Genomic DNA, 72,089 nt, shown 5'->3' on the forward strand with positions numbered 1-72,089 from the left:
AACAGTCCCAAAATCTATTTCCCATGTTAATTTCCCTTGTCGCTAAACAGTCCCACGATTTTTCTCCATGTTAAATTTACATAGTCTCTAAACAGTCCCGGGGGGGAGGGGTCTGTAATGCTAATTCCCATTGTCGCTAGGGTATCCCTATATACTACTAATGCTACATTTAATTGTAACCTTGAAGAAAACTTTCACATTCTAGAATCAACGTTACATTCAATTGTAACCTTGAAGACAACTTTCACCTTCTATAATCAATGTTACATTCAATTGTAACCTTGAAGACAACTTTCACATTCTAGAATCAACGTTACATTTAATTGTAACCTTGAAGACAACTTTCACATTCTAGAATCAACGTTACATTTAATTGTAACCTTGAAGACAACTTTCACATTCTAGAATCAATGTTACATTCAATTGTAACCTTCAAGATAACTTTCACATTCTATAAGCAATGCTTGAAGATAACGTTCCCGTTCGAGACATGAAATTGCGCCCACAACTTCCACTTCCAACCAACCGTTACGTTGTTGCGCGAACTATTCTTCACAGTAGGTAAAAGTGCAACTAATAAGCATTTTGTGCATCCAAGGAAACAAACGTCCTTCAGCTGCTACGAAATGCATACATATCTGTACGCATGCCTAGACATAAGTTATGAACACATGATTGCAGCAGGTTCATGAATATTATTGTTCAGGTAGTCTTTGTTCGTTTGCTATGAGCTTCACAAATAAAAGAAAGAAAACAATATTGTATAATGTTACCTGAGGCTTTGTATGTATCCAAGTTTTATGCACCCTATGGTACAGGGTAGAAAATGTGGCATTCGAATCGGCGTAAATCCTTTGATGTCTATATATGAAGCCCTAACACATAAAGACCCGAGCTAAAGATGAGAAAGCAATATGGGAGCGGTGTTTTTTGCTCTTATGTGCGCGTTGGTGCTTGCCTACGCACGCAGCGCTTGTGTGTGTGTGTGTGTGTGTGTGTGTGTGTGTGTGTGTGTACAGAGATAAACAAAGGCATAAACAGACAGAAATCTCTTACTATTGATTTTCTTTTTAAATCAAGAGTCGCTGTCATGACATAGTTCAGTCGTCGTGAATAAACGATATTTATCAAGACGGTTATTTAAAAATCTCAAAACAAAAGCCACCAGACTTGTTCTCAAAAAAAATGCTTTTTTGTCCGAAATATGACAAGGTAACAATTTCTTGTATGTAAACTTTTCATATTCCGAAACAAGACCTCAGTTTATGAACTACAATCATGATTGAAGAGGCGTAAACAACCCTTGGTAGACTGGATCAAATTTTATTTCAGACAAACAAATCATCATTTCCTCTCAGGTATATGTATAAATTGATATTTTTTCTTTTCTTAAGTATCATTTTAATAATCAAAATTCACGTGTCAGTCCTTAGTAACGAAAACAATTTAGCGTTGTAATCAACGTATTTCGATTTAAATACATTTAATGTTTGTTTTGGTGAAATGGGTCAGTTTTTTCTTTCTTCATAGACTATAATTACGTATAAGAAACCAAACAGATACATGTGACAGAAAGAGGCATTAGGCCTTACAGTAACTAAAGGAACACACACTACTTAATGATGGTGATGTTGGTGATCGTCCTTATGTCTGCAAACCACTACGGGCACGTGCGAATGGTGAAGAATATGGTCACTAACACTCCCCAGAAATGTCCGACGCACTTTCCCCATCCCTCTGGTTCCCGTGACTATCATCTTTGCCCCCTCTTCTTCTGCCACGCGAAGAATTTCCTCACGTGCACGGCCGCGAACCTGTCGAACCTTCCCATGTAGCTAATAATAATAATAATAATAGCAACTACAATAACATCAACAGTAGTATTAGTAACAGAAGAAAGGAAAATAGTTTTTAAGTAGTTAACATTCAAACTGACCAAGATTTCGGTCCATACTAGCTCAGTGAAATTGCAATTCAATATTGAATACCCATAGAATATCTACAGCTTTAAGATCTGTCAAACATCATATGAAAAGTTATTTTTACCACCAACTCTAAAATGTCATCAACAGATTGACGAGATGACATTTTAGAATTAGACAGTAAATATGGAAGCCAACCAGTACGACTCTCCATTAAAACAAAAATACGTATTCAAAGCTACAAGATTTCGTTCATAGTAAGAAATAAAAATAATGCGTATCTTAAAGGATGGGACTTGACATGAGTTATGAAATGACCAATAGCATCACTTCCAAAGATTTTATTTTTACCTGTAGTCAGACCTCGACAAATTTTAAATAGTATCACTTTCTCCTTCTCTTTCATTTATGTTTATGTAAAAAAAAAAAAAAAAATCCACGAACAAAAATTTAACTCACGCCACTACTTTTCATCTTCTCTGTTAGAGTATGAAGGTACTTTTCAGCATGTATTAGTTCCTCCTCCAGCATTTGAGTGAACGCGCTTGTGTCGCCCATCCCCATAGCTGTAATCAAATTAGAAAGGAAAATAAAAGAAAATGTCCACCATCTATTAAGCACAATAACTGCATTACACAAATTTTGACTAAGGAAATAACAAAAATGTACATGATAATCATATAATTACAATTTTGTAATAAGCATTTTGATTGGTTACAATCTTATCATGAGGCGAAGAAAAGAAAAAAAAGAAGCTCTCTGTTCTTAATACCAAATGGGAACTACTTCTGTATTCATGCATCCTGCGTGATATATTCAATAACGTGCTACACATACCATTAAAATTAATAAAACAAAACAAAACCGTGTGCAGACTGGCAGTCAACAAACATAACGACCTATGTACGTGTTCTATTCTCTCTGTCGCTTATGTCCTGGATGCTGTCGCTTATGTCCTGTACGACATTCGTCCATGACCGTGTTCAACAAATAATGCACAGTTAAGCGTTTTAGTATAATTCAGAGACATCGGCGATTTATTTTATCTGGGCAATCAATCTTGAAGTTATATCAATTTTGCTACGATGGTTCCTAACTAGCTAATACACATGTACAGTGGAAAAAGAGCGCGTGAGTGTTTAAAAGATTTATTTGCCGTCACACACACACACACACACACACACACACACATGTACAAGCTCAAATCGTACACTATGACATCGTGCCATTAAGTAGCAAATGCAGCTACATCAGCACAATTAAGTATTGCAACAAGACAATGTTTCCGATTGAGTTTCCCACGACGTCGGACCATACTTTGAAAAATAACGGACCTATGAATGACGTTTGAAAGGAAATGCATACAATGTACAACAAATAATTCCCTATATACGGCTATGCTCGTATACAGTAAAAAATATAATATCTGCGTGTAAAGACCTTTTTGGAACCTTTTATAAATTTCATCAACATTTTAGTAAAACTATTTCCGCCTACAAATATATTTAAAGGTAAAAGGCGCGGGAGGAAAGAGAATGGGTGTTAAAGCCCTGTTTGAAGGTAAAAGGCACGAAAGTCAACTTTAACAAGAGTACCGTAAACATCGCATTATACATCCTCCGTGTGTTTAATAGTCCCCTGTGTAGGCATTTAACACATTAAATGAAATGTGCAGAATCAATCATTATTTATTACACTTAGTATAACCCTGACATTTGACCTTTTCACCCTAGAATATATAGGTTTCTTTATTACCGTAAATGAAAGCCATCCACACCTTTTTATCAAGTAACTTACCATAGAATAAAGGTTATTTTGCGCAATGACCTTAGCCTTTGAGCCCAAAATCAATAGGACTCGTCCATAGCGTAAGTGCAATCCCTCACAATCTTTAGGCCAAATGACGTGGTCTAGAACTAAAGTTATTATGTAAAACCATTTGTCTTTTTTCAGTCACACTGACCTTGAGCGTTTGACCCCAATATACATATGCTTCTTTCTTACCATATGTGAAAGCCACTCACGTTTTTGTCTAGGTATAAAATGTAGAACGAACTAATGTTATTGTCCTGAAATTGTTTTACTTCTTCCTTCGGAGTGACCTTAACCTGTGTCATATTGACCCCAAAATCAGTAGGATGCTTCTTTAACCCAATTGTAAGCTATCCACAAAGCCTAAGAACTGAAGATGACGGAGAACTCGATTTATAGTGTGAAAACGATTTCTCTTTTTCAGTCACGATGACCTTGACCTATGACCCCTAACAGTCGTTAGGTTTCTACACTATCACGTGTGCAAGTTAATCAAAAAACGTTTGCTCCAGATAAGGGATGTAGAACTCGTGTTATTTAGCAGAAACCATTTTACGTCTTCAGTCACGGTGACCTTGATCTTTGATTTTGTTTTAGGTCATTATTGATAGGGTTCATCCTGGTCCAATGAGCAAACATTCCACAAAGTTTGATAACTCTAGACGGTGGACAACTCTAGATATTATGCGGAAGCCTTTTTATTCTTTCAGTCTCAGTCACCTTAACGTTTGAGTGTTTTGCCGGAAACTAGTAGACTTTTTCTTACAGCAAGTGTATGCCATCCAAAGAATTTGGTAAGCGTCGAGCGAAGACAACTCGATTAATTATGCGGAAACCAAATTGGTACCGACGGACGGAAGGACAGCATTATAACATAATATATTCTGCCTTATTGCAAATTAAATAGGTGGTTCATGCTTCCGCCTTAAATAATGGCTAAAGAAAAGTATCTACGTTAATATCCCATCTTTGCTTATCTAAAAATGTCTTTCAAATGTAGTGAGTGAAACTATGCTTACATTTGTTTTCATCGTAATAACACTTTGAAGCCATCGGTTAAGACCTTTAATTTAGTTTTGAGAGATTATGTAAATTTCAAACTTCGGTAAGTACTCAATTGTTATAATTCCAATCACTGTGTGCTTGAGAAAGCTTGCCAGTAGCTTACCGTCCATAGATGGTTCTTTCAAGGGATTGCCGGTTTCTTCCTCCACCAATATTCTAGCCGAAATGTATAGCCTATCCTGCACTGAAAAACGGCGTTAAACCCCATAACAACAATATAATTCAAATTTTCCTTCTTTCTGACATTCAATCAACGGATACCCTGGATAAAACATTTGATTTAAGGTGGCCCGTGGTTTTCTTTCACGCGCCTCTTCACATGATACCAGAGCACCTAATTCGCGCAGAATCAGAACACAAGCCTGATAACTCTAGTCAAAGCTTGTACACCGTCACGTTCACGCTTTCATTGATTCCTCTTTGTGCCTTAGATGGCATGTAAAGGGTTCAAAGAGAGAACGCCACGGATATTCTGGGTAGCGCGTCCAGTGGCATTCGACACGCATGCCCAAGCCATCGTCATCTTCTTGTCGCTGTTTGGGCGACAGGTTTTGCCGCTTGTGTCAATTTTCGGAAATTCATCCGCTGCTCTTATGTCATAAGACCATAACCATAAATAAGAACAGATGATTGGATTCTAAGCAAAACTGACGCTATTTACAAAGATAAAGCTACTTGCATAGCTTACGATATGCTTTGTTTGATTATACAGTTGTGCGCTGGAGTACTGGAACGAACTGTGCAATTACAGTGTTTGGATTTCTGATCTGATATTTTTATTAGTGTTGCATATTTTGATCCGAAGTCACGGGGAGGTTGATGTAAGCAGTTAATCCGGACAGAACTTTACCGGACTCCAACCCTAATGTAGTCTCCAGAATGTACCAATATGGTAACGCTTTTTTTACATGGGGTTAGAATTTTAAAGAAAAATAATTTCCCCGGTTTTCCTCACTGGTTATACTGGCTATTTATAAAAGACCTTGTATATATTAGGTAAGTTCAAAGAACTTTTAGTTCCTTTTATTTTGGTGCATGATTGATGGGTGTAATATGAGTTATAGAGCATAACTCTTTTAGATGTGCAGCTCTTAAAAAAAAAAAAAAAAAAAAAAAAGCTTCGCTTAGTCATTTTCACTTCCTAGACTTCAAAGGTAAATTGTCAAAAAGAGCCGACAACTTCTTTTTACATTCTATATATTTGTTAACGCATTCATTGCACTTTCAGCAGCTGATATGGTATAGTCTGGCAAATTCATGTGCTCTGTTTTAATAACTGTTAAAGGTACTGCACTTTAGACTAATTCAGGCTAATATTTTTAGCACAATGGAGCAGTCATTTTAGTTAGCAGTGTGCTTAGATTGTGTACAATTTCCACAACTACAATATCCAAAGAAATTTCAGCCACTGTACATGAAAGTAACATAGACGTATACCAACATTCTCTCCAGTGTGTATGTTACAAATGTAGACAACTTCATCTTATACCCACCACTCTCTACGTATATGTGAAGCCCCCCATAATGTAGTCTACAGAATGTACCAATATGTTGAAGTCCAGATCAGTATCACGTGACCGTTGACAGTCAGTCTCATAGCATAAAAAACAGCTGAGTCATAGAAATTTTAATTATTGCATAATGATCTCTTTGTATTGTGTACATTTCTTTTTTATGCAATTACAGTGTTTGAATTTCTGATCGGAGATTTTTTTTATTAGTGTTGCATATTTTGATTCGAAGTCACGGGGAGTTTATGTAAGCAGTTAATCTGGACAAAACTCTACCGAATGAAGAGTGCAAACCGGATTCGAACCCCAATGTTGTCTCCATAATGTACCAGTATAGTAGCGCTCAACAGTTTCGTCTTTTACATGGGGTTAGAATTTTAAAGAAAAATAATTTCCCCGGTTTTCCTCACTGGTTATACTGGCTATTTACAAATATATATATATATATATATATATATATATATATATATATATATATATATATATATATATATATATATATATATATATTGCATATATTAGGTAAGTTCAAAGAACTTTTAGTTCCTTTTATTTTGGTGCATGTTTGATGGGTGTAATATGAGTCATAGAGCATAAAGCTTGGCCTTACTTTAGATGTGCGTCTCTAAAAAAGACTTAACTTCGCTTAGTCATTTTCATTCACTTCCTGGACTTCAAAGGTACATTAATAACAGATGTTCAAATCAGACTAGAATGAATCAGTCTGGTTTACGTTTTGATCGATTGCGATACATGAAGCTTTAGATATCTGTTAGGGCTCATACCTGCAAAAGTAGATGAATATTAGCCTTGTCGTCTGCTATGCTGACACGTCCAAAACAATTTTAAGTCTGTTTATATTGTCAACGATATAGAAATTTATATAGCAAATTAAATTATCAATTCATTTTTCTTCTTTCATATTTTAATCTTTTGTTTATTTTATCTGTTTTTATTTATTTATTAATTACTGAAAATTTTCACACTCCGAGTTTTACTTATAGCCCCAATTCCACCGTTTATCATAAATTTCACTATTCTTCCAATCTAACTAAAGGTTGGAGGGAAGGAAATGATTTGACATAAACCGTTCTTTGAAATAATCAATATGTTAGGTCTAAACGACGTTCAAATATTCAGTTTAGAATTAAGAGGTGCCACACCTTAATTCAGTCAACGACGTCGCTCATCTTTTTCCAGAGTGCTCCTAAAGTAGTGATGTGATACTTTCGACAAAATTCCGTTAGTGACCAATCTAAAAGCAACAATATTCGCACGTGGCGCACACATCGAATCAAGAGCGGCTTACCCGCTTTTATAAAGCATATCTGAGAAGAAAAACATGCATTAGATAAAAATGAGACTCGGGTAAAAATTGGTGGTGATCGTCTGGAGCGCTGGATTATACAATGAAGCAGAACTTGGGCTGACGACAATCTGACCTAGAGCGGAATTAGCTTATCTTTAAAACAGTGACTTGCATGGTGTTAGCGTTTTTAAAACGGTGACGTCATCAAATATTGTGTTGCAGTTTTCGACTGAAATCGGTTCACTAACAGATGTCGCCAATTATCATCGAAATCATTCGTACACATGAAAAATGCGCGTGATTCTCAATTTCAAGGGAGATTTTGTTGTTGTGGGGTTTAACGCCATTTTTGAGCACACGATAGGCTATGCATGGCGGCCAGTATTAATTGTGGAGGAAGAACCTGGGGAAAACCCCAGGAAAAACCACAGAAATTGCATGGCTCATGCTGTGATGAACGGTTGATATTATCTGGCTTTAATGTGACCCAACGATGTAGGACCAATATCTTTCAAGATTCAGTATTATTCTGGTGATTAGGCATTTACGACTTTTTGCATCTAACGACAGCAGTGGGGCTTTATACAACAGATAAACAATCTATATATAGTAGAACTTTATCTCTCCGAACTACCCTGAAGGCTTCCAAAAGATAATGCTAAATTGTAGTTTGAATCAACGCGCTCCAGTGATACAAAATGTGTATCTGATAATGCAGATAAACAAGGACCATATAGATCAACGGTGTGCTATTTACTGGACATGTATATACTTACGTACTGTACATGTATATACTTACGAAACGTAGTGTACGACTGCATCTCGACCGTGTTGACAAGTATGACGAAGTCCTTGTCTCTGTGAATGTTTTTCATATACCCTGTTTTTGAAAAGAAAAACAAACGGGCGTTGTGTTTAGATCATTGTATGCTAAAGTATAAAGTTCCAACCCTATCTTTGTGTTGTTGATATAACTAATATAGTATTTTCTGCCAGGCAACTGCCATAATCGATTAGTATCTACACACATCATAATTTCTTGCATTATTTATTTTTATTCAACCTTCATTTGTTTCTCATTGTATCTTGATTCAAAATTAAATATTTTAAGTGTATTGTACAATATGTCTTCAAGTTTATATCCAGTACTCTTATGGCTCACGTGATGAGGTCAGGTTACCCCGAAGGTCAAAGAAACTGGAGAATCCTGGCGAATCTACTGTTTATGGATAGACAGGGTCCGCGAGTTCTGTCTTTTATTTGAAAACAGTCCTACCATGCATTTCTTGCGGATAAATATTGATATAAAAAGTCGCACTACTGGTCCCCAACGTCAACAATTCTACTGCGAGAAGCAATGTGGCAGACCTTCTAGTATTTAAGCAACTATTTTTTTAATTCATAATATGGTTTTTTGTTTATTTGTTTGCGTTGGTATTTTTATAGGTTAGGTTAATACCTTACACAGATTTAGTGACTATGCATCAGTAGCAATATGTGACACATATTACAGTCATCTTCTCAGGGGACGTACATTAATTATGTCAACAATTTTTAGGCACTTTTTTACTCCCCCTCCCCCCCCCCTTGTCAACAACTGTCAAACTTTCAGTGATCACCCCTAATAAAATTTTACCCACCCACCCCACAAACTAACAATATTTATACGGCTGGCTTTTATGCTAAGAATAGAATTATGGAAATTAAAAGGTCTACAAATAAATTTTAATACATTTTTTTAAACTTGTTTAACAGATTTCAAAGTGACTATAGCACTTTGAATTCATGAAAAAATCGAGAGTTTATATTCTAGCTTCTATCATCTTCCCATGGGGAAGCCAGATGTTCCTCAGTTGTTATAATGGGCATAGTGGCTGATTGATTAATTTCTTGTGGAACCGATACACCCGACAAGTCAACATCATCTTCATCTAACCATTCTGCGCTTAACATCTCTCCATGAGCAATAATTGCCATCAGCTCTCTCTGTCTTTTGGCAGCCACTCGTATTGGCCGAATTCTTTGCGGTTCAGGAGCATGTGGTAATCGCCTAGGCCCAAGATCGCGTTGTCGGTGCTGTTGAACATGCTTCTTCAACATATGCTGTTGAACATGCTTCTTCAACATATCTTGTGAAGTAACATAGAGGTGAAAATTTTGCAAATAAAAACAAAATATGATGATGCAAGACTATGACTTCCTTGGCAAGAGCTCAGCCGGTTTAGCATTAAACTGGTGGGCTGTTGACGGGCGAGCGAGTGTGTGCCATACCAACGCACCGACTAATTTCCTATTTTTTGATTTATTAAATTTATTGTAAAAAAATAACACTGTTGACGTCAATTTATTTTGAACTTCCCCCCTCCCCTATGTCAACAATTGTCAAACTTCTTCACACCCCCTTCCCCCCCCCCCCCCCATTTTGTTGACATAATTAATGGACGACCCCTCATGTTGCAAGAAAAGGAAAATATGGGGATGTGTATATACCGCTCCCAGTTCATTCCGTTTACCAGCCCCCCCCCCCCCTTGATAATTTCCGTTCGCATTGGACGCATACACAGTCAAACCGCATACAAATTAAAGTTTCCAACTGAAATATCTAGTTACACCCAATTTTTGGCCTTAATTCCGTCGTGTTCACTTAAATGACTTACATTTGCATACATATTGAAATAAATGTCCGAACGTTTAATTAATAAGAATCCTATATACTAGCTTATAAGTCGAGTCAAACTGCCAACAACATTGATCCTGATCTGCCGTGGCATAATGCACCTGCAGATCAGGTCTATCTTATTTGTTCTACTAATTACTCCTAACAAAATGTACAGACCCAGATCTGCAGGAGCACCATGCGACGGCAGATCTAGTTCTGTGAAAGTTGCAGTTGACACGGTTTTATAAACCAGTAAATACGTTACACTCGAAAGGGGTTGTTCTTGTGGAAAGTCCTCAGCCTGGAACTGAATTCGTTCTGTCCGTGATAAGCATACGCCTTCTGAATTTCAAGATACATTTTATAAGGAATATGATGGACTGGTGTGTGCAAGCAAGGCGATTGGTGCCGTTTACCCGCGGACCTGGCTTTGAATCTCCGTAGAGTACGAATTAAGACATTATCTGTCCCTTATGATGGGGAAATATTTTCGTCATAGGTACCTCCAAACAAGGTTTCAGTCTGCAACTTTTACGGTATTTACTAGGCCTCGAGCATGCGACAACCGGTTTGCGATTCGATGATTTCTGATTTTTTTCTTTCCGACCCGATTTTTGGATAACCGCTTCTTCCATTTGAAATTTTCGATGGTATTGAGTCACACTTCCGGTGCTTGAGAGACCACAGATGGCTATCATTCCCCATCTTTAATGAAATTCAGTATTTCTGTACTTTGTACATACGATGCACTGCGCTGATGTGAAGCTATCAGCTAATCATTGCAGTTCAGGACGAAGTTTGCAAACTTGCTGTTATGGGAACGATGTCACTGCTGTGTACATGACGTTAATGACTAACCAATTAGGCTACAGATTTGCTTGTAGCTGTATATTTGTCGAATGTCAATTCAGGTTGTACCAGCGATTGTAAATTAAGGAATTCTTTGCCCGTTGTCGTCATTACACCATGTCGTGAGCCCTATTACTTCAAATGACTGCAGCAGAAACTATTCTTTGTAAATAATTAAACCAGAAAATTATATAAATTACATTATTGTAATTAAAAATAGGTAAAAATGTTTAAAACTTCCCTAAACAAAAGTCCCAGTTGGGAGGGAAAATATTCCAGAAATTCAAGTCAAGATCATTCTTTCCTTATAAATAATGAGTTCAGCAATAACAATATTTTTAATTAACTGAAGTGGTAGACATATTGGAGGAGCTTCGGGTGGCCTTTACAGATGACTTCCATCTCACCCCTGTCTGCGTAGGTTCGAGTCTCAGGCTAGGCCAATGTTAATATGTGAGAAAGCTTGTCAGTAGCATCCCGCGGGTCGGTGATTCTTAAAGGGGTTTTCCAGGATTCTTCCTCCACCATTTATACTGTCCGCCATATATAGCGTCTCTTGCGTATGAATGACTAGCTTTCTCGCATACTCTTGTTGGCCGAGCCGAGACTCGAACCCACGCGGACAGATGAAATGCGAGTGATCTATAAAGGCCAGTACCTTAGACTATTCGTCAGTCTGGGGCATCATGATCATTTGAAGTCAGCTGGCAAAAATACATAGTATAATGACCATTCGGGGCATATGAACCATAACAAGATGTCAAGCAAAAAGATGTGCCATGTATAAACCGGGACCAATTCAACATCGTTTTAACATCCTGGTTTGTGCGTAGTAATCGCTACTGTTTTCCGTAGTTGACGACGTGGTTCTACATTGAGATTGACGGCAAATCTAGAAACTGATTTAAGTGTTGTTCTTTAACTGGTAAACATTTAGGGAGAAAAACTTCAAATGTATGAGTAGCAAAAAAAAAAAAAAAAATATAAACGTTTAATAATTTGATTGACAACGACATTGCTGCGTTAAAGAGAAAGATCGATCTCCATGCTAATACAAATATTTCTCCCAAAGTAAGACTCTTAAAACCCAACAAATATTTAAATGCACCCCCCCCCCCATTCTTCCTTATCACTAATTATCATACCATATACTTTTCCATTAGTAAGGTTTCATAAAATACGCAAGTACTCACATTCAAATGCATAATCGGCGTATGGACTGCCGTCCATTGCTACCACAACTACCCTTTCCTCTCCTGAAGCCGCCATTGCTATTGTCTAATATCTTTATCCAGCTATGTATGTATAACATGCTTGTGTAATCTTTGCCCTAGTTATACGTCCATACCTGACAATCGAATAATTTAGTTATCAGGGGAATGTAAACAAGCTACATTCACCTACCGCTGGTGAAATGCCTTCATAATATAATGTCGATACTTTTCATGATTTTAAAAAATTGTCTCCCATACTGCATCAATGACTATTGAGAATTATGAAACAATAAAGTACATGTATATAGCATTCGATTGTTTGTTTTTGTTTGGGTTTGGGGGGCTGGAGTTGGGGTTTCTGTTTCTTATTTATTTGTTGTTTGTATTGTTGTTTTCTTGGGGGGGGGGAGTAATTTTAAAATAGAAGTATCTTTGCAGTGGCAGAGTTAGATCGTGAGTGTAGCAGGTGTGCGCTCCCCCCCCCCCCTTTGCTTTGAGAAGGTACCTCATCATGGACCCTTTTGTTGCATTGGACGTCAGGCCTCAAGTATAGCCTTTAAACAGCCCACATCTTCCCCCTCCCCATCCTGTATTTACTGAATTCGGTCAGATAACTTAGTAAGGAACTATTGACCACATGAACTCTGTTACGGTCACGTTCGTTATATCAGGTAGCAGGTACTACTTGAACGTAACTGGGATTTACTCAGACTGTCTGCAACGGCGGCAATTCTTAATACGACGTCACACCGTTCGCCATTCGGAACACCCTACGCTGGAAAATGTCACATGCATTAGGACCGACTGTTTGCGTCAAACTTTGCCTAGATGGCGTTGGTAAATCAACGCTACCGCAAGCACGCAATTTCAGCGCAAAGGTCAGCCTCGTTTAGAGTTCTTATATGTCATTTTGGGCTAAACTTCGTCGAAAACAAGAGGATAAGTCAACATAAAACTGATACGTTTATTGACTTAAGAATGAATTGTATTCATTTTCCGTTAATGAAATAATAAAAAGTACAGAAATAAGCATGTAGTGGCAGTGGCGTTTAGCGAGAAACGAGAGCGCTACCTGCGTTGTCAAGTCCTACTTAAGACCCTCCATCCAATGTTCATGTCTTTACTATATACGGCTGGTACATTGTATTATTTCGCCTTTCAAAGACACCTCGAACAACGCTTTTGTTTTATTTTTAGATAATGAAACAGCGAGAATGGGAAAAATTATATCTCGCGGAGATTTTACAGGAGTCCCTCAAAGGGACTGACGCTACTGAGCGAAAGAATTTCCAGACATTCAGGATAAAAACATTTGCTCCTTTTAACTTTGGAATATTGACACCGTCTCTAATATTCTTCAGCGACAACACGATTTTCAAATTAGTTCCTGTGGTGGACGTACTGGATGTTAGATTGGTACCATTTTCATAAAGGACCAAGTAGACATCATTATAAGTCTTTTTGTGAAAACTCCAAATTGATATAACCATGCATTTGTTAGGAACAGAGATAAGAACATGATGGCCATATTTGAAGACCCAGTTTGCATCATTTTCATTTATGACCAAGTAGACAACATCATATGAACTCGTCTGATGAAAACTTAATACCAAATGACTTTCCATTTGAAAGGAGTAGCAAGATTTACAAGCTGACCACCATGGTGGCCATACTGGACGTTAGATCGGCGCCATTATGATTTAGGACGAAGAAGACATTATGATAAGTCTTCTGGCGAAAACAGTTTTGATATAACTTCCGTTTTGAAGGAGTAACAATATCAAGATGTGTATGGTGGACATACTGGATGTCAGATGAACATAATTTCTATTTAGGATCAATTTGACCTATTATAAGAAGTCATATGGTGAACGCACAGTGTTCAATATGGCCAGCCGTCTAGGAGGAGTAGACATAATCATTTTCAGTTGACCATTGTGATGGTCGTATTTGTCCAGTAAAGCTAATAACTAGAAAAACACAAGAACAAAGTGAATATGTCTAATAATTCGTTGTTGTCTAAAATAAAAGAACTCATTTTGTGCGATGTCAATACCGCTCGATTTTTGCCACTCATGAATTGCTGAATATAATCGCCAAGCATTGTATCTGTCTCCTTTTTTTTCCTAAAAATTATATTTTAAAAATAGTTACTCACACCAGCTATAAAAGCATTGTGCATGTACAAAACAGAAGTATTTTAAAGCCCGTATACCGCCGTTTATCGTAAATTTCAACATTCTTCCAGTCTAACTAAAGTTTAGAAGGAAGGAAATTATTTTTTGTTAAGAAAGCTATCTAACATAAACCGTTCTTTGAAATAATCATGATGTTATATTTAAACTTAGTTAAAATATTCGGTTTAGAGTTAAGAGGTTACCACACCTTAATTTAGTCAACAAAAACGCACGAAATTCCGATCTCTTTCGAAGTGAACCTAAAATAGTGCTGTGATACATTCGGCAAATTCCGTTCGTGACCAATCCAATAACATTCGCACATGGTGCACACATTAATTCGAAAAGAAATGAAGAGAAGCAGACTCGATTTTTAAGCGGATCTGAAAAGAAAAAACGTGCATTAGATAAGTATAAGGCTCGGGTGAATATTGGTGATCATCTGGGGCGCTAGAATTATACACTGCAGGGCGAACTTGGACTGAAGACAATCCGACATAGCGTGACGTAAGCTTCTTATGTTTGCAACGGTGACGTCATCAAATCTTGTGTGCCAGCTTTCGAATGAAATCAGCTCACCCATGGTTGTTGCCGATCAGCATCAGATCAACTTGTACACTTGTTGAAAATATCAGGATAAGTCAGTTCAAGGGAAAAATTACATAGCTCATAATGTGATGAAAAGTCGGTATTATCTGGTTTTAATGGAACCCAGCGAAGTTTAGGACCAATATGTTTCAAGATTCAGTATTATTCTGATGACTTGGCATATACGATTTTTTGCACGTAACGGTGGCATTGGCGTTTTAAAGAAAGAACGAAACAAGTAGCAAATACTTGAGCGGTATTGACTTGTTACCCGGCAATTACGTTATGCTCAGTGCAAGACTGATAACACGGCATTATTACTCGTACGTACATCTTGTTGATAACGATGGCTGACCGAAAAAGGGATCATTTTAACAAGATACTCAAAGTGGCATTGGTTCAACGAATGAACGGTAAACACGCATGTATCTTGCAAACCTTTCAAATCTAGCGGATAGATTGATAGATTTGCAGGCAGACGTTCAAACAGATATACATGTTTTGTGTTCGTTTGATAAAAATTCATACGAATTAGAAGGTACACTTTCCAGGCAATGGGATATTTTCTAGAACCATAACTGACCCATGAGTTCATTGCTGGTCACTGACAAAAGAACCGTTGAAGAGATTTCTTTATCGTATCTATTTTATATATGCATGTAAAATGTCTTAAAGTCTTGAAACAAAACATATTCAGATCATCTTTTTATTGCACCGTTTTGTTTTGTTTTTATCATACTAACGTTAATGACAGTAAATTATAATAATTATGGCTTTTTGGAAACAAACGAAATACATTTAAACTATGCATAAAACCACACACAGAATGTCATCTTGTATCCTTGAAAAAATGCTGAAGGTCACAAAAGATCTTGGGGCCCCTAAGGAATCTGCCTTGTAGTTCAGTTTGGTCAAACCATGTAGAAGATATCTTACAACTGATTCCTTCATTCAACACTAAATATTCCCCTGCGATTTAATTTGGTTAGTCACCACACCCTAATTAGTTATTGTTGGTGGTGGATTTTAACAACACTTTTAACAAATTATTGGCCATATGTGCCTGGTGCCATATGCCTTCCCCAACAACACATCAAGGCAGCCAACCTGGGCTGGCTTGGGCAGGTATCAAACTCGCGATCATCAAATCACGAGTCTGACGCTCGAATCGACCATACAACATAATCAGGGTTCCTACTAATGGCATTTAAATTCTAAATATCAAATTAGAACTATGTTAGTTCAAAGGCCTTTAAATATATTGCTTACAAGGTCAGCATGAGCATGAGCCCCCCTCCCAACAAACAGGATGTCACTCTGTGACATTGAAAGTTCGGTCAATGTCATCAAAAGATAAATAATGGTATCCCTCCTCTTAAAGCATTAGGGTATTTGGATATTAAATGTGGTCCATTTTGGTAAAACCATATTGAATATACCTCGCTAACAAGTTGATGTCGTACGTTTAACACCAAGGATAGCTTTGTGATCCTGAAACTAAGTTCACAAGTCATGAAAACCTCATCAGGTCTCTGAACCCACTCGGTGTCTCTCAATAATGTCCTCTGCTATTGCTCAATAGATTTTCGAGATATCTTGCTAACAAAGTAAGTGTGATGGATGGATGGACCGTACTAAGTCCATTCATTTCCCCATAAAACTAAGTTATTTGGTTGTCAGGGTATGGCCATATAACCTGGGCAATGATTACAAATATCAAATAACAGTAGATGTTTCGACGTTGAGCAATATAGAACAGAACAGTTTACAAATTCTTTCTTCGTAAAAACTATTGTGGACTGGAATCATCTTCGTCACAAAAAGCTCTTGAACAATACTGCTATCTTTCTAGTTAGCTCTCTCTTCCGGTGCAAATTTATGCCGTAAATTGCCTGCATTGTATACATTCAGATTCAGATACAAATACAGGTTACACATACACAGCTGGATAATGAGATTAGACGACAGAAAATGGCGACAAAGACAAAATGCATCAAGTCCATGTGCGTGTAATTATCATGCCTTATAGCTGCAAATGCTATTGTCTTTAACTACTACATGTTTGCACTTGAAAATGTGTGTGTGCGTGTGTGATTTGCATTTTTAACGTAGCTTTAACAAGTTTTTAGTCGTATCGCTACGATGTCTGCAGTGTGGCAGTTTATAGTGATGTCTAACACAGGGGCATCATGCCACAGACATGTAGCATGATGTCCCACCCAGTCACATTATCCTGACACCAGGCCGACCAGTCCTAACACTAACCTCTTAACGCTGAGCGCCAAGCGAAGCAGCTGTTAGTACCATTTTTCTAAGTCTTTGGTATAACTCGGCCGGGGATCGAACCCACTATCTAACGCATCCGAGGCTGACGCTCTGCCCACCAGACCCCGGAGCGGTTCACTTGAAAATGATTCTGCGACTGAATTGAACAATTATAATAGCAGGCGAGTGGAGTGATTCTCTTTGTGTAATTATTTCTTGCGTGTTCAGTTTTCCTACAAAAAGAAATGATCTCCAGCTTGTTGTTTTTATCTTTCTTTCATGGGGGAGGGAGCGGTGGCCAATTGGTCAAAGGCGCTGACCTTTACAGATCAATCGCACATCTCACCGCTGTGGGTTCCATTCTTGGCTCGACCAACGTGGGTATGCGAGAAAGTCTGCCAGTAGCTTCCTGTAGCTTGGTGGTTCTTCCTGGGTTTTTCCTACACCAAGTATGTTGGGCGTCAATTATAGCTATATCTGTTGCTGAAAAATGTCATAAAAATCAACTGAAACATTTTCTTGCCTCCATTTAATAGCTTTCTCTTTTCTTAATTTTCTTTCTTTTATCGTGAAAATGAAATATGGCATGCTTTATCCAGTAAAATATATTTGTTGTGCCTGTCTACTTGTGCCTCTACGTTGTAAGGTTGCCGTTCTTGAGATTTTTGAATGGATACATTACCATGAACCTCTTTGTGTGGTAATAGCACTTAAATGTTTAGCTTTAGCTTACAAATCAAAGTTTGAGATTGAAAACTGCATTATACGTGAACCTCCCGCCCGTAAGGGGTTTTCTCCCTAGTTTAGGAGTCCCCCCCCCCCGTCACTCACTTACTTAAATCTACCACGTGCGCAAAGCTATTCGTGAAAAATTCAATTTTGTTTCAATTTTTCCTATTTTGGTTCCAATGTAGTATATTTATCGTAATACTGCCTGTGATCACGTGAATGCACTGGCTTAAACAGGGCAAGACAATGTAATTTCACTCTTTGATCCTGTTGGCATGGTCGGCTGTCTTCATTGTTTGAAGTTTGTCGATTTGGATAAAATTATACTATTATACTATGTTTCAATGTATGTAATTCTTAACGGATTGAAGACGTTAGCTGATTATGGCTGGGTCACTAAAAAGCTCAATCAGCATCAAATAAATAATATTACTTTGTTTCTCTCTGCAATGTACATTCTGTTTCAGTTGTCAAGATAAATAAGAGTCTATACTATGTATGATCAAAAGTAATTTGAACAGGATTAAAGACGTTAACTGATAATGGTTGGATTACTCAAAAGCTTAAGTGGCAAAAGCTGTGTTGGTCCGACTTCAGTGTTTAAAGTTTTGTCAAGAAGTCTAAGTGTAACAACTCCAAAACCTCAAAATCCAAGCAATCGAAATATCACAAAATTTAATGATGGTTGGAAAAGGGAATTTCATTGCTTGCAATCAGGCTTAAATGAACACGAATATGCATTTTGCTTTTCCTGTAAAGCCGACTTTAAAGACTACCTGGTATTATAGATGGTTCCTACCAGTCCTTACAAATTGGAAATGTGCTTATTTTTTATTAAACCTTGGTAAGGCTGGAAAAATAGCTTACTTTTTTTAAATAATAAAGGAAAATTCATGAAAAAGTCCTTACTTTGTATTATTTTTAATTTAAAAAATCATTTATAATATTAGCTTTATCATGACAGTTACTAATAGAGTTTTTGTTTAGTGAATGATAAATGAACAACTCACTGGAAAAAGGAAACCAGTGTTTCTTAAACTTTTTTTGTCTTGCGGCACACCAAAAAGATCTTAAAAATTTCACGGCACACATGCATCGGCTGCAGGTATTTATTATTACACTATTATTATAATTAGAGCGATCGAGTTCTCCCGAAATCTCGCACAAGTCTCGCGTAAAAAAGAAACCAATGAATGACAGACCTACAGAGTTTTCGTTTTCATACATGTTACTTTTTTAACTTTTGCGACATTGATTTACCATTTAATTTTTCGATATATTCAAGGTTTCAAAACGCTAGCAATTTTAACCATTTTTCAAAACTCCCACGGCACACCTGCAAATCTCTCGCGGCACACTAGTGTGCCACGGCACACAGTTTGAGAATCACTGTAGTATACCAGTGGCACACCTCGAAAGACTCAATGGACTCCTTCAGTATGGAGGTATGGAATCAGCCAGATTGTAACGATGTTTGGTCCTTACAATCAAGACATTTTTCCATATGAAGTCCTTAGTCAATATTTTTATAAAATGGTGTAAACTTTGATTACAGTGGCAAGAATGACATAAGGCATCATGCAGAACCCCCTTCTCTAAACAGTAAATTAACTATGACAACAAATATGGCATCACTGAAATCCAGTTCACAGAATCTGTATCAAATGTGGATAAAGTTGTAAGTACCAAGACGATATTTACCAACGTTATAGTCAAACATAATCTCCTGTTTCTGTGAGCAGATCATTCTTCAGATCCAGTCAAAATGAGTTTCCCCGATTCACAAAAGTTCTCATGCAAAATGGCAAAAAACTATTGACATAGCAACTACTTTGTAGTTGATGTGAAATAATAATTTAACAAATAAATTCACCGTCATTGATTGATCATCTGCAAAATGCAACCAGCAATCATGATTTTAAGGCAAAATATCCGCTTGACACTACTACGAATGACTGCATCACGAAAACCGATATATAAACAGCATGATCTTGATTTAATAATTTGTAAACGTGAATGTAAACCAGATTAAAGTTCATGTCACTAACTGCCATTGTAATCCATAATGCCTGTGAGGAATGGTGTCATTTTTTATATTTAATACTAGTAAGTGATAATTGTTTTGCAGATTTTATTGTCTTTATGAAAACTTTGTGACCACAAAGGTGTCGGCCAATCAGTCATAAAGAAACAAATGGTGTGATGGTAAAATGTGTTTGTGTTTCATGTGGAGAATCTTAATGACATTAAAACAACACCAGACCCAAACACTACCAATCTTGAGCAGTTCTGTGAGGCAGTCATCAAACTTAAACTTCTTGGTGGAATCAGCAGAGTTGTACTGACTTATGTCACATTCCAGCAGACATTGAAAGGACATTTTCCACTGTTGACTCTTGAGGAAACCTAGATCCAATAATGATAAGTAATCTCCTGAGTGTTAATATCAACAATGAAGAGGACTACCACAAAAAATATGCAGAAAATTATCTACAAAAAAATGCAAAAAAATTTTCTTTTTGTGATACATATAATGACAGTATGAAAGGCAACAAATTACTGTGAAAGAACTGACTTGATGAGATGATGTGCATATTTTAATATTTATAAATGCAAATTTGTTCATTGGTTGTAACGTTGCCCAACTGCATGCTAAGTATCAGGTCAACGAAAATCCTCCTTCTTTTGAATCAAAATTCCTGACCAAATACTGGAAATCTAATCTGTCCTAACCTGACCTGTCTTCTTTGTTACATGCATGACATATTTATTGTGTTGGAGTCCAGTTTAAAAATCTGATGTCTAGACCAGTCTATAGTTCTAAGCATTCCACATTTTAAGGATAACCATCAGATCAGCCTGGGTACTTTACACCAACTACTCTGGCACTAAAGAAAGTACTTGTGCTGATGTGCATTAAAACACCAAACCAAACCAAAACCAGGATATATAACCAGGTGGGAAATTTATGTGTGTGTGTGTTTTGGATTTTTAACATAGTTTTAACAATTTTTCAGTCACATCATCAGTCCTAATACTAACCTCTTAATGCTGAGCACCGAGTGACGCAGCTGTTAGTACCATTTTAATATGTCTTTGGTATGACTCGGCTGGAGTTTGAACCCACAACCTGTCACATCTGAGGGAGACACACTAACCACTAGGCCACCGGAGCAGTAAGGTGGGAATTTTACAGATCTACACTACAGAACAACTGAGGTAATTACCATATTTTATTTCCATCTTGCATAATAGAGATTTTACAAATAGTGAATTGATAAAAAGCAATTACAGCAATAACACGTCCCCCAAAGCGTATAGGTGTACTTATATATGCATACTATTCCCATCTTATTTTTTGACTACTTTTCAAGTGATTATTAGATTAATCAGTCATAAATTCACTTCTGACTCCCTTAAAACCTTGCACATGGAAAAAAATTAGTGCTCATTCTGGATTTTATAAGACTACATCTGAAATAAGTACACTTATAGTATTCTAAAATCTGTCATGACTGTAACTGTATGAATAACAAATATGTGTGAGGGTTACATTGCCTTCTTTGGTGTGTTATTTAACAGTTACACACTGGTTATATGGTTCAGATAATTATGGTATAAACACAAGACAAACAATAAACAAAGGTTACCAATATGAAGTATACATTATACATATAGATACCTATAATATGATGCACACATCTGTTAAATTTGCAAATTACAGTAACAATGGCAACGAAAATACAATTTCAACTCAATGGTTGTGTTTAAGCAACATAAAACAATGCCCCTTCGTCTCAAGCATTGACAAAGAAAATGTATTTCTCCTGTTTTGCATAAGCACAGTAATGAACTTATTGTTATGTTATAAATATCTACAATGACATCACCCACATCATATTTTAACCTACGGTCAAAATAAAATATTATGTTATTTATCATGTCACAAAACACACATCTTCTATTTACCACTGATATAATTTGCTTTGTCTCCTTTTCCTTCTATCGTTCTTTCATTCTTCCATTATTTTTTTACTTTCTCTTTTGTTCTTCCTTTTCTTCATATTAAATTCTCTCTCAGCAGCAGGATATAGTTAAATATATGCAATGTTTAAACTGCTGAATGGTATGGGTGTTCTCTGTTAAGTAAAACCACAAAAAGGTATGGGTGTTCTCTATTAAGTAAAACCACAAAAAGGTATGGGTGTTCTCTATTAAGTAAAGCCATAAAAGGTGAGGGTGCTTGGAGATAATAAATGGCAACCTATACAAAAAAATCTGCAAAATGCATTGTCTACAAGGTTCTGCTTGCTAAAGGCTGACTATAAGTACAATGACAGCATTCATCATGTTTTACACATCTATATTGTTTAAGCATAATTAAGAATGCTTTCCACCACTATTATACCATTTAAAGATTGCACTATTGTTGAATGAACTTGCAGCAGGACATTTCTTTTACTTTTCATTGCTATTAATAAAATTACTGTAAGATATGTTTTATAATATGCATTTCTGTATAAAAAAATTATATTAATACCTTATCTACTATAACATATTCAATATGCAATTCTTTATCCATTCCTACAATATGTAACACCTGTCCAAGCCTTAAATATTTAACACCTTTTCATGCCTAGAGTATATAACACCTGTCCAAACATACAATATGTAATACCTGTCATCCATATACAACCAGCTTATGTATTTGGCTTGTAGCCAATTCAAATATAAAAGTCAAATGTACAAAAATTATATAATCTGTAGCTCATTAATTTTATGCAAACTCTGAACTGAACTGACTAAAATATATCATCTGCACACGTGTACAATATGTGTCTAAGATTAAGACCTAAATCTGGTTTGTATGAACAGTGTGTGTCTAAAATTAAGACTTAAATCAAGTTTGTATGAACAGTGTGTCTAAAATTATGACCTAATTCAAGTTTGTATGAACAGTGTATATCTAAAATTAAGACCTAAATCAAGTTTTTATGTACAATATGTGTCTAAGATTAAGACCTAAATCTGGTTTGTATGAACGGTGTGTCTAAAATTAAGACCTAAATCAAGTTTGTATGAACAGTGTGTATCTAAAATTATAACCTAATTCAAGTTTGTATTAACAGTGTATGTCTACATTTAAGACCTAAATCTGGTTTGTATGAACAATGTGTGTCTAAGATTAAGACCTAAATCTGGTTTGTATGAACAGGGTGTCTAAAATTATGACCTAAACCAAGTTTGTGTGAACAGTGTGTGTCTAAGATTAAGACCTAATTCAGGTTTGTGTGAACAGAATGTTTCTACGATTTAGAATGACTGAGGAAAAGAAAAGAAAAAAGAGTACACAAATGTACATGCATCAACAATTCCACATGCTTGCATCCCAAGCTGATTGAATGGCAATGTAACAGAGCAAAGAAAGCCTGTGATGGTGACTAGAATATTTGGCACTATTTAAATAAATAGAAAAGCTACTATCTGCAAAATCAAAAGCCATCATTTTTTTATTTTCATAAGGAGATGTGATACATTTCTTAAAGTATATGGTTCTCAACACATAAAAGCATCTCTTTCTTCAAAGTTAAACTAATATCAAATAGAACACATCACAACATAATGCAAAACAAAACTGATACAACATAATTAATTCCCTGGGATAATTAATGTTATTATGGTAACTTCTTTCACGCTCATTCTTCTAAGCTGCAGGATCTACTGGCTTTTATGGGAATCTTTGTGTCTGCACACCAGCACAGGAATATGGGAATGGTGAATGATGTAATCACTGATACTGCCAAGTAATGTGCGCCGGATCTTGCCCATTCCACGTGTGCCTGTAACTATGAAAGCCGCATTCTCTTCTTTGGCAACACGGATGATAACTTCTCCTGGATTCCCACCACAACTCTTCACTTTACCACCAACCTGCACAATAAAATGTATGCACATATACATACAATATATATCAGCTTGTAAGTCAGGTCTGACAGCAAAGCAATATTGATCCTGGTCTTCCATACCAAGATGTGCTGGCAGATCAGGTCTGTATTGTTTGTTCAACTGATTACTCCTAACAAACTGCACAGACCGAGATCTGCCAGCACATCATGCAATGGCAGATGTGGGTCTGTGCAGTTTACAGTTGGACCTGACTTATAAGTAAGTATGTATGGTAAACGTAGGACTAGTCATATGAAATTTTACCTCTCTCTTATGGCAACCCAGTGTTAAAGTTGACTTTCCATTTCAGTTATGAAGTTGATTTTGTACTGTAGAATTGGATCATGTTTATACTCTCTTTGCATTGGGAAAAAACAAAAATATTGGAGGGTGGAGCAGAGTGCATTATTTTCTTCATATCACACCTGTACATGCATTCCACTTCTGACAGTACTATACAACAAACAGAGGGCAACCAAGAAAGACATGGTTTAAAATTCCAATGATGAAACAAATTCAGTGTATGGGAAGTGTAACATCCATAGCTATCAAACACATGAAGAGTCTCTAAACAAAATACCAAACATAAACAATGAAATTCTGAGTTTCATTGTTCAGCAGATGTTAGATTACAGAATCCCCAAGTGGTCATAACTCAGTGGGAAGCCATGTAAGATCAGCTGGTAGGTCATGTGACTTGATATCAAATGGGTCACATGTTTCCCACCCAGGCCAGCCCGGCTCAGCTGGCTATCTCACTGTGACCTTTTGGAAGGTACCATTTCTTTGGCATGATAACAGTCATGATGTGTTCAAAGTGCTGATAAATCCAACCAACCAAACCAACAACCTAATTCAATGATAGTAAACAGACTACAAATAGAGCCATAGAGAGGGGTTTGACAGACATACAGACATACCCCTTTAGCCTTGAGGCTGTTGCCAAGCAGCTCAAGGTAATCTTTAATCCGCTTCTCTTCTTCTTGCATAAGGTCAGTGATCACTGTCACATCTGCCATCACCATGGCTACAACATAAACACAATGTCATATAATTCATGGTCACACTGAACTTGACAGTTGAATTATGTATCTAAATAGTTCAATCAATACTACATTATGAAATAATCACTAACACCATCAATATATATATTTTTTTTTAAAAGGCCAAAGAAAACATGTGATCACTTCCCTGGCTGACATCTGCCAGACAGGCAGAAAAATGGCCAAGAAATTTGGATCCATAGGATGTGTTCAGTAGAAATTTCTTTATTAATGTTGTGTGCATATACAATAAAAACAAGTTTCAAGGTTTCTCTCTTTATGGTGACAATATCTGATGGCACATCAGCAACACCTGTCAAATACTAAAAGGCCTTCATGCTAGAATGATATTAATCAAAGTTGGTCAATCTCAATATAGGTTCTTTCATTACATAAATTTGTTCATATGTTGGTCTACTTTTTGAAAGAGTAGTCATATATGTATGCTGGCAGAATGGCATCATCTGCATATTTTCGAAAGACCTTCAAGCTAAGATGCTGTCAAAATTGGGCAAATTCTTTTACACAATTAATGAAAAATGAAAGTTTGTTTTCTACTTTTAGTAACAGCAGACATATTTAATTGTAGATCTCCAGAAAGTCCATCTTGCCAGGATGATTTCTGTCAAATTTTGTCAAAATGTACTGCAACTGTTCACTGTTTATACAGGTCCAGGTTACCAGCAATTATGAAGGTTTCAAGAAAGCGCTCTTTGTTTTATTAAGATTACTGAAAATCATGTTTTCATGTCACACATGTTTGAAAGATTTGTGTGGCATTTTTGACGATGCTGTTTAACACTTTTTTTTGTTTTCATAACATGGTGGAAATATCAGATGACTAATCTGCATCATTTGTATAATTTGCATAGCCTCCAAGACTGCATTATTTGTATAAATTGTAAGGCCTTCAAGACTGCATCATTTGTACAGCTTGTAAAGCCTTCAAGACTGCATCAATTGTACAACTTGTAAGGCCTTCAAGACTGCATCATTTGTACAACTTGTAAGGCCTTCAAGACTGCATCATTTGTATCACTTGCAAGGCCTTCAATACTGCATCAATTGTACAACTTGTAAGGCCTTCAAGACTGCATCATTTGTACAACCTGTAAGGCCTTCAAGACTGCATCATTCATACAAATTGTAAGGCCTTCAAGACTGCATCATTTGTATAAATTGTTAAGTCCTTCATGAGTATCATTTACATCACGTATAAGGCCTTCAATACTACATGATTTGTACAACATGCAAGGCCTTTAAGATTGTATCATTTGTACAAAAAATATATAATACATATTTCATGCTGAAACAAAAAAAATATGAAATGACCGACAATGTACTGAATTTCCAGTATTCAAGCCCATTTCTTGCTGTTAACTGCAATGTGTTGAAACCATTTCTGATATTCTTATGCAATAAGACTCTCAAATTACCTACTGTGGAATCCACATTGGATGCAAAATCAGTGCCATTTTGATTTGGATACACTATACACCATCAGATGACTTTTGGTGAAAAAACCCATGTTGATATGAGCATCCATTCAGGAGAACTTTTTGATATAGTACATGCCATACATGATATCAGATCGGCACTATTTTCATTCAAGAGTAATTCGATATCAAAATCACTGCTTCCGTGGTCTAAGTTGTTAGAGTGTCCACCTTGGATGCAGAAGGTTGTGGGTTCAAAACCCCATCCGAGTTATACCAAACACTTTTTTAAAATGATATAACCTGCTGCCTCACTTGGTGCTCTGTATTAAAAGGTTAGTGTGTCAGGATAATGTGACTGGGTGGGACATCGTGCTACATGTCTGCAGGATGATGCACCAGTACTAGACATCACTATCAACCGCCACACTGTATACATCATAGCGATATGAATGAAAAAATGCTAAAGTTACGTTCAAAATCTAAATCACACACACACACACACACACACAGACATCATAATCAGTCTTCTGGAGAAAATCCCATATCAATATGACTTTCCATTTAGGAGGTCTCAAAGCAACAAGATCTTCAAGATGGCTGCCATGGTGTGGTGGCCATACTGGATGTCATATCAGTACCATTTTCATTAAGCAGCCACTAGACAACATATAAAGTCTTCTGGTGAAAACCCATTGTTGATAATAACTTTTCATCTATGAGAAGTAGCAATACGATTTTCAAGATAACCACTGCAGTCATCCAATTATAGTCTCTAAGAAAATCATTAATATATTTCTCTAATTTTAACCAATGAAGAATGTTAAGTGCATTCATCCAAAAAGATCAATAAGCCCTAAACAGAAGACACAATTTTCTTGAGTTCTAATTTTCATCATTTGCATACATTACCAGAACACACAGGTGTGATTCAGTCAGTTCGTGATTGGTCACTTGTACATAAAATTCCAGTTATTTCATTTAAATGCAACCATTTCTAGAAAATGCAACAAAAAACTATGCCAGAACACAAAAAACAGCACTTGTTCACCAGTCTGATGCTTTAAAATGTCCTGTTGATCTAAAAGTAGTTTTCATGATTTCAAGCCTAATACAATTTCAGTTGTTTCCAATCAGCTTTTTGGAAGGAGAAGTGAAGATTCAGCAGGAATAGTACATTTATCAACCTAATAGTCCTGCTGGCTACAAAGACAATTATAATAAATTTAAGGCCTGTGTATTAATTTTTTTAAAACATTTTATGCCCAAAGTGCCTAACATATGCTGTTCTTGTTGTAGGGTTTAACGCCATTTTCAACACAAGATAGGCTATGCATGGTGGCCAGTATTAATGGTGGAGGAAGAACCCGCGAAAACCCCAGAAAGAACCACTGACCCACGAGAAGCTACTGACAAGCTTTCTCACATGCCCACAATGACTGAACATGAGACTCGAACCCACGCAGACAGAGATGAGATGTCAATGATCTGTAACGTTGTGTAGACCACTTGGCCACTTGGGGTCTCTACTAAGCATAAGATAGTCTCTGAACATCTCTCTGAACATCCTTAGAATTTGTACCTAAACTAGTGGATTTCAGAAATAATTAACAAAAATGATGGAAATGTATTATAGAAAAACACAATTAACATGGAGTGATAACTAAACAAAACACAAATTGTGTTCAGTACACAATTAAAGACCTTGATCTACTTATGAATGTTTTTGCTTGCAATAAATTGGCATTTTAATTTTTTTTAAAAGAACCATATGCATTTGCCTTTTTTTTTACTTCTTTGAGTTAATAACACAGCAGGTTGCAACCATTTGTAACTGCAATCTTTCCTGGTAAATAGCTTTTACAATAATTAACAAGGAGGACAAATTATCAAATTATGTTTGTACTGTTTGCAATTCAGGCAGACCGAATAAAAAGATTCATGTCAATGGTCCCTCATAACTCACTGGCAGTAAAGAGGACAATTATGGCTATGAATCTTGCCACTGACAGTTACTTATTTTGTCCTAGGTGCCCCCACCCCCCTTGAGGGGGAGGAGCTATACATTGATTAACAGGTGTCAGGTTTTTCCTAAAAACAAAGTCTTGCAGGTAAACCAACTAAATGCAAAATGCCAATCTATACCAATCCATCATATCCAAGCTTCCAACTCATTTACTTTATCTGTCTATTCTTCAATCAGGCAAAGACCACCTGCTGCCAGAATGGCAGCACTAGAAATATAAAGTAAATAAAACCCAGACAGCAAGCCCAGGTTTTTTCATTTCCACCAAGAGGCACTGCTGCTCCTAGTGACCTCTTCCATTCCCAGGTTTTGCTATGAATTGCTTTTACCTTGTTTTAAGAGTTCTTTAAGTGTTAAATCAACATTTCAAAATGCATACTTGAGGTGCTGTGTCATAGCTGTCCAACAGAAAGTGTTTTCATTAAACACATCACATCATGTATGCTGTCATCCTGACACCAAGTATAAATAAACTGTATGAAGATTATTCGAAAACCTTCCTGGTAAAACACCCACCAAGTCTTATCGCATTCCTCTACATCAATGGGCTTTGAAACGACACCCAACCGGTTTAGCTAAGAGACAGATGCTTGTTAGGAAAGCCAATACTCAATGTTGTAGTCAAATCAGTTATTTTACTAAGGGAGACAATTTATGTAAGCATATTCAATTAACTTGCCAGATTGGCTAAAATTAAAAGATCAGCCATGCTTTATTCATGTCAAATGTCACAAAACTTCACAGACAAGTGTTACAAAATTTGAGTTCACATGATCCATACTGGTATTTTATTCAGAAATAGAAACGACGTCTTCATGTACATGTGCAAAACAAAATACATTCACAGTGTAATAACAATTTACTGTTCTGCTTAAATCTAATTTTTAATCCGAAATAAACAAACTGAATTTGTACAACCCCTATCTGATGCAAATAAACCAATTCCAATATTATTATTTTTTTTACAATTGCTGGAAATGCAAATTTAACAAATCTGTTACTATATCGTCAAATCTGCATAAATGCAAAACTAAAACTTGGGATGCTGAAAAAATATCCCTATTAGGTTCTTCTGCCGTATAAACCATACCCCTTTATATCTTGAAATTAATAATGGTACATCTGGTGAAAACTGCAGTAACTACCTGATCATTCTATCTCTCAGTCTCTTACCTACATGAAATACTTACGTGACTGTACTACGGTACGGTATTCTGGAACATGAAGAAGAACCACTCTATCATTCTCTTTGTGGATATTATCAAAATACCCTGTAAAAGAAGAATTCTCGCCTTAGTTGATAAAGACATTCCACTAAAAAGAGTCACTAGATTCATACAGTAGTACAGCAATGAGATTCATTATTAATAAAGAAACAAGAGTACCATGAGCAGAACAGTACAAAGCAGCCCCATATTTAATAGTCCTCTGTGCAGGCAAGGTAGGGTATAGTTGATCCTGGATATTACTGACCACCGGGTTTCAGCTGCCTAAACTCATGGTCCAAGTATAGGGTCTTGAACTAAATTTGCCATGCTGAAACCATTATTTTATTTGTTTTCAAGTCTGGCGACTATAGAGAACTTAGGTGATTATGCAGAAACCAATTTTTCTTCTTTCAGCTACAGTGACCCTGACCTTTGTCTATTTTTTCCCTGAGGTAGAAAATGTTGTTTGTTACCTCAAGTGCAAGCCATCCACAACTTCACCACAGCCATGTAATAACAATTTTTATCATGTTCTAAATATCAGTCCCATGAAGGGAATAGCACTCTACCAACTCAAATAAATTTCCAGAAATACAAGATAAGACTGGATTTTTGTTCCTGTCCTTTTATTCCTTTTTAACAGCTGAGTATTGAAACCAGATCTGTTATGTATGAGAAACTTGGACACACTAAACTTTGAAAGAAAAATACATTCTTATACACATCCAGGTTAACATGTTCACAAGACACTGTTAAGCACAGTAATAAATTCTTTGTCATAACCTTTGACCTTGAACCAGGTAATATGAATAGAAACTTATTAAACTTGTCTCAGACAACATCAAGCTATACTCAAATGCCAGGTTTTGGTAACTCTTATAATTTTATATTTTCTGAGAATATTTTTTTATATTAAAGTGATATCGTTTTGAGGTATTTGTCAGATATATGAACAAACTGGGTTCTTAAAATTTCATTCATATTAGTTTATGATATCCTGCATACAAGTCAATACAAAGAAACCCGACTCAAGACCTTTGTTAAAATCAATGTACAAGTGCTATCAACTTGTTCATTGGAATGCAATTAAATACAAACTTTGATCAAAATTCATTCATTGCATGTGTACTAGTTATTATATTCATTGGCTCAGTGATGTATAAAAATGTAAGTGATAACCTTTAACTCGACCACAAGACTAATTACATCCAGTTTTCAAAATTCTTTCAGAGAAAGTGTCCATGTGCTGGTGGACAGATAGGCACCATTTTAATTAAGAACCAGTTAAAATACATGAAGTATTCTAGTGAAAACCCATACCAGTGCCATTATTCATGTTAGAGGAGAAGTGATAACATTTTTCAAGATGGCCTGATGGTGCCATGCTGGAAGTTAGATGTGTACCATTTCCATTTAAAATCAGCTAACTATTGTTATACTAGTGTCTCAGTGACAACCTCATGTCCATAAAACGATCCGTTCTGAGGAAGTAGAAAAAAATGTATGTCACGGCAGCCATTTTGGGTGTTAGATCAGAATCATTTTAATATAGAAATAACTGTACACTGCAAGAAAGAATCCTTGTTTTTTTAAATTATTTTCTTTTTAGATGTTTGTATGGCCATCTATTTTTTAGAAGCAGCTGTCACAAGATTTTGGCAACATTTTTCATTTAGGACCAACTGCATATAATAAGAAGTGTTTTACAAAAAATGTCGAGACAACTGTATCTTCACAAAAAAAAATAGTTATATCAAACTTTTCATAATGAACACAATTTATTATAACCATTTTTAATTAGTTCATAATAGGACCGACCATTCAACTGAGATGGGATTCTTTTCACTTCTTCTTTTACCTCAAAATATTTTTTTTAAAAAACTAATACAATGGATACAACAGGTTTTTGTGTTCTTACCATAAATCAGAGCAAATAAAAATAGTCCAGCATTTGGAACGCTGGAAATCCTAGTTCCAAAAAACCAGTCTCATTCCAACTCTACATCCGACACCCAAAAGAAACGGTCAACTTTTAGTACCAACCAGATATTATAAGAGCAAACTCCATGTTTACAGGAACCTCTGTTCAAGAGAAGTGGCTACAACATAAATTTCAATATGGCTACCATGGCGGCCATATTGTAGATCATCAAAACTATTTTAACTCACTACTACTCATAGGAAGACGTTAAGTGAAATCCTCATGTCAAACCTACTATCAACTGATCTAACACTTATTAATCACGCTGTTCGATTAACCAAACCACCGAGTGAAAATTAAACACACCCGCAGGCAACGTAAACAATGAGCTGATTATCGCGATAATGAATTCGTTATGGTAAGTATTTACAAATTTTTGTAATGGTTCGTCGATTTCGATCAATAATGATGAAAAGGACTCAGTAGGGGATTTGTAATTCTAATAGTCGATACCTTTACCGTCCAGTGTTGACTCTTGCAATCTCCAATTACAAATCTATGAGAAAAAAATTGTTTGAACTAACAGTCGATATTCAGGTCTTCTAAATGGAAGTGTTAGATTTATTCCTTTCCCGAAATTTGGATGTATAAAGACTTGTGTTACTATCAGCAGAACATGGACAGCACTGATGGTAATCACCACATGCTTGCATGCAAAAGAAAGAAATAATTGAAAAAATAATGTAAAAATGACCGTGTCTTGACTTTGCGTGGATACCCGCAAACTTCGACTTTGTTTTTATTTTTTATTTTGTATTTCTTCTGCAGGAAGCACTGGACCCACATTATATCGTTCTTAAAGTTTACAAATTTACAATTTAATACTGATTTCGTCACAGACAGATTAGAAGTTGAGAATTATTATTCACAACAGTACGCTTCTAAACAGTACTTACGTTTTTATTATATATTTTAAATTTTTTACCTATAAGGCAGTATCAGGGTCGTGGATATGATCAGTGGGAAAAATTCTCCAGAAGGCCGCTATAACCACAAATTGTGGACCCCTGACTATTGTGTGACACCGGAATTTGTCCGAGTTGTCCTATCCTGTCCGCGGTCCTGGGCAGCATTAACAAAAACCAGCTCAAATTAATAAAGATTAACTGTATAATAAATACATTAACATCTTTTGGCGAGAATTTCAATTGTTAATTTAATTTTTTAATTTAAAAACGAAGAATACGAATTTGGATTACAAACAGAACTACTGTCTACTGCAATGTAATTAATGCAACTTGGTAATTTTACATTTGTATTAATAATATTCATTTTTAAAAACCATACTGCTCAAACAGAAAGATTCCTTGCAAATTTATGAAGGTATGTCGGAGGCTAACAGATCGTCATGTCATGTGATTCAGAAGGCGGAGTGATCTATTATCTCGCGTAAGATCAACTGAGCAGAAGTAGCGGTAAGATTTTACAGATGGCCAAGAAACTGGAGGTCTGACTCGGATCTTCTTTATTTAGGACAAGCAAGACTATATAAAATGTCTTAGATGAAGTTCGAAAGCAACATTTTGATTTAGGAACAACTAGATATTATAAGACGTCTTTTAGTGTAAACCCGTGTCAACTGCCTCATCCGACCGCTTCGGTGGCCTAGTGGTTATAGCGTCCGCCTCGGATGCGGGAGGTCGTGGGTTCGAACTCCGGTCTAGTCATACCAAAGACTTACAAAGTTGGTACTAACAAATGCCTCGCCTGGCGCTCAGCATTAAGAGGTTAGTGTTAGGACTGGTCGGCATGGTGTCAGGATAATGTGACTGGGTGTGACATCATGCTACATGTTTGCGGCATGATGCCCCAGTACTAGACATCACTATAAACTGCCAGAATGCTGACATCGTAGCGATATGACTGAAAAATTGTTAAAGCTAAAATAAAAATGCAAATCAATCTCTCTCTCTCTCTATTTCTCTCCCTCCAACAAATGTTTATAACTAAAACACCTTTTACATGCATTTTATTTGACATGTTCCCGTTCTACATGTGACAAAATTCTATCTTAATGTCTGTCTTACGACCCCTTAATTTAGCGACATGTCAGGACTGCTTCCATAAACAAGTACAAACGTGAAAGGCAACTACGTCAACACAAAGTTGATATGATAAATGGACCAAGATAAATATGCGATATAGCAACTGACTATGCTGTCAACTGGGATCGGGCTACAAACTGTCACAACTCTGAATAAGGCCTTTCATCTGCGGTCTATCTTTCTGTCCACGAAATATTCCTCTGCTATGACAGACCATAAAGGCTGCGAATTAATGTCACATCAGTCGTACATACATGCATACTATATACCTACGTTTGTTTAATAGATACAGGCAATTATTCACGACTGAAGAAACCACATTTCAGCGCCCCCTGCCTTATCGCGTAAAAAGCATTATCCAGCATTAACGCCTCCTCGATAAACCCACCGCCCACTTCGGTAAACTATATATATATATATATATATATATATATATATATATATATATATATATATATATATATATATATATATCAGACGGCAAAATACGTCAATTTACACGGATTTTTTTCCATTCCAAGTCAAAGATTACAGCTGCATTACTACATCGATAAAATAAAGTTTCGAGATTTTACAATAATTTCGGGCAGTGGTTTCTGCAAACATATCGTTCCCACATATGATGCTTCAAACTTCATTTTGACAAATGAATGAGTGTTTTGAAGATACTTTTATTTCCGTTAATACATTATTTTTGGAGCGAATTGGTACAATATCGTCGGGGCTGTATAATCATCACACATCACTGGTATCAAACATTTTATTGATATTGAGTTTACATATAAAGAATTTTTTTTTTTATTTGTTTAGTTTAGTTTAGCATTTAAAAGTGAAGTGTGTGGCATTAGCAAGTTTACAGTCTAGCTCAGAAACAAACTCTGAACCCAAATTTAGATTGGCCTCTAATTTCGATTTCAAATAAATAATCATCAATCCAAGATTTCCGCATTGTTAGAAACATATTATGAACGTATTGGGAATTACAATCACTGATGAAACAAATTTAATATTTTTCCCTGAAAAGATATTGCATGTCGCTGAGTGTAACAGGTACTGTTAATGTGACACCGAATATCAAAACAGAAAAAGATCACTTAACTTTGTTCAATCACAAACAAGTTCCATGATTCACACTGAACACAATGTTCAAATAGGTTATTACTTTAAACATATTTATTGTTGATTGGATTTTCGGACATTTTATGGAGCACTTCCTCATCACTTATATACATGTACAGTATTTGCATGTTCTCTTCGTCCTATTGAAGAGAGAGATAGAGAGAGAGAAAGAGGAGAAGAATCCGACTGGCCTAAATATGGAAACAACAGTTTCAACAGCATGCATAAGGACAGTATATTGTCCAAATGGGGAAGGAAACTAGTTCCAAAAGTTATAATCTCACTGTGGCGATAATTGTGTTACTGACCTGTGAAAAATAATTTCCTCCATCACTGATACATATCAGTATCTCGTTTATATATATATATATATATATATATATATATATATATATATATATATATATATATATATATATATATATATGTGTGTGTGTGTGTGTGTGTGTGTGTGTGTGTGTGTGAGAGAGAGAGAGTTTCTTGTACTATATTGACGTATTCATTATCACCTGAAGAAGAAAAAAAACTAAATATTCACAATACAAAAAAGCATGGGCTTGCTAGGGAGAGAATGTCGCAATTGGTTTATTAATTCCCATGGCATTCCAGTCTTCTTGAAAACCACCAAGACAGATAGCAGTAAGTACGCTGAATTTATCTTGACATGCACACTCTTCTATAAGCAGGTGCGATCTATATATACCAATGTGTCATGCACCAACAAATCAAAAGTCAACAGATTTGCGACACGGACAAATAGCCACAGAGCCCAATCAAATAGTGAATTTGACTACGCTAGGTTTAGTGTCGGGGATTCTGGCTTCAAATCTTCTAAAGTTGTAATACTAGTACATGCAGACATGCCGTACATCACAATAGAGGTGCTCTTTGGTTACACAGAATGGTTGCTAGTCCCTTCTGATTCTTAATTTACTTTACTGTTTAAGACAGGTATGATTTAGGTAAATGTGTCGTGGATACGACGGTAGATGGGTGTTAGTGAAATTTTGTAAGATAAAGAATGGACACAATTTTAACAGATACAGTATGGGTATAGTTACATTGTTTATATGCGTCAACACTGCAGTCTATCTGACCTATTTCAACAAACCGTTCACCTGATAAATACTTTAGAGTACCAAGTATGCTATATATATGTCCCCAATTTATCAAATAATCTTCATATATCAAGGAGATGAAGATATGTGAGAACAGAGTTATTACGGTAATGGCCAATAAGGGAAAACGTTACCGTTAAACTTGTAATTTTAACTACTCCTTACTTAAACAGTTGTATAAGCCCTTTAAACTGTGGTACATCAATTTGGCATAATACTGGACTCGTAATCCAAGGTTCACGGGTTCAATAATGCTCATGCCATCACTGGTTGACATCTTCCATGTCTTCAACGTTATTTAGCCAAAAATGTGTTCATAAATGCCGTTAAAACAATACCCACCCACCCACCCAAAAAAAAACATGCTTAAGAGGTTCCACTGTGTGTAAATCATTATCTTAGTGGTATGTCGATTGATCCAATCGAATAAACAATCTAGCCAAAAGCAATCTGATACTCTACATAACAGCTGCACAAGTACATTATGTTGACCCAATCTGTATGGACAATTTTCGTTTAAATGTAATGACTGAAGCATGCATCAATACTGGGAGTTGACAAGTCGAAACTGCCACGGATTTTCGCTATATTTAAGACTCAGAATCAGAATTGTTCAGGAATTCTAATGCGACCGCGATAAAGCGACTGTATGAGTATGTGCCTTTATACGACGACTGTTTGAGTGTGTACCTTGATACGACGACTGTGTGAGTGTGTACCTTGATACGACAACCGTGTGAGTAGATAAAGACCACTGTGTGAGTATGTGCCTTGATACGATGTGTGTATGTGCCTTGATACGATGTGTGTATGTGCCTTGATACGTAGACTGTGTTGAGTATGTGTCTGAGTATAGACCTCTTGTCATTATGTCCCGTCCCCATAGGACCAAATTTCCACCCTGAACTTCTCCACTGAACCCTTAGGAGCTGTTTGGCACCCAATGACTGACTATGGATTCCGACATCAAATAAACGCCAGTCCAGTTTTCGGTGTTTACAGTTCCATTAGAGTTTAATTTTGTGGCTGCGACTGATCATTTATGACCAGCGAGTTCCTAAATATTCCGTTTCTAAACATGAGGCACCCATCCAACCGTTTTGCGCCGTTATATGTATATATATATATATATATATATATATATATATATATATATATTATATATATATATGCACACACAAATTTACTTCCAGGGCGGAATGTGCTATCACTGGCTCTTACACGAGGATACGTGACAATATATAGTGAAATTATATACTGAAAAAGAATAGTATCATACAAGTTAGGAGGGGGCCCCCGAGTGGCCGAGTGGTCTAAAGCGCTCTCCGTTGCGGATCACTGCTATCTGCCATGTCACGTGTCTGTGTGGGTTCGAGTCTAGGATTCGGCCAATGTGGGTATGTGGGAAAGCTTGCCAGTTGTTGTTGTTGTTGTGGGGTTTAACGCCATTTTTCAGCACACGATAGGCTATGCAAGGCGGCCAGTATTAATGGTGGAGGAAGAACCCAGGAAAACCCCGGGAAGAACCACCAACCCACGAGAAGCTACTGGAAGCTTTCTCACATACCCACATTAGCCGAATCCTAGACTCGAACCCCCACAGACAGAGGTGAAATGGCAGTGATCCGTAACGAAGAGCGCTTTAGACCACTCGGCCACTTGGGGCCACCAAACCTTGCCAGTAGCTTCTCCCGGGTTCTTCCTCCACCATTAATACTGGCCGCCATGCATAGCATATCGTGTGCTGAAAAATGGCGTTAAACCCCACCACCACAACAAGTTAGGTAATTTTAATTCGTTTCACAAGTTTCGGCAACAATCGTCTTTCCTTCACGTACCAACCAGAATCACCAGCCCATCGACCATGTGCATACCCCCCCCCCAAAAAAAAAAATATGGAAAGTTTTCGCTGAAATACGCATTTGTGTGCAGCACACACATCCGCATACCGACCAAGCAATCAACACAAACTCATCTAATATTAGGCCCATAAATCAGCCCATCACCCATGATGACATTGATTTTCGTGTGAGAGGCTGCAATTATCTGCATTCATATTTGACTGCACACATTGAGGTACATTTTATATACTTACCGGTATTTCTCGTGGCTGTGCAGCTACTGTCGGCTGAAGTGTTCTTTTGGTGGCATGTACATTATTTTTCTGGAGAAAATCATATGTTTGGTGACTTGTAAATCCTCCTGGAATAGCACAACCATCTGTCCTGTGGCCATTTTGAATTTCGTGCTATCAACACAGATTTGCGGGGTTGATTTATTGAACTAATCTAATATCAACTCATAATTTATGATCCCCCGAGAACACTGTCAGTCCTGTCTGGTGTATATTTGTACCTATATGTGCCTATCCGAGCCGCCATCCTAATCTGCATGCAAAGCTTGCACTTTTGCATCAAGTTAGGTTCCATATTTATCACTTTTAAGGAAAATTTATAACCTGTCATTCGGATTGTATGACCGCACTCTGACATGTTTTGCATGCTCTCAACAAAATTCATCTATTATGTGTCTATTCTAGCAACCGAGGCTTCTTAATCGCTGTGCCCCGCAGTATTATGGCAACTTACAAATCTGGATCCAGCAGATGGAGTTACGGTATGCGTTCCAGATCTCTCCCTGGAATTAAAGTTGTCCAAACAAAACGGAAGAGCACACGCCCTTGCAATTCCACTAATTGGGTATTACAGAGACAAGAAAATAAGTTGCCGCAGTTACACATTCTAATAGGGTATGTGCTAGTCCTATGTATGAGCCCCCCAAACTGTACTACAATGGGGGGGGGGGAGGCGTCGATTTAACTGTAGTAACGTCAAAACACCAACGTACAAATACAACAATACGGGGGATGCGAGCTGACTGACCCATCGTACTGTAGCACTATGCAATCCCCATGGTAAATTTATTTCATCTACTGTTACGATTTGTTGTTCACCCATTCAAAATATTCTAATGCACTACAAGTATTTGTGTAAGCCTGTTGTCAGTAATAATTGGGCGTACCGTGTATTGCTCCCGTTTGATCAACACTGAGAGACAGAGAGAAAACAGAAAGCTAGTACTTACACTCAAAGGCATAAGTAGAATGTTCGCTACCATCCATAGCAATAACAACTGCTCTTTCACTAGATTCTGCCATTGTTTTCGAAATTGTAAAATATATCGGCAAAGTTTGTCTGCGTGTCCTCGTCACATGTAAGCGAACCCAGACCAGTGATCAATGTAGGTTATACGGGGTCAAAGAACGATGCGCACTCGCTTCTATCATTCCAAAGCATATTTCCTCACCGAGCAGTTAGTGAATGTACACAATGACATTACTCCAGAACGAGGAACGGACATAAATAAAGTAGGCACTAATGTATGTTTTAATGCAGTTCAAGTCTTGACTGCTAATCAAGTGATGCAATAGGATATTACAGGGTCGAGCTGAGAAGAGTATTTGTGAAATGTTGTTGTGGGGTTTAACGCCATTTTTCAGCACACGATAGGCTATGCATGGCGGCCAGTATTAATGGTGGAGGCAGAACCCGGGAAAACACGGGGAAGAACCACCGACCCACGAGAAGCTTTACATATATCTTTTACTAATTTAACTTCCAACCAAAATCGAACCTGGGTGGGACTTCTATAATAATTTTAAAAAAATATTGTTAGCACCCCACCCCACAATTAAACCCTTCACAAGGTGTATATAAATTCTTTAACAAGAGAAAATAGTTTTAAATTATTTTGAAAGAAATCCTATCATTATTTTAGACTTAAAATTGTTATTATACAAAATACAGTACAAACAGCATGATAGTACCATTTTAGTGGGAAGAGTATGACACTTGCATGACAGTGCCATTTTAGTGGGAAGAGTATGACACTCGCATGACAGTGCCATTTTAGTGGGAAGAGTATGGCACTCGCATGACTACCATTTTAGTGGGAAGAGAGTCACACAGGCGCGACAGTTTACATTTGTGAAGGAAGGAGTGTCGTACTGTTCCCACCACGACTGTAAAGTGTTGTGCGTGTGCCGTATACGCACAACACTTTGCTGTATTGGAGTGAACAGTATACACAAGCAGGACACTGCTCAGTAGTATAAAGAGCAGTTGAACACATGCACGACACTGTACATTTGTAGTGGAGGAGTACGACCCACTCACGACACTTTGCAGTTGTAGTGGAGAGTAAAGCAAACGCATATCACCGTTCAGTTGTAGTCAGTGAGAAGGACTGGCACATGAAATGAATGCAAGAAGTTCTTGTGGGAGGAGTAGGACACGTGCAGATAGTCATTGTACCCGTACTGCCGAAGTTTCTGTCAGTAGGATATGTACAGAAATTTCCGAGTAAACTTGTTATGAATTTAAGCATCTTTTCAGTTTCAGTGTAAAATTATTACTAAAAACTATTAATGATTTGACAAGATAGTTGCATTTTTCACCAATTAATTTCGACTATCACAAATACGGTTATATTTATGAACCTAGAATCACATATATGACACATGTCACGTACGCTACCATAAGTGTCAGTGTTGATACTTGCTATTTGTAGCAACATTCCCTCTACTGTCAATAACAGGGTGTCAGTTTACAATGTAAACGTAATCGTCCCACTTTAGTTATAGCTTCTAGAAGGCAATTTGTATAGTAATTAACATACACATGACAATTTCGTCTACCATGAGGAACTGACCATTTAATTTGGGGTGGGGATGGGGGTGGCAATGACTTTCTTTCAAGCAGAGATGTTTTAATTTATTTTATCTCAAGATAATTCTGTTGTTTTGTTTTCTCCAAGTAATGTAATTGTTGTGAAAGCAAATTTGTATATCATAACCTTCTTCTCATTTCTTACTATGAGAAGGAATTTGCCTATGGAGAGAGAGAAAGAGAGAGAGAGAGTTCAGGCTCGCTTAACAAAGGGGTATCACTCATAGAGGTGTAGATACGGTTACATTTTGGGGAGGCTGAACGAGAGGTTACGGGAGCGACTGTAAACAAACACAGGGCTGTTCAGACTCGAGATGAACGAAGTATATATATATATATATATATATATATATATATATATATATATATATATATATATATATATATATATATATATATATATATATATACACACATTATATAGATACAATAGATACATCTATAAAGCCTTTATATTTAAAAAGAACAAGAAATATATATAAGATTACACTTTTCCTTCGAGCTTACCAACTTCATACATTTGTATAATTTTTGTCTTTTAGAATATAATACCGATAATTCATTCTCGATTAACTTCATGATAGCCAAAGAGTATAAAATTCAATATTTACGATTTAATGCAAGAATCATTTTGAAGAAATGTATTTAATAAATTTAAAATAGAATACTAATTTGAAATAGGTTACTAGACATTATTCTTTATTACTTAAGGAATATTTTATTTCCAAATTAAATCTAAACATGAAGTTGGTAGCGAATCCGTCTTTTCCAATAATAAATACCATAAATACAAATGAATATAAATTCCTTGAAACAATTAAACATTCCATTACAATATAATATAAAGTAGAAAGAACTCACAAAAATGTTGCAAAAATATGAACTTTACCGTTAAAATCTGTAATATTAAAAAGTGCCTATTACCTGTAAAGAAAGACAGAGCTGTTCTGACTATCGATGAACAAATTAATTCTGCGTAAGTCTGCTCTCTATTTATACGCAGTGCTTGTTGTCACCCATTTCGAATCAGAACAAGACTCTCGTCCTTTCCCACGGGAAATGCATGAAACATCTAGTTTAATTATCCATTAGGGATTTAGTAATTTTCCTGTTTAGCCGCTTCCCACCAAATATAAATTTCTGACCTTTGGATACAAGAAAAATGTATTTTATGGGGTTTTGCACTTGCACGTAAAATGCGATCTTTATTAAAATAGTATACAGTTGTAGTACAGAAATAGATAAAATTAATCTCAATATATTTTTGTGGAAAATTACTTTGAATATAATTTAATGAAAAATTGATTTTAATACAATTCAGAGACAATTTCAATCTTAATACTTTTACTCAAAATTTATGTCCTAATATAATGGTATTAATTTGCTATAAATCCGAGCAACATATGTTTTTCAGCTATGTGACAGCTGAAAATTGAAGGGAAAAAAGGATTTTCCTCCCTCAGAAAATCAAATTGTTGATCTCTAATATAATGATATAATTGTGGTTTACAACATTTTTTCGTGGTACCCAGCTCTACTATTGTGTCCTCATTCTTGTGTTGTATCCAAGTTGGACAACTTAAAAAAGATTTAGCTTGTTTCTGTTTATTTTGAAAGGGGAAATAGCTTAACGCACGTACCCACTGAAGTATTCACTGACGTATTCACGCACCTACATATCAAAGTATCTACGTACTTACGTATCCACCTACCCACACAAAGTTTAAGGGCCAAAAAGAGGCGATACAATAGGGAGGTCGGAGAAATGGAGGAAAGCGAAAAGGACCTAGAACAACCACCATAGTGAAGATGGAGTGGACTGGGATAAGCAGGTTATAAAGTTGTACAAGGCAAGGACTTCCATCATTCACTCATTTATATGATGAACTAGTTCTATCCTTTAAAACAGATCGGCTATTTGTATAAATATATTTGTCTTTAAAATTCGGTGAAAGATTTATTCCAAAAGAAGTGTATCTTCCTAATGTACTGTAAACAGTACCGAGGGCGATCACCCTCTAGATAACGACAGCCGAATAAAGCGGACACCTTGTAAGAAGGCACAACCTCATATTACTACACCACCGCTAGCAACCGCTACATATATTTACAGCATATTTTAATTTTTTATGACAATACAATTAATTATTTTACAGATTAGTTGTGTTTGTCTAAAATTAATTTTGAATATTACAAATATAATTAGGGGTTCGATCCCCGGCCGAGTCACACCAAAGACTTACAAAAATGGTACTAACAGCTGCGTTACCTGGCGCTCAGCATTAAGAGGTTAGTGTTAGGACTGGTCGGCCAGGTGTCAGGATAACGTAACTGGGTGGGACATCATGCTACATGTCTGCGGCATGATGCCCCAGTGCTAGACATCACTATAAACTGTCACACTGCAGACATCGTACCGATATGACTGAAAAATTGTTATAGCTAAGTTAAAAATCCAGATCACACACACACACACACACACACACACACATATATATATATATATATATATATATATATATATATATATATATATATATATATATATATATATATATATATATATATATATATATATATATAATTAGATTTATGATCTTTTAATCCCTTGTTTGTCACGTGCCACTTACGACAGTGCGGTGGTCGAATGAGATGTTGTGAAATACATTTGAGCCAAACCCAACGTTTACAAATTTTGGATTAAGAAAACATATTTTTTAATTATTGACTACCATATGTTAATGTGTTGAGTACGTTTATTATTCTGTAAGACTACAAATCATCATAAGAAATTAAGGATAACAGCTGATTTATGTTTGAATTTTACGTAATTTCTCGAGTACATTAACTGTTTTCTCGTTTATGCTTAATGGTTCTCTCTGATAAATATCTTACCCGGGTATTGGCATCCCACTCAAAGTTTCCTTGTCTATTATATCAGTAGTGTAGTAGTAAATTTAAGTTTCAGAGTCAATATTTTCTATTCCTATCAACAATGTCTCTCGGATGTCAACATAATTTCTTGTACAGCGTGTTGACTATAGTGTAGTCCTTATCATCCCACTTTAGTTGCAGTTTTTATATGAAAACTTATGCAACAATTAACATACATATAACAGATTCATCTACCATAAGGAACTGACCATTTAATTGTCAGGGGTGCGATTTTCGTTTGATCTGTGATATTTGATTCTTTATAATCTCAAATTATTAAGTTTTTTTTTGTCTGTTATATATATATATATATATATATATATATATATATATATATATATATATATATATATATATATATATATATATATATATATATATATATATATATATATATATATATATATATATATATATTTGTTGTTGTTGCTGCTGCAAAGGTCGTCCACCAATAACACCATTTTGCATCCTGTCCCTTAGGAAAAAGAAACGTGGATCATGAACAGTGTCGCTTTTTCATCGGTGATGTGAAATCTTGTCTATGACTTTGAAAGGTGTTAATTCTGCTGGGCTGCTAAACTCGATCCAAACTGGGGACTTCAAACTGTCGTGATGAATGGGAAGTCTCAAGCGATCGTCTTCATTGGCTTCACATTGCTGTTTCAGTGTGGTTAACAAAGAATGCCACACATCGGTGATGAACCCCTCTGCTTTCTCCAACGGTACCTCGGACTTGAAATCTTTAAACATCACCGTGTACGTGTAGGCCGTAGTTCTACATCTTCTAGAGGAGCGCTTTTCTGTCTCTCCAATGTGGTAGTACTTATCGTGGTTTACTGGTGGACTTCGGTTGGGTGTAGACTCTCTGGGCCTGGATTCGGGCTCACTCATGTCATCTTCAAAATCACTGGCATGAATTTGAGCCAAGTCTTCAACTACTGTGCGAGGCAATAAATCATGTTTCTGCATCTTACTTTCTTCTCCTTTCTCCACAAAATGATGCGATCGTTTTATCTTGACTGCAAAAGTCAAATGACTACATTTGAAACGCCATGGGTCCCTACATTAATGTCAGACTAGTGTCTTCCCTATATAAAGGATCAGCGTCTTCCCTCCCAGTATTCATTTCATTCTCAAACCGACCAGAACGACGAAAGAGCCGACACAGATCGAACGTCTGATTAGAGCTTTGCTAAGTGTCTTACGAAAGTTTTCTTCAGACAAGTCGACGGACTAGTCCCGCTCCTTTCAAAATGAAAGTCAAGATACTTGCTATATCTGTAAGAAGAAATGACATTGGGCTACGGAATGTCCGGACAGTCAAAAAAGGAAGACAGGTGTCAGAAGAGAATAAAGTCAAGATACCTGTTATCATTGTCAAAAGAAATAGCATTGGTCTTCAGAATGCCCTAAAAAACAACAGGAGCCTAAGGAAGAGAGGGGTTCCGAACAGGAAAAAAGGATAGGTACCCTCAATAAAGGAAGAACCCCGACACGTTCAGAAAGAGAAAAAAAGAGAAGAAAAGAAAACGAGACGAAAGTGAGAAAGCGGAGGAGGAAAAAATTGTGAAGGTGAAGAAATTTCAATAACAACAACAGAGAGAGTGAACAAAGACACAGAAGTCTATGAACTTTTTAAAGTGTTGTGCTGTGAATTGGATTGAAAATGTGTAACAATAGACCAGACAGAAAACGTAAGTGTCTCTTGGTCTTGATTTTTTAAAATATGGACCTACACTCAAGCACTCACTCACACACGTACATCATGGGCAAAAAAGGGATTTTGAGTTTTAATTGATTTTGGCAAAATGAATACTATCTTTTTAAAGAGAGGTGGGTGACCCTGAAAAGGACCATTGGGTGTTTGTTATATTTATTAAAATAAAACTCAGGAGAGTGAAACAATGAACTTTAACTGCCTTATGCTTTTGCCACGGCCAAGGCCTTCTTCTGGACCTGCTCCTGTCGATGATGATTTAGTAGAAATCACTAGTGTGGGTATCTCAGGTGTAGTAACAGGGTTGGGCTGTTTGGCTCGGGAACGTCTTTTTTTCTTGGGTAGTAATAAAGAAGTCTGATATATTTGTTTCAGACTCCTTAACTCTGCCAAAATGTCTAAGAGTACTGTCACTGTTTGACTTTCATTGTCCTCCTTTTCTCCTAGACCTTGTTTCTTCTCTGCTGCTGCTTCTTCTTCCTGTCGTTTCCTTCTTCCTGCCTCTTCTTCTTGCTGTTGCTGTTGAAGAAGAAAAGCTTGTTCTGCTTCTTTCTGCTGTTGTAAAAATTTCTTCAATTCTTCTTTCTGTCTCTGTTTAAAATCCTGGACGTGTGGTAAAGAAAGAGAAGGTGGTGAAGGTGCTGGTACTGAAACAAAGATCGAAGAGAGAAAATCCACTAAATCCCAACTAAAATCGGTCTCTTCTGGAAGTAAGACTGTGTTAACTTTAGCAGCCGCTACTATGCCATCGCTTGTCATCTCCACAGCCGGTGCACCCCAATTCATCATCTTCTTAGTTTCCGTCATGTCTGAAAACTTTGTCGCATTGATTCATTGCGCGCAGACGCTAGCCTATCTATATAGGGAATGTGACGTTACAGACAGATCTCTTTGGATTGGACGACAGACTCCACACTGTGACTGAATTTTGTACCGCGTATTGGGATTGGTGAAAAAAAAAATATCTGTTTCGATCCGCTCTTCCACTATAAATAACAGAGGTTCTCTACATTCCCTTCACATGTTCTCGTCACAAGATGTGGACTAACGTTAACTCATCTACCATCGTATCATCGATGCTGTTTCGAAAGGACTTACCCATGTATGTTAGATCATCATGGGCAATCATCCGGATCACCGATACGAGCGTTTGGAAAAGAAGAATTTATGTGGAGAGACAAGGCTATCTGAAGAGAGTCCTCATCTACGGTCCAGAAGTCAGACAAATTTTGAGGAAGAGAAGAAGACCTATGCCATGCCCTCTATGTTAACGGAATGATGTTAACAAAAACACAAAGGCCCTTTTTAGGGACACTCGTATGCCTCGAAAAGATTTGCTTTCTTGCCTAATGTGTTTAGTCGGTTGTATAGTTGTTTGTGTGATAGATAGATTGATTTTCATCAATCTATGTCTATGTGTTATATATGTCTGTCTCTACTGATTTTTATCTGCCTAGGGTAGCGAGTATTCAGGTCAGCCACTTGCAACATTGTTGCCAGTGTTCCGCCCGACTGAGGTCAGCCCCTTCCAACATTGTTACCAATCTCCAGTACCTTGACGTCACCCACCTGTTCCATTCCTCTTGCCCCTATACAAAACAACCATTTGTCTTGTATCTATAGTGGCCCGGGGTGATTTTAAAAATGTTAACGATATAGTGGCCCAGTGAGGTATTGTAATGCTAATTCCTAATGTCGCTAAAGTGGCCGCTTTCAATACTACCATGAAAATGTAAATAGAACAAGCCCTAGTAACCGTTCCGATTGTTTATTCCTCTGCTTTTTTTTAATAAAGTGGGTGGAGGTGCATTTGGCAACCCTAACTCCAATCCCCACCCAATCTGCAGCTGAATATAAGTAAAACGCGTGGAACTAGAAGTTAAGCTTTCTTCACCGTGGAAATAGAGTGCCGAAAAATTATTTTCCATAAAACATTTCTAAAATGTTTTTGTATCTTCCAGATAACAAGTAGTGCAAAGCAACTGTCTTTCGCTGGATTTTTTACTAGGAGTTTCGAACTCAAATATTTGCGAGTTGTAATGGCGGGTGGTTGGGTAATAGCACATGTACTTCGATACCTGTTGATGGCGCATTTGTCTATTTGCGAATAAATTCAAAGATGCACATTTGTAGAAATAGGTCGAGAGAGAGAGAGAGAGAGAGAGAGAATAAATACACACTGAAATCAGAATTTGAAATAACTTCAGATCATTAGTGGTAACACAAATCGTGTGTTTGTGAATATAGCCATGAGTATATAACATTGTAATTTCAAACCCGTTTTTATTATCTCAAAATAGTTCGAGTAATATAACAATGAAAACACTACACTGAGTGCAGTTTAATGGAAAATATTGGAAAAGAGCTCGATCTAAATTAATTTTATTGTCGCTGTTTGACATACGTGGCTAATAGCACAATGTTGTTATGCGTTGCCTTGTCATATATAAATGTGAAGTTAATAAGCAGTTTACAAAACGTAATGTTCTCCATTAACCGCAGTTCTGCAGAAACAGGACAGTACATTGATCAGATCAACTTACAAATGAAACACGACTGTATCTTTCTGGGAAGAAGAAAATAAATAGTAACTACTGTTCGTCGGAAAATCTTAAATATTCTGCTAAAATAATTTTCTATTCCTATCAGTGAACAAGAATTCTATCAGTATGTCGCTTGGTGAAACAAATAGGAATCGGGTGGCCATGTTTGAGTTGTTCAAATTAACGAATATATAGACTGATAAGTTTCTTTTTCATTGGAAAGTAATTTGAATGATCTACACTAAAAGGCTCAGTCTAGGATTTTTTTAAAATAGTGATCCTATATAACTGGCTAAAAACTAAAAATAATACTGTAATGTCTTGCATTTTCTACCCCTTCATTTTTTAAACTGTACATTTCTAATTTATACTGTAAACAAGTTCTTCGTACAGAGACTTTTGCATATTTATCTGAAGTAACAAAGTTTCGTAGTCAAGACTTTTAACTGAAATTTTGTAAAATATTATTTGATGCTGTCAAAAATAATTTAAAGTGTACGAAAAATTACAGGCAATACCGGACTGTATATTTTAATAGCCTCATGTACAAAGTGTTGAATAATAAGCTTGTCTTGCTTCTTCATGCCTCGTTTAAATTAACATAAACTGCTATTAATAGTCCTTTAGACGCACGAGAGGCCTTAGCCATTTTGAAAAGGTTAATGTTTATGCAACATTACATATATATGTTAAATGTTACCTGTAAAGCAAAGAAAGAAAGAAAAAAATCAAGAAACCTTGAGAGTCTTTCCAGACAAATACGAAACATGTATTACTGTTGCATATACTACCTGTGATTATGTTGACAGTATAAAATATTTGCCTGCGGATGTGTATCTAATGAGGAGCAAGACCCTAAGCCGTACCTGGATAGAATCTTCAGAAAATGCAACTTTAAACTGATATTATATTTCCTACTAGTGAACAAGAATTTTCACAATGCATCAGCTATAACTAACGTTTCATTTTCGCAAGAAAATATTCATTCATTTAAAGATTTTCTTTTTACACATTTTGATTAATTGCATTAAATGACCACTCCTTGGCTCCACACTTCATTGTGCTCTAGACTAAACGAACTGGGACTACATTCGTCATTACTTAAAATGTAAACACAAGCGAAAAAAGAAACGTTGTTTCAAAATTGACCAGCACAGAACAGGAAGAAGAATTCCAGCTCTTCCCTTATGCCCTATCCGGGTCAACAATTTAAAAATTCGACCGTTAATTTAGACAACCGAATTCAAATCCCTATTAAATCGTCAACCTTTGAGTCAACTATCCAAGAGATACTTCTGCGTATTGCATTATTCAATGCCCAATCAGTAGGACCACCGGAAAAGTGCACAGAAATAGTTAATTTTATCAACAATCAGAATATCGACGTCTTTTTCCTCACAGAAACATGACTAAAAATATCAGGTCCAAGTGCGCGGATCTAACACCCACCGGTTACCTCATCAAGTTGTTCCCCCGCCACTCTCGCAGAGGTGAAATTGCTGTCATCACAAAGAACTCCATGATCAAACGTCTTAACCACACCACAACTTTCAATTTCTACCACACACAGTCCAAACCACACTCACACTGGAACAAAGGTCAGTCCATTTGTTCTGCCTATACCGCCCTCCTCCTAGTAGAAACAACAAGCTGACTGAATCTCTCTTTTTCGAGCAGTTTCCGAATCTCCTGGAGTATGGAAATTCGATAGGTGGCAACCTGATTATTTTTGGAGATTTCAACTTTCACTTTGACTGTCCCGGAAACCCAAACACATCAAAACTCCTACATTCCATTAATGTTTGCAACCTCAAACAGTCAGATAATGCTCTACGGTCCTCCCTGGTATCCCACGAACTTGTATCAGTCCCTAACCATCCACCTTTATTTGCTACTAAGAGACACCTCCGTATGATAAACAAGAACCAAACTAAACCATAACATCCAAGCAAACCTAAGAACTTGCTTACATCCTACAGCAGAACAACTCGATAACTGCCTGCGTTTATTGCTCGACAAATATGCCCCAGCTACCAAGTGCAGAGCATCAATTCAGAAGTGTTCTCCATGGTATGGCAGTGTTAGAGACCAGCTTCGCACTGCTAAAAGAGACCGCAGTAAAGCTGAGAGGCTTTGGCTTTCCACCAGACTCACTATTCATAAGCAAATATATGAAGCCGCCAAGAAGAACGGCACAAACATAGTCCATGCAGCAAAATCAGCCCACTACAGTACTAAGATCATGGAAGGTTATAGCAGCAAAGAGCTCTTCGAGATTACTAACAAGCTAATGTCAATGAACAAATCTACACCACTTCCATCTACCTTCTCTCAAGTCGACCTTCCTGACCTATTTGTAAACTTCTTCCGTGACAAAGTACAAACCAGTAGAGATAAGCTTAACAACATAATTTCAACTGACTCGACGTCACCATACAGTTGGGATACAAAATTTCAGCGGCAACCATTATCAGCATTTGAACGTCTTCTATGAACTTGATCTAATTCCAGCATCACTCTGCTTGAGTGCTTAGATCCAGTATTGCCTTTACTAACCGATGTTATTAATACCTGTCTCTCTCATCCGGGGAATTCCCCTCATTTTTCAAAACTGACATTGTAAAGCCTCTGCTGAAGAAACCAACACTCGACCATAACGATTTAAAGAACTACCGCCCAGTTTCTAATCTCCCATTCATATCAAACTATTAGAAGTTGTTCTATATCAGCTTGTATCTCATATGAATTCAAACAGTCTTTGTAGCCATGTATAATCTACATATTGCCCTTTCCACAGTACTTAAACTACTCTTCTAAAGGTAGTTAATGACATTCTCTCTGCTTTGGATAGCGGAAAGATTACAGTCCTCACCCTCCTTGATTTGTCTGCAGCATTTGACACAAGGAACCATGATATATTACTTCACCGTCTCCAGCATGTATTTGGCATTCATGATACCACCTTACTGTAGTTTAAGTCCTACTTGGTGAACATGATACAAATTGTGTCTGCAAATGGAATGCACTCAAGCCCAGTTAATCTATGTTGTGGTGTTCCACAGGGGTCTGTTCTTGGACCTGTTCAGTTCATTCTATTCACTCAGCCGCTCTCAAGTGTCATAGATCATCATCCAGTGTCTCACCAATTGTACGCTGACGACACCCAAATATACAAATCTAGCCACCCAACTGAAGTTGGTGGTACCATCCAAGGTGTAGAGAGGTGCATTTCTGATGTGAAATCATGGATGACATGTAACAAGCTGCAGATTAATGATGATAAAACTGAGGCCATTCTGATCACAACACAAAGACTTTCTTAGCCACATCCTTTACCTCAAACAATAAATATCAGTAACACCAACATAAATTAACACAATCAGTATGAGACCTAGGTGTCACTCTGGACAGTACTCTTACATTGCACCAACATGTCATGAACATATGCAAGGCTGCATATCTTGAACTGAGACACTCCAGCTCCATTCGCAAATACCTTTCAGTTGATGCCACTAAAACACTTGTGTGTTCTTTAATATGTTCAAGACTGGACTATTGTAACTCAGTTATGTCTGGTTCATCTCAATATCTACTTCAGAAACTTCAAAAAGTTCAAAACATAGCTGCTCGGATCATACTTAGAGTACCACGATCAGAGCACATATTCCCGCTGCTCCGTACCCTACACTGGCTATCCCTTCGATACAGAATCAAACACAAAATGTGTTCTATGTGCTACATTTCAATGACGGACTCTAGTCCAACATACCTATCCGACCTCACCCATGTGTACACACCATCAAGACACTTACGCTCCTCATCTGCCAATCGTATACTCATTATTCCCACTACGAAAACGAAGTCATTTGGAATACGTTCTTCTGTATACCAGGGCCCAGCAACGTGGAATGAATAGCCCACTGAATTTAGTCACAAAGACACAGAAATTTCATTCAAGAGTGCTCTTAAAACTCATTTATTTCGACTGCAAAAACAAACTTAAAGACCTAATAATGTTTCCTACCTTAAATATTATCAGCATGTTTTTATGTTTTCTAATTTCATGGTGTTTGTTTTTTGTAATAATATCATTATATATGTTGTTTTTTTTATGTTATAGGTGTTGTCTAATGTTGTAAAGCGCTTAGAGCCTCTGAAGATTAGACGCTATGCAAAGTCCTCATTATTATTATTATTATTATTATTATTATTATTAATTACATGTACCATATAACTTGTAAAATGTTCCCGTCCTAAAGTAACATTTTGGAACTTTTTATCGATGTAGTGATGCAGCTGTTAATTGCATTGAAACATAATGGAGAAACAAATTTATGCAAATCAAAGCATGTTGCCTTTCAAAATATATTGTTAAAGAAAAGCCTATGCTTTTTGGATTAGGTATAAGAAAATATTTCACTCGTGAAGAGGAAATATTCTGTATTGCCACTAGTGGTTTCGCCAATCGTGACAATACAGTGTTTCTTTGTCTCTCGTGAAATACTTCCTTAAAGCTATTAAAAAATTTAGGTATATTCATGAGTAGGGCTATTAAATTAAATATATACACGGTATTATCGCCTTCATCGGGCAAACACTAATTTGGGAGAAGGAACTTCTCGCAAGGCATAATTGTGGTTTAATTAAAGAAAATCACAAATTGTAACAAAATTACGAACTGATCAAGTGAGATATATTTGCAGTTGCATACTTGGAAGAAGGTACTACCTTTAGCTCTGTTAGATGTTATGTCTCACGAGGTGGTGATGTGGGATCCAAACTCCTTATCATTTTTGGTTATCGTTATCTAGGAGATCATCGACCACAATGTTATTGCCCGCACTAAAATAAAATACGAAATTAGTGGATAAAATTACGTAAATCTGAGCGAAGATGTAGAATAGAACAACACGAGCAACTGTATTTAAAATATAACAATTTAATCAAATACATAACAAAACGAAAACGGACATATTTTAATGATACACTTTTTCTTAGAAACAGAATTACAAGGTTTATGCAAGATGCAATTAGCTGTTCTGTTAGACAGATAAAACAAATTGTATCATAGGCTCGACTGACTGACCGAACTCAAATTGCCAGTATGTCTGCATAACCTGGCTGCTTCCGGTTCTTTCTAAAACCTGGTTGGTGACAGGTCAGCGTCTCTCTCTCTCTCTCTCTCTCCAGCTTCTTCAGGTCGTTAATCGTAGCTTGGATGTGTCTGCACCTCTTCATTGGTGTTGAATGGGTATGGAGGTATTTTTGCCTTTTTTGCCCTTTGAAGACTAGCTCCTTCCATGCGGTCTCTGCTTCCGGGTCTCAAAGATTCTTCTAGACCCATGTCCCTTGGACGACTTATTTAACGAGAAAAAAATACTTTTTAATTTCATCGAAGTCCTTTAGACTTCCCTTTAAGCAGAAACTTGAACGGCCGATTCTCGCAAGGGAAACTAACTTAAAGTTGAAATTGGTTTGGGAAACACGCCCCTTCGTTTAGTTTGGCCAATTAGATTTAATTTTCTCTATCCGCGGAAATTTTAACACTCCCATCGAAATCAGAAACAATTCTCTCATGTCCGCTTTTATTGATAACTATTTTGGAAATATCATTTTATGACACCTATTTCAGATGGTCAAAGATTTCAAAAACTTGTCTCTGACTTGTCTCTACTTTGTCATTTCCTCCACTTCACCGTACATTGTCATATCTGTCGGACAGTTTTCCTCGCGTGTCCTAACTAAAATCAAATCATGCTTTCAAACAAGAGAGGCTAACCATCGCAAGCTACCAATTTATTGCGAGCCTAGCCCATACGTCAATCTAAATAGTTACGTGTCACGACGACCACGATCAAACATGCTGCGACAAAACATCGACAAAAATACGAGAGAGATGGAGAGGGGGAGAACGGGAGAAATAATAACGATCAGTCCCAATCAAGATAGAAAAACAAATAGTGAGTTGCTTTGCTGGGCTTGGCCAGACACTCATGCCACGGAGATCTCATTTAACCACGGCGGGGTCTATTTGCCCAAGATCTGAAAGATTATATTGGAGTGGAATGTACAGCTGCTTTAACATGAATTTTTTTTTTTCATCTTTCAGATATATAATTATTTACTCATTTAAATATGTATGGAAGCATATAATCCATTTTCGTTCGACTGCCTTAACCAACAAAAGTCATTATCCGCCTGCTAAGAGACCGTTTGCTTTCTTTTACAGAAGCTTTAGACAAAGTGGCAAAATACAGTGTGCCAGTGTGCTTATGAATTGATGATTATCCTAAACATTAGTGATAAATCAGTTGATTACAACAAAATATATTTGTTTTATTTCTTGTGGATGGGATATCTTTCATTGTTTAAATTAGTTTGTAGTGACTGGTATTAGCTTGTACAAAGAAAATTAGGTGCAACGAAGCAAGTTTGCCTGAATACAATCGCATATTGCGCGTTTGCGTTACTTTCAGTCAATTATGTTAATGAAAATGACTGCCTTTTGATTTCTTGTATGTCTAAATACCGTTATATCCAATGAAAGAAACTCATCAAGAGGTACCTGACATCGGCAAATTGAGGTCATCTGAATTTTCGCCATTCAATTTATGCACTTCCATGATAATATGGTCACCTTCGACCTTGTACCTATCACAGCAAGATCCTAATTACCTTCGATACACATATACGTACTATAATTTAGTCTGTTTGCATCCATTTACTGGCCATGACATTAACATCCTTCCAAGTTTTATTTTCTAGGCGATATTGGGTTTACAAACAGGTATACATTTTAGGAATTAACGCACGATTCCTCATTAGATTCAAAATAATAAAGACAAAACGGGCATCATTAATACCTCATGTTAACATGCCACGGCAAATATGGTAAGGTGGACTAAATTTATCTACAGTAAACACGTGTTTAATAAAAAAAATGTTTTGTCTCATCCAAGAATGCAACATTCCAGTCCACTTTAAAGTTAGGAGTTCAAGGTCGTAAAACCATTCACCTGTTACAAACTTTTTGTAAAACATTTTGGTAATATAATATGTACAGTCCTATTGTAATTCATTGGTCAGCAGATAATTTGCATTTTAAAATGATTGGACCGTTTGGCATTCATGTGAACGAACCTACACCACCTATCTTTTTTGGCATGAAGTCGTCTCTGGGCATACAGTCTTTGCCGATATGCACTGTTGTTACACTCATTTAATCTCGATTATTGCCTGTTTCTTTGAAACAGGTGCTTCAAGTTCATATAGCAATGCAGATGAAATGATGACAGCAACAACAACAAAAATTATTTAAAATGGTTGAAAATCGCCCATACTTGATGTCGTTCTTCAAATTAGACCCACAAAGAAATAAAATGATTGGATTTTTTAATTTTAATTTATTATGTTATTTAAATTTTATAAGTGGTCAAGATGCAGAAAAAAGTTATAAACTCTGATACTAGCAACTAGCTATAAGCTTCGACGTATCGGAACATTACTCGGCTGTTGCCATCAGTTTGTGAAATAACCTCGGAAGTAGTTGTAGGAATACACATTAATTTTATGTTTGGTGATTAGACTCTGCTGGAGTGCACCACGTTAAGTTACAACAGCAATGCAGAGATTTTCCCGATTGTGACATGTTCTCCTTCCGCCGCCGTATTGTTCCATATGAACGAAAATAGTTCAGAATATTGTTCTTAATGGCTACGAATTACATCCGAGGTTTCTTTCAAGACTTAGCGGATAAGGCAGACAATGTTCCGATTGCGCTTCAGTATTTCTTTTTACTCTCTCTCTCTCTCTCTCTCTCTCTCTCTCTCTCTCTCTCTCTTGTGTTACCACCATGCTTCTTTGTGATTATTTTGTAAAATTTTCTTTTTTATTGTTGCGTTGTTTCTGCTGATAGGCATACTGTTTATTGCCAAGTTTAGTAACGAAGAATATGATTAAATTTAAAAGTATCCAGCAATTTAGAAGTAAACGTTAGAATGTTCTACAACTCACAACCGCTTGCGAATCATTTTTTGTTGTGGTGAAGATAAAACAAGTTCATAAGAAAATTAAATATTTGCTGCTGTGAGAACTTTGGTTTATTTATTGATAATTTGTGTGCAGGGGTGGAGTGAGAGAGGAAGGGTGCTCGAAAGACCCCGCACATTCTGTGAACAACACAATCACCTTAATTTGTAATTGCGATCCTATGTAACACTATAGATCTTTTCTCGGTTATTCGTGATGATTATTACTGGTTTGAGTTTCTGAAAATCAAATTGTTATTGGTATATTTTATGATGGCAAAAAAATATAATGACCGAACGCTTTCTCGTCTAAATACCTATGAGCGTAACAACAACAACAACAATACCCACCCCAAAAATAGCCCATTATAATACTTTGTTTCTAAAGGTAACATGGATGAAAACAATTCATCTGTTGTAGCAACACAGGGTGGGGTGGGGAGGGGAAATGAAGTACGGATCGTATGAAAGAGGTTTCGAAATTTCCATTTGACCTGAATTATATGACGAGTAATTTGTCAAATACGATGGGTTATATCGCCACGTCGTCTATTTTTTATATGGGGATAGTTTCTAACGATAAAAGAGGCGGGGGTTGCATGATACATAGCTTTGATTCGAGATAGTATGAAAATATATGACTGTTTCATTTAGCATGTTTGCATTTTATCATTGTTGGTATCCTCATTAATTTTTCTTTACTTCGCTGATTAAAGAAGTGTAAGTATAGAACGTTTGAATAGAGATAAATTGAAAGAATTTTGCTCAGGAACTTTTAAAGTAGATAATCTCAGGAAAGCTGGTAAAGCCTTCAAATAACCTTAAATGGAGAGAGACAGAGAGACAGAGACTAGTAATGAAATAGTACGATTTATGACAATGCAACTCTTAACAAGTTGTACGAAGCGATTAAAGGATGCTTATATCTGAACATATAGTAGTCACTTAATATAATATTTCATTAGAACCGCTAATTGTCTTCCCTGTTTGTAGGTCTAGTCCTCTTCTTTGAAGCCATTTCTAACCTGGCATTGATAGTCACATTGTCCCAGTATGGTTCGTGCTGCATATGCATGGCTGTTCTTATAGCGGGAATCGTTTCAAACCTAGATAGGGATAATTAAATATACACTTATAAAAAAAGGTTTAATTGATAATCTCGTATCGTAAATTACAAAGAAAATTGATAATAAAGGATGAGCAAACGTATTTTCTAAATTTACTTCTTCTGACAAAAGTCTCTTTGCTAATGACCCATCCCAAGTACTGTCTGTATTGCAATACCTGTTCAAAATTATATGTGCAATGTCACTTGTCTTTATTTGAGGACATTCCCTGGTGTATAATAAAGAATGTATGCATCCACTTGTGGATGATCTTACTTGGTTGTGCAAGAATCAGTCTGGTTAAAATCAGATCTCCACTGTCCTACGTGAAGATCTGACAGCCACCGCTTAGGGGTCATGTTCTGGTGACATATGGTATCACCATAATCGCTGATTTTATCAGCCAATCAGATAAAGTCTTACACCTTCGCGTTTGGAAGACTGAGCAGTATTGTTGAAGACCATCAATATGCGTCGGAAGATTTGATTCACTTAAAAAAAAATTTAAAGCTGCATTTCCATTGGCTAACTCTAAGGTCACGAGATCACGACCCCTAAGCGGTGGCTGTCAGATCTTCACGTAGGACAGTGGAGATATGATTTTAATCAGATTTGTGCTAGAAGTGTACCTATCCCACATTTTACCAGAAGAAAGTTTTGACAAGTTAGATATAAGTGACAAAGATTTTTTTTAAAAAAAGCTGTTGTCTGCAACACATTTCTCGCGCAATTACGTACAACTTTAAGACTAATCACTGTGGTAGAATTAATGGTCTTGAGAAAAGATTCACTGACTTGGTTATAATAGGAATCAAGCAGACTATGTAATTATATATGTAGAAAGTTATTCGTCTTTTATGTGAAACGTTTATCTATCAACAACAAACATCTGCTACTATAGGTAGTGAATAGTATTACCAAACAAATATGAAAAATGACGACTACACTTCGAATATTCGCTTAGTTCATTCCATGTCAGTGGTGGAAATGCTGCTAGAAAGAATATATCGTCATAGCATCATGTTTCAAAATAACATACTTTCTTTCACATTGTTACTAAAGTTTTATCAGCGTGATTGTTTCGTTCTTCTCTTCCGAAACGACGAGAGAGAGAGAGAGAGAGAGAGAGCAAATGATAATTTGTATAAATAGAACTACAATTTTAATTGTGAAAAATGTTTAGCAGTTTTCTTTCACTTTTCACCGAAAGGAAGAGACATTTTCACAGGCCAGTACATGTGCGCACGAGTTGTACAACCCTTGACGTGCACGATTATGTTAATTAAATGCAGGAAACATAACATAAACTTTCATGTAAACCTAATATCCAGAGAGGTTTGCACGAAACATACATTGATTCGAACCTTGGTCACAAGATGCCGGCGTAAGCAAATTAAGGCAAGGATATTCACAGGGGCTCGTTACAAAGAAAATCAGAAGTTTCCGTCAATGAATCGAGGACTGGGGGTCTAACCTGTAATAATATACTGTTACAGGTAAGCCCCCAGCCTTCGATTCATTGATAAAAGCTCCTAATTTTCTTGTAACGAGCCCCTGTGATGATACTTGCCTTAATTGACCTTTATGAATGTTACATTTGCCACACTGCTCCGCTGGCCTAGTATACCAAGCACAACAGTTGGAGAAGTCAATAAAATACTGATTTATGTTTATAGTTTTATGGCTTCATGAAATCTTCGTTTCGAAGCCAGTTTGATTTTATTCAGAGATGCCTGCTTGAATTTATTGTTTTTTGGATTGCCTGATGTTTTTATCTTTCTTCTCTAATGTTATGATGCCTGAAACGTTAATTTGGCTTGAAGTGCTCGTTCGGCTTGAAGTGCTTGTTCGGCTTGAAGTACTCGTTCGGCTTGAAGTTTTTGTTCGAATTTAAGCCTATCTTGTTTCTCATTTGACGGGTTTTGGTTATGCGAATAGATTTTACGGAATGAGAGGGTGGTTTAGCCAAATATCGTGTATAGTATGTAACATGTGGAAAATGGTACATTATTTATATTTTTTAAACAGTTTGCAAGTACGATTTTTGCCTGAAAAATATATTTACAATGCCTAAAATATACAATTTGATATTACATTTTATGAGCAACAATAGATCACGGCACTGAGATTGAACTGACCTATTACGTAGTAAATTGTCGTATTACTTAAAGACTAACAAAAAAGTACAACGAGCGTTGCATTCTGCACGTACACGTGGGTTTGTGTACACTGCATATGGCAAGCATCACGGGGGGCGGGTTCTTCCTCCACCATTAACACTGGCCGCCATGTATAGCCTATCGTGTGCTGAAAAATGGCGTTAAACCCTACAACAACAACAAAAAGCAAGCATCACGATACCACGTAATGATGGCTGCCATGTTGGTGTTCTTTCAGTCAACGTAGTCGCCATGACTGAGTCGTAGTATACGAATATGAATTCAAAGGTCATCGAACTTTCAATATAGAAAGTACAGACGTGTTCCGTACTTTTAATGCCGAAGACAGATCATAAATATTTGTGAAATACAGCTCAAATTAATTATTTCTTTCTGTACATTTCACATGGTGTCCTCTCTGCTTTCACCTCACGGAGTTCTATAATCCTTCTCATATGTATAGTATGTATAATCAGAAGAGGGGGATGTGTGAGATCTCTCCACTCTTTATGGTGTTTATGGTTATCTAGGAGACTATCGACCACGGTATTATTGCCCGGGTCGAGTAAAGAACAAAATAAAAGATGAAAATAAAGGATGAAATAACAGAGAACTGAGTTAAGATATATAATAGAATAAAACGAGCCCCTGTGTGTATAAGACAGAAATTTAATCTAATACATAAACAAAATGACATCGAACATGAAATGTGAAATGATTGACTTCTCTCAGAGTTAACAAAATAATGCCAAATTCAATTAGCCGTTCTGTTATACTGATAGGGGAAAAAAAATCATCATATGATCGAATGACTGATCGAACTCAAATTGCCGGCATGACAGCATCGCATGCTGCTACTGGTCTTTTCCAAAATACTGCTGGTGATAGGTCGGCGTTTCATTCTCTCTCTCTCTCTCTCTCTCTCTCTCTCTCTCTCTCTCTCTCTCTCTCCTATTTGGTCATGAACCTCTTCGTTGCAGCCTGTGCTCTTTTCCAGTATGCGATACAGGTATGGAGCTATTTTCTTCTCTTGCCTTCCCGAGCCCTCGCTCGCTTATCATCAGATAATTCCGTCTCTTCTCTGGATACGGGTCTCTAAAAGTTCCAGAACTCCTGGCCCTTCGATGTTTTATTTAACGAGAAAAGTATTCTCTACTGATCTCGGAGCCCTTCAGACTTTACCCTTCAGCAGAAAACATTGGACTGACTAATATCGCGAGGGAGATTATTTTAAAACCCTAAATTCCGTCTAAGAATACACAGCCTCGCTTAGCCATCAGGATTACTACTTTAACCGCCAAAAGTTTTTACTACTCCCAGAGAAGTCTAAATAATCCTCTCAAGTCCGCCTTTATTAATAACTATTCTAGATAATATAATTTTATGATACCTGTTGGTTTTTTTTTAAATGGCCTCCGGCTTCCTCAATTTTTCCCTGGTTGTCTCGACTAGTGTCATTTTACTGATATCGCCCTTGCGTTAGCATTGTTCTCTATCTAGCTCTAACCGTTAACTGAGCGAGCCCTAATTAATATTCAATTCATACCCCAAACAGAACAGATTCCATCCCTCGCAGTCAACGAATTATGGCGAGTCTAACCCATACATCAGACATACTGTATACGTATCACACTGACCACGACAGAATAGGGGCCATCCATTTAGTACGTACGCAACAATCTGGCAAATCTTGACCCCTCCCCGTCCTTGTACACATGTGTACTACTTTACACACACCCCACCTGCGTAGGTACGTTTGACGCACCACCCCCACCCCCCAATTCTATAGAATGGCCTATATTTAATCCACGCAGAAACGATCAAGGATTAATAATATTAACATGTTTAATAAAACAGTTCACCGAAGTTGAATGTCTGACCGCATCAAAGAAAGAAGCTCCGTAACTTTAAAAAGTTTTTCTAGTGTCCGCTAAAATTCAAACTACGACTGAACAGGTTATATATTAGACAAATTATTATCGAGGTTTCACACACACACAGACACACACACACACACCGTTTCCAATGCGTACGTACATTATCAATAGACACACACACCCCCTTACGCAAGCGTAAGCATTCGGGTAAACCCCCTCCCCCCTCCATGCGTACGTACTAAATGGATGGCCCATACGCTCTGAAATTATCCAACAAAAGTTTGAACAATTACATAGGCCCCCTCTTAAAGAGTATAATCTGTGATTTTTACTCAACACAATTTTGGAGATGTAATCTGCGTTACCTCCTAAACGTCATCATGTGAACCCTTCACCCCAGACTCCTCTAATCCACTTAAAGAGTAAAATCTGCGATGTTTACTCAACAAAAATTTGGAGATGTAATCTGAGTTACCTTCTAAACATCCTCGGGTGAACCCTTCACCCCAGACTCCCCTAATATAGTTAAACAATCCGCCCCTACATTTTCGCTAACCTTAATATACCACCTGTACCTGGTACTGCTATAGAAATAATGCCAATCTCATCAACCGTCCATTTGTCAACTTAGCTTGAGCTAAAAAAGCGAGTGGCTGGTGGTCAGTTCTGTAAATAACTTCCGCCCATACAAGTATCATTGGAATTTAGATATCCCAAAATTAATTACCAATCATTCTCTTTCAGAGACCGAATAATTTCGCTCTGCAGTATGTAACACTTTTTACTACCATATAAAACCGGAAATAAGTTTCCATCATACTCTTGCAATAGCACAGCCCCATAACCTCTGGTAGAAGAGTCCGTACGTAAAACAAAGTTCTTTGTCACGTCTAGTAATTTCACGATTGCGTCTGACGTCAGTCCGTCCTTTGACGTCTGAAAGGCGCGTGCACAAGTGTCCCTCCAAATTATCTTCGTCGGAACCTTCTTTCTAGTCAAGTCGGTCAGTGGGCTAACAATAACACCGAAGTTAGGACACACCGACGATAATACCCTGCCGGTCCCAAAAGAAATCCAACTTCCGTCTTAGTGGTCGGTCGTAAAGTGTTCATAAGTTGGTCAACTTTAGACCTATCTGTGGCTTAATGTGTCTTCGGTGAGGGTGTGACCTTGGTAGTTTAATTTCCTAATTCCTACGTAGCATTTAGATGGTCGTGCGCTAAGTCGTGTCAAAGTCGTTCTAAAACCTTTCTCAGAAAAATTATATGTTCGTCCAAAGTATATGTCGCTATTAGTAAGTCGTCCCTGAAGATCGAAACTTCCGTTCCCTTTCACGGTTCGAGTACTCTTGGCGCATTCTGGACCCTGAATGCCATCCATGACTGTTCATAGGTACGTTCCATCTGAAGTTTCAAAGACAGGTTCTGTTCTGTCTACACTTCAGACTTAAATTTGCCAATACCTTTTCGAAAGGTCAATCTTCGCGTTGGCCACTCCGGATAATAAAGACTCAAGATCCGGTAACATTTCTAACTGAAATTCAGTTACCCTGTTTAATTTCTTATGATCGACACAAAGTCGGTGAGTGCCCTCCCATTTCTGTACCAAAACAACAGGAGAACTATTAGCTGATTCAGATGGCTCATTGACTACCAGGTCGATCATAGTTTGAATTTCATCTCAGAATTTCTAATTTCGCATGTGGTATCCACTACCGTTTACGGTTTTAATTTCACGGACTTGTCTTTCAGTAGCTTCAAACTGAACTCCTCCAAATCCGTCTGGCAAGGTCGTTCTGTCAAGACGCTGGAGTTATCTTTGAGTATCGACTCCACCTCCTTACTTTGCACTGACGTTAACGTCTAGTCAAAAACAGAGTTGACGTAGGCATCTTTCCTCGTCATTGGACAACTAGGAAGTACTTCCGCCTCTCCTCCGTTGTCGTTGGGTTCTTCATTTTTTACTGTAGCGACCATGAACCCTGTGGGTGTTTTCTCTTTTGCGACAACGCTTAAGTAAATTGACGAAGTACAGTTTTTCTTTATCTCCTACACCTGATGCAGTAGTTCTGTCCACCCTTCTTCTCCGTTAAAACAAACGGTCTTCTCAAAGAAACTTGGAGCTTGTTGTGCTCCAACAGCAACCACAGCAACACTTTGTCACCCACTTCGAACTGACGTTTCTCCGTCTTTTTTTTATAGTATAATACTTGGCTCCTTGTGTCTCGGAGATTATTCTGGCCCAAGTTATATGCTTTCTCCAGCTTGTCGCGGAGATCGACAACATACTGAAATATCGTGAGCACTTCGTTGGACGCCTGGTATTTAGTCCATAAATGTTTAATTACTGCCATGGGTCTCCTTACTGTCCTCCCATAAACTAATTCAAAAGATGGAAATCTTAAAGTATCGCGGATGAGGTATCGATTCGAGCCCTTGGGTCGACTTTAACAAGCTGGGTCGACTTTAACAAAGCTTTCCCAGAGCTTGCTTCCGGGTCCCATTAAAACACTCTACTAAACCATGGCAAAGCAGGTGATACGGTGATCACCTGACTTACAAACTGCGTCCCCTGGTCGGTTAGTATCTTTCAGGAACACCAACTCTAGATCAAATTCCTCATAAGGCCTCAGCCACCATCACTGAGTCAGTGATTGTTTTATTTTTTTTAAACCCAAAGGCCTCCTGGTATCAGGTGGCGTATTGTTCGTACGTAACGATTTCCACTCGCCGAGGTAGGCTTTATCGAACCAATCAGATCCCTCGCCACCCTCGAGTAAGGCTCATCAGTGGGGTGGTTCCTAGTGCCACTGGGCAATGGAAGGTCTTAGGTGCCCCGCACTGACACTTGTCACACGACAAAACAAAACCACCGCACATCCCCATACACACCAGGTCAATAGAATTCCCTCACTAGCCTACCTCTCATCTTCGCCATGTCCATGTGGCTTCCAAGTAGAACCTCATGTGCCAGCCTAAGTACTTCCCTTCCGTTCGATCTCGGCACGGTAACCTGTTTAAACGTATCTGACCCTTTCCTGGCGTACCGGTACAAGATACCCCGTTTAAACATAAACTTCACTTCGCGCTCGGGAGATTTTCGTATGGACTTCTCTTTTGCGTACCTGCCTACTTTTGAGAGACAAATCTACCTCTTGAAGTTTTCCCAACTCTCCGGGTAGCAAATTTTCTATGGGCGAAGTTGTGGGTCTCAGCGGCTTCGACCCTGACTCCCGCTACATAGATCTCGTCTCAACAGATCCCATGTGTAGAGGCGTACATGACACGGGGATAGTCTGTGGCAACACATATCTACACTATAGGATCACATCGTTAGACAACCCCGACAAGCATGCTGCTTCAATTCACCCTTTCACTTATGACGTGTCTAGGTCAATGATCATGGCCGGGAGCGAATCTTTAGTCCTGTTTGCAAACTGGACTTCCACCGTCTTGCCTGTATACCCATCGGGCTTGACATATTTGCTATATATCAAGGCCGGATAGCTATAGCCGGTATCATACAATACAGTTGCCGACTGCCCATTTACCGTAGCTACCGCTGTGTTCGTTAAATTTACTGTTTTAACAGTACGCGCATTAATCGTTGTCGGAAGACACTTTCTACAGTCCTTAACGACGTGGCCAGGTTTGTTGCAGCTGTAGCACTGGAGATCTCCTTTATGCCCGAGGGTTTACCGTATCTGCTCCCTGGGTTTTACCTGTCCCATGGAGATGATCACGGCTGGGGGTACTGACCTCTGGTCTCCCACAGTTCTAACCATTCTATATTTGAGGTGCCCACTCGGTGGCCTTCCTCGGTTCGCTGATGCCACGTGGGTTCCTTCTACCCCAAGAGGTTGGACACGAGTGTGCACTCTAGTAATGCTCGGTCATCATGCTGATATCTTCCAATGTCGAGAACTCATGCTCCTCTAGGAACAAGATTAAGTCTTTCCGATAAGTATTTAAAACGTGTTCTTTCAAAATCTCTTCGCGTATACCCTCAAACGTTAACGCCATACCCGTCATTATAATGTACTTGTCAAAAAGAACTCGTACGCGTGCATGAAATTGCGCGTGCATTTATGTAGTTCTCTTATACGACTCTCTTAAGAGTTTTTTGTGTGGAAACTTTCAGCCGACAGTTCATAGTGCTGTATCAGAGCTTTTTTCAGGGCGTCGTAGTTGTTTACGTCATTCTGTTTCATATTATGGTAGACGTCTTTCGCGGCTCCCTGGCGAATGCTGAGATGTTGATAGCCCAGCGGTCTTGGGGTATCTGATGAACCAGTGCCAGCTTTACGAACTGCGTCAAAAAGTTGTCAATGGTTTGTTTTTCCTTGTCATTGACTATTGGCATGGTGATACGTATCGGTCGTCTGGCTTCAAATCGCCTACTTGTGGGTCCTGAACATTGATTTAGGTCTTCGCCCCTTCTTGCCTAGGTTTTGATCCTTAGCGTCTCTATGGTTAACGTATGTTCTCGTGCCCTAGCACTTTCCACAGCTTGCAATCTGGCTATCTCGAGCTCTTTATCCTTTCTCTTTCTCGCTCCACCGCTTGTCTATTATTATGTCCTCGAACACTACGCTCCACATATTCAGCTAACTGGGCCCCTTCCTAACTTAATTCGTCCTTACTAATCGACTTAGATTCTCTGTCGCCATCTTGGTGTACTTGTACGGTGTCAAAAGAACTAAGTTCTTTACTACTCATACAGCCCCACTCAGAATATAGCACAACACGTATTTACCTGCTGTGGTATGGCCCTACCTATGGACTCACTTAAATAAGACTATCCCTTCCACAAACAATCAATAATCAATCAAGATTTTTAAAACAGTCGTCGTGACAGCCATATTGGACATACGACTGGCACCATTTTCATTTAGGACCAGCTAGGTATTATAAGAAGTCTACCAGCGAAAACCCGGTGTTGATATAGCCATCCGTTTGGAGAGAAGCACGGATCACAATGTATTCAAGATAGGACTTTCCATTCAGGAGCAGTAAGCAATATCAAGATTTTCAAGATGGCCGCTGTGGTGGCCATACTGTATGTCAGAATGGCATTTAAGACAAACTGGACATTATAAGACGTCGTCTGGTGAAAACTTCACGGTAGTATTACGTTCTGTTCAAGTAAAGTTATAAGATTTTTATTGGTAGCCATATTGACTATTAGCTACGATGTCGTAGCCTCAGCTTGATTTGTTGTGGTTGAGACTACGAACTGATCCCATATCATGTAATGGAGCAAAAAAAAATCATCACTAAAGTTAGAAAAACAAACAGTGTAGAAATCAACTACATAAGTATAATCATGTTGTGAAAGAAGTTTGGCTTATTTTGAATTTATTAAGCCCTTACTCGATAAAATAAATTGGCATGGTTACTCTAACCGTATCCTGTCCGCCATGACAGATAACGCGAGCTGTGACCCCTTTTCTACGTAAGTCTTGCCAGACCATATTTTGAATATTCTACGCTATATTATTATCAATCAAGTGCGAATAATCTTTTCTTGGTGGAATTTCAAAGTTGCCGATAAACCGTATTTACTTTTAATGCGCAGAATTTCTGACCCAAACGGCGCCAAATTTTTACTACGATTTGTTTACATTTCCAAATAAGGCGTCAATGTCCTTATATGGCACACAAACAAACGAGGCTGAGAACGGAAGTAATCATTATTTGAAATAATATGGCGGACGATCTAAACGAAAATATCGGCTAAGAAAGGTAAACGAGATTTTACAACTATTTCTACATGATTTTCGATACTTCCGGTATTAATTAAGAGGACTACTCAATTTATTGGATTATATGCAAGGAATATGTTTAAAGTGTTATTATTAGGCTAAAAGAGCGCTGGGTGTGAATCACACCCGGCTTGCTCCATTAACACGTATATGCTCATGTTAGTGCCCTGTCCACGAGGTAGGAATAAGGGTACTAATATTAGTACTAATTGACTATCAGATCGGCGCTGTTTTTATTTAGGACTAACAGAACAGCATGATAAGTATTTTAGTACAAACCTCACTCAGTGTTATCCTTATCATTTGTTGATAATATTCGATGCATTGTGCGGTGACAAATGTACACATTTTTCAAGTATTGGCATGGTGCTCATCTGCCACATAAACCGGATGGTGCTCCGTAACTCGCCAATAAACATCAAGCTTTATAATCCAAAAGATGCAATCAAACCGCACCACGCTGCTGGACCATGCATTACAAGGTCAGAGACAATACCTTACAGACCAAGAATATAATTAGGAGAAAATGGAATCGCTTCTGAGAACTTAATCCTTTTATTATGTTTTATTGTATGACGGAGGATTTTTCCTGCACCTTTCCTATGTCAGAATTTTACCACAGATACGTTGTAGAGTACCAATAACTGTTAGTTCTCGGATGGGCGTTATTAAATGTAATATTGATTAATGGGGGTCACACTCTGTCCTCATTTCCGGTCGACAAGATCTATATCACAATGTCAGAGGAAGAGGGATGTTACCTTCCGACTTTACATTAGTGTCCCAGTAGGCAATGCGCCATTCTATTTTTTTATATTAGGTAGTGATTCGTTACGTCAAATGAGGACCACTGCTTAATAACCCTTTACTAGGGCAAAACGATTGGCTTTGCCTATAAAACGTGTTATACATTTTAGTTTTGAGGGCACGAGCGTACCTCTTTGTCATTCTCTGCATATTTAGCCGCATATTTCAATTATTTCAGCGCTGCCTGCTTGAATTTCTCATTTATTAGGCCTCCTGTGCGTTTATTGTTTTTCTCAACGTTATCATGCCGTACGTGTTCATTCCTCTTTAGACCTCTTGTTCTTATCTTCTCTGTGCAACATTGCCAGATCAATTCCCTAATGCGCTTATGAAATTAATTTTACGCGAGGTTTCGTTGTCTTCGTTTGGGAAGATTTATACTATTCCATACATATTTCGTTTCTGTGCATACACATATTGTGTTTATTTACCTTCTGTACGTGCTGTGTGCCATCTTCAACTGTACTAATGGGCTACTTGTATTTTGTGTTGCACATAATTTTTCATAATAAGTTATTTAATCGGCAATGCACGTAATCTATGCAATTTATCTGCATTAGAGTTCCTTGTTTGATTTTCATCTTAGGAATTGCAAGACGTTCGCGAAACATATGGGTCACTGGAGGTTTTCAGTTTTTTAATTATTATTTGTTTCTATTTTTGTTTCGTTTTAATTCTTTATGCATTGTCAATCAGCAACGTTTCAGATATTATTTTTTTTCCAACAATGAACCCTATGCGTTTATCTTTCAGGCAAGTCGTTTGTATCTCGTGTATAAGAGGTAAAACGTCTCTTAAAGATGTCACCGTGTAGCAGAATTTAATTCCACATCTTATTTCCACCTATATGTTCATTCATTTTATCGTGAATGTATGAGCAAAATCTGTTTCGAATCTTGTCTGCAATTCACCATTCTTAGTTAATTTTTAAGTACATTTATTTTATCCCGTCTTATCTTCTAGCTGCTTGAGCCACACCGTTCATTCGATAACACTGGACAACAAATTTTTACAAAAGTCATGTTACTGAAATAAAATTAGTCAATTCTTATCAATTTTTATGTGCTGAACACGAATATGACAGTCAAATTGCAAAATTGGCTCTAGTTTTTTTGTAATCTGCAAGAAATTAATGTTTACATAACGAAATGCATTCCAATAGTAAAAGGTCAACTGTAATAGCCTACCTATAAAAAATCAAGTCATTGACTACATCTTAGATTTCTTCGCCTGTCTCTTGTACAGCTGTTCGGGAGCATCTCTGAGGAGTGTCCAGCAGTAGTCAGCCAGCATTGTAGTGGACCATTTTCCCTGGTATCTTTGTTCCATTGTTGCGATATCTTGATGAAAACGTTCGCCGTGTTCATCACTAACAATACCACAGTTGCTAGGAAAGAAATCCAAATGGGAATGAAGGAAGTGAATCTTTAGAGACATATTGCAGCCAAGTTTCTTATACTTCATCAACATGTCTTCTACTAGTTCCTTATAGTTTTCTGCCCTAACATTTCCGAGGAAGTTTGTAGAAACTAGGCGAAAAGCATTCCATGCTTGTTTCGCGTCACCTTCCAGCAAGTTGTTGAACCGGTCATCTTTGAAAAGCTCTCGAATCTGAGGACCCACAAAAACTCCCTCTTTAATCTTTGCTTCGCTGAGTCGAGGGAATTTTTCATGCAGGTATCGGAATGCTGGCAAAGTCCGGTCAATGGCTTTCACGAAGTTCTTCATCAAACCTAGTTTGATGTGAAGGGGTGGTAGCAAGATTTTCTGAGCCTCAACCAGAGCTGGGTGTTGGATATTCTTCTCTCCAATGGCTACATTCTGCCTGTGAGTCCATTCCTTCCTCATGTAGTGCATTTCCCTTGCTCGGCTATCCCACTCGCATAAGAAACACATGTATTTTGTATATCCTTGCTGCAGTCCCATTAAAAGGGCAACTACCTTCAAATCACCACAGAGGTGCCAGCTGTACATGTTATACTCAATGGAATTCAGTAGCTGCCTTAAGTTATCGTATGTCTCTTTCATGTGGACAGCATACGCTACTGGAATAGATGGAAGAATGTTTCCATTGTGCAAAAGCACAGCCTTGAGACTCAGTTTCGAAGAGTCCACAAATAGTCTCCATTCTTGTGGGTCATGAGTGATTTTTAAAGCATTCATGAGGCCCTCAATATCGGAACAGAATATCAGATTACTTTCCTTTCTGAAGAAAGGCTCCAATTGCTGGTGGCGCTTTCGATATGCAGTAATTGTGACATCTTCTTCTAGAAGATTCCATTGTTGGAGTCTTGATCCTAGCAATTCTGCCTTGTTCTTTGATAAGTCCAAATCACGAATCAGGTCATTTAGTTCTTCCTGTGTTATTCTGTGTGGGGTTGATGATGCACCACAGTGAAAATCTGGATCACTGCATGCTGATGGACCAGGAGAAGAACAGGTCGACTCACCTTTGTCTTCGTCAGATGAATCAAGAGAATATTCTGCTGGAGGTTCTGGAATAGGAAGTCCCTCACCATGTGGAACTGGTCTCAATGCAGACGGAATGTTTGGGTAGACTATTCTCGACTTCTTTCGCTTCGTTATTCCGCCGGAAAGAGGAGGAACCAAGCAGAAGTAACAGTCATTTAGGTGGTTGCTTGGCTCTCTCCACACCATTGGGACTGCAAACGGCATTGATGACCTTTTGCAATTCAACCACTGTGAAAGCTGTGTTGTACATGTAGCACAGCATATATGCGGAGCCCAAGGCTTGTCTTGGTCACCAACCTTGCATCCGAAGTAAAGATGATATGCCTTCTTCACTTGAGAATTGATACTTTTCTTCTGGTTGGCAAATGTCACTTCCCCACAAATATAGCAAAAATTGTCCGCGGTATTAACACACTTTCGAGGCATTACTGTTCTTTATTGTACGTAAATGGATAAAATAATAAGTTTTATGTAACAGTAGCTTGAACTGTCTCGCACAACGTCTAAAATATTTTAAATGCTGAACCTATCTGATTGGGCTTTATATAGTACACTGCTTACGTCAGCTTCAGCAGCCGCCTGGCATTAGTATAATAGGCCAACACATGTATAGTACACTGCTGACGTCAACTTACTTCAGCAGCCGCATGGTATTAGTATTGCATTGCATCAGAAAATGATGCAATCAACTGTGGATGATGTGAGCATGATGGTATTATGCAATGTTACATCATTATTCCGGATGTTGCTGCAGTCCTACTGGAGAAATTTACACAGTGAAACATAGAAAATGAGGTATATGAATATCTTCAAAACGAGAGCCAATACAAATTTTTCACGGTTATATTCGTGTTCGGCACACCAAAATACTACAGATTAGGGCCTTTTCAAGTCAGTAATGATTTCACTGTTGACCAGTGTAACAGTAGTCTAGGTGCCGTACCCAGTCTCACTCATCCCACAGTCAATAAACTTCAGCGTTGGGAAATTAACTTGTATTAAGCTCGTTCGCTATACTTCATATCAAAAGGTACAAGGAATACATACATACATACATACATACATACATACATACATACATACATACATACATACATACATACATACATACATACATGCATGCATACACACATAAACACATACATACATGCATACATGCATACATACATACAAACAAACAAACATACATAGATACATACATACATACATACATACATACATACATACATACATACATACATGTCACTGTGCTTGCCTTGAAATGGAGCGAATAATATTGTGGAATCTAGTGTGTTCTACTCGTTGTTGAATAAAATAGTCCGACAATTTGCGTATATTCTTAATGTGCGTGCTTCAAACATAAGTAGGATATGTCAGTAGTGAATGGGGATGGTATAGGGTTTATGGGACTTATCGTTAAAAATACCCTTGGGAACATATAGGGTCTATGTAAATTTAACATGGAGAAAAATCGTGGGAACATATAGGGTCTATGGGAATTAACATGGCCAAAAACCCTGGGACAATATAGGGTCTATGGGAATTAACATGGCCAAAAATCGTGGGACAATATAGGGTCTATGTAAATTTAACATGGCCAAAAAACCCCTGGGACTGTATAGGGTCTATGTAAAATTGAAATAGGGAGGGTCTCTATTTTTTTTAAAAAAATAAAAATAAAAAAAAAAATAAAAAAAGGGGTAGGCAATGGAAAGGCTATCTCTTTTCGAGAAATATGGGGGCCCTGAAAAGGGCCTTTGGGTTTATGTTAATGTATTCATAAACATAAGGGGCACCGCATTGGTCTTCTTCTTGTCCTTAGGCTGCGTCTTACTGTTGGTCCGTACATCAGCACTGTTTTCAGGCATCCTTGTCTTTCGACGTAGATCCTACGTATCCACAGGCTGGTGTTTGTCCTGTGGACAACGGTCCAC

The 72,089-nt window shown here is 37.4% G+C and overlaps 2 protein-coding genes across 2 annotated transcripts; both read right to left on the bottom strand.

Annotated features, from left to right (window-relative positions):
- Positions 1 to 1,303: 1,303 nt before the first annotated feature.
- On the bottom strand, positions 1,304 to 12,475 carry LOC149796214 (uncharacterized). The gene is made up of 4 exons (XM_089966170.1): positions 12,321 to 12,475; positions 8,419 to 8,499; positions 2,382 to 2,488; positions 1,304 to 1,835 (listed from the first exon to the last, which is right to left on the bottom strand). Exons 1-4 carry the CDS (start codon positions 12,394 to 12,396, stop codon positions 1,617 to 1,619), a joined length of 483 nt encoding a protein of 160 aa, XP_089822296.1. The 5' UTR covers positions 12,397 to 12,475; the 3' UTR covers positions 1,304 to 1,616.
- An 8,840-nt stretch (positions 12,476 to 21,315) lies between these two features.
- Positions 21,316 to 39,337, bottom strand: LOC149796215 (uncharacterized). The gene is made up of 4 exons (XM_089966183.1): positions 39,107 to 39,337; positions 29,742 to 29,822; positions 24,967 to 25,073; positions 21,316 to 24,031 (listed from the first exon to the last, which is right to left on the bottom strand). Exons 1-4 carry the CDS (start codon positions 39,177 to 39,179, stop codon positions 23,819 to 23,821), a joined length of 474 nt encoding a protein of 157 aa, XP_089822309.1. The 5' UTR covers positions 39,180 to 39,337; the 3' UTR covers positions 21,316 to 23,818.
- Between the last annotated feature and the right edge of the window lie 32,752 nt (positions 39,338 to 72,089).

The sequence above is a fragment of the Sinohyriopsis cumingii genome, chromosome 7 (assembly GCF_028554795.1).
Source record: "Sinohyriopsis cumingii isolate HCF-2022 chromosome 7, ASM2855479v2, whole genome shotgun sequence".
NCBI classification, from domain to species: Eukaryota; Metazoa; Mollusca; class Bivalvia; order Unionida; family Unionidae; genus Sinohyriopsis; species Sinohyriopsis cumingii.

Excerpts from the sequence above, each read along its gene's own strand:
- LOC149796214 (XM_089966170.1), bottom strand. The coding sequence starts at position 12,396 with ATGGCGGCTTCAGGAGAGGAAAGGGTAGTTGTGGTAGCAATGGACGGC. Across the intron at positions 8,500-12,320 it reads CGCCGATTATGCATTTGAAT|GGTATATGAAAAACATTCAC; the intron begins GTGAGTACTTGC and ends TTTCAAAAACAG. Across the intron at positions 1,836-2,381 it reads AGAAGATGAAAAGTAGTGGC|CTACATGGGAAGGTTCGACA; the intron begins GTGAGTTAAATT and ends TATTATTATTAG.
- LOC149796215 (XM_089966183.1), bottom strand. The coding sequence starts at position 39,179 with ATGGCAGAATCTAGTGAAAGAGCAGTTGTTATTGCTATGGATGGTAGC. Across the intron at positions 29,823-39,106 it reads TTCTACTTATGCCTTTGAGT|GGTATTTTGATAATATCCAC; the intron begins GTAAGTACTAGC and ends CTTCTTTTACAG. Across the intron at positions 25,074-29,741 it reads CCGTACCGTAGTACAGTCAC|CCATGGTGATGGCAGATGTG; the intron begins GTAAGTATTTCA and ends TTTATGTTGTAG.